This window comes from Emys orbicularis, chromosome 12 (genome assembly GCF_028017835.1).
Source record: "Emys orbicularis isolate rEmyOrb1 chromosome 12, rEmyOrb1.hap1, whole genome shotgun sequence".
Classification (NCBI taxonomy): Eukaryota; Metazoa; Chordata; order Testudines; family Emydidae; genus Emys; species Emys orbicularis.
Genome location: NC_088694.1, coordinates 38324241 through 38395007, shown reverse-complemented (window position 1 = coordinate 38395007; position 70767 = coordinate 38324241). Strand labels below are relative to the sequence as shown.

Genomic DNA, 70767 nt, shown 5'->3' with positions numbered 1-70767 from the left:
CCAGGGCTACCAGTGTGTGCCAGGCATTAGCAGACATTTTTGCCAGGGTAGGGTGGCCCTCCGACATACTTACAGATTCGGGAACTAATTTCCTGGCAGGGAACATGAAAAACCTGTGGAAAGCTCATGGGGTGAATCACGTGGTTGCCACCCCTCATCACCATCAAACCAATGGTCTGGTGGAAAGGTTTAATGGAACTTTGGGGGCCATGATACGTAAATTCGTAAATGAACACTCCAATAATTGGGACCTAGTGTTGCAGCAGTTGCTTTTTGCCTACAGGGCGGTACCACATCCCAGTTTAGGGTTTTCACCATTTGAACTTGTGTATGGCCGCGAGGTTAAGGGGCCATTACAGTTGGTGAAGCAGCAATGGGAGGGGTTTACGCCTTCTCCAGGAACTAACATTCTAGACTTTGTAAGCAACCTACAAAACACCCTCCGACACTCTTTAGCCCTTGCTAAAGAAAACCTAAAGGATGCTCAGAAAAAGCAAAAGGCCTGGTATGATAAACATTCCAGAGAACGGTCCTTCAAAGTAGGAGACCAAGTCATGGTCTTAAAGGCGCTCCAGGCCCATAAAATGGAAGCGTCGTGGGAAGGACCATTCACGGTCCAGGAGCGCCTAGAAGCTGTTAACTATCTCATAGCCTCCCCCACCTCCAACATAAAGCCTAAGGTATACCATTTTAATTCTCTTAAGCCCTTTTATTCCAGAGAATTAAACGTTTGCCAGTTTACAGCCCAGGAAACAGATGACGCGGAGTGGCCTGCAGGTGTCTACTACGAAGGAAAAAGGAATGGTGGCGTGGAAGAGGTGAACCTCTCCACGACCCTGGGACGTCTGCAGCGACAGCAGATCAAGGAGCTGTGCACAAGCTTTGCACCGATTTTCTCAGCCACTCCAGGACGGACCGAACGGGCATACCACTCCATTGACACAGGTAATGCTCACCCAATTAGAACCCCACCCTACCGGGAGTCACCTCATGCCCAAACTGCTATACAAAGGGAGATCCAGGACATGCTACAGATGGGTATAATCCGCCCCTCTACCAGTGCATGGGCATCTCCAGTGGTTCTAGTTCCCAAACCAGATGGGGAAATACGCTTTTGCGTGGACTACCGTAAGCTAAATGCTGTAACTCGTCCTGACAACTATCCAGTGCCACGCACAGATAAGCTATTGGAAAAATTGGGACATGCCCAATTCATTTCTACTTTGGACTTAACCAAAGGGTACTGGCAAGTACCACTAGATAAACCCGCTAAGAAAAGGTCCGCCTTCGTCACCCAGGCAGGGGTGTATGAATTCAATGTACTCCCTTTCGGGTTGCGAAATGCACCCGCCACCTTCCAAAGACTTGTAGATGGTCTCTTAGCGGGATTGGAAAAATCTGCAGTTGCCTATCTCGATGATGTGGCCATTTTTTCTGATTCATGGACAGAACACCTGGAGCACCTGAAAAAAGTCTTCGAGCGCATCCGGCAGGCAGGACTAACTGTTAAGGCTAAAAAGTGTCAAATAGGCCAAAACAGAGTGACATACCTGGGGCACTAGGTGGGTCAAGGAACTATAAATCCCCTACAGGCCAAAGTGGATGCTATCCAAAAGTGGCCGGTTCCAAAGTCAAAGAAACAGGTCCAATCCTTCTTAGGCTTGGCCGGATATTATAGGCGATTTGTACCACACTACAGCCAAATCGCCGCCCCGCTGACAGACCTAACCAGAAAGAAATAGCCAAATGCAGTTCAGTGGACTGATAAGTGTCAAAAGGCCTTTAACCAGCTTAAGGCAACACTCATGTCTGACCCTGTGCTAAGGGCCCCAGACTTTAACAAACCGTTCCTAGTAACCACAGATGCGTCCGAGCGAGGCGTGGGAGCAGTTTTAATGCAGGAAGGACCGGATCAAGAATTCCATCCTGTCGTGTTTCTCAGCAAGAAACTGTCTGAGAGGGAAAGCCACTGGTCAATCAGCGAAAAGAAATGCTATGCCATTGTGTACGCGCTGGAAAAGTTACGCCCATATGTTTGGGGACGGCGTTTCCAACTACAAACAGACCATGCTGCGCTACAGTGGCTTCATACCGCCAAGGGAAATAACAAAAAACTTCTTCGGTGGAGTTTAGCTCTCCAAATTTTTGATTTTGAAATACAACACATTTCGGGAGCTTCTAACAAAGTGGCTGATGCACTCTCCCGGGAAAGTTTCCCAGAGTTAACTGGTTAACAATTGTTCTTGAAATAAAACATATTGTTAGTTTTTATATAATCAATAGTATGTCTAAAGGTACATGTGTCTTATTAACTCTGTTTTCTCCTAGAGCTCCAGGAAAGAAATCACAGCCAGTGTGGAACCAAACGTCCAACACTATCTGTGATTTGGGGGGCGTGTCATAACTATAAAGGGAAGGGTAACAGCTCTCCTGTGTACAGTACTAAAATCCCTCCTAGCCAGAGACTCCAAATCCTTTTACCTGTAAAGGGTTAAGAAGCTCGGGTAACCTGGCTGACACCTGACCCCAAGGACCAATAAGGGGACAAGATACTTTCAAATCTTGGGGGGGGGGAAGGCTTTTGTGTGTGTCCTTTGTTTAAGGGGTTGTTCGCTCTTGGGACTGAGAGGGACCAGACATCAATCCAGGTTCTCCCCATCTTTCTAAACAAGTCTCTCTTATTTCAAAATTGTAAGTAAAAGCCAGGCAAGGCGTCTTAGATTTACTTTGTTTTTCTCAACTTGTAAATGTACCTTTTACTAGAGTGCTTATCTTTGTTTGCTATACTTTGAACCTAAGAGAGAGGGGGTTCCTCTAAACTCTTTAAGTTAGATTACCCTGTAAAGTTATTTTCCATACTGATTTTACAGAGATGATTTTTACCTTTTTCTTTAATTAAAAGCCTTCTTTTTAAGAACCTTATTGATTTCTCCTTGTTTTAAGATCCAAAAGGGGTTTGGATCTGTATTCACCAGGAGTTGGTGAAAGGAAGGAGGGGGGAAGGGTCAATTTCTCCTTATTTAAGATCCAAGGAGTTTGGATCTGTATTCACCAGGGAATTGGTGAAGGTCTCTCAAGGCTACCCAGGAAAGGGAATTAGCTTTGGGATGGTGGCAGCGGACCAAAACTAAGCTGGTAGTTAAGCTTAGAAGTCTTCATGCAGGCCCCTACATTTGTACCCTAAAGTTCAAAGTAGGGATACAGCCTTGACAGTCTCTCTGCTCAGTTTCCCCACCTGTAATGGGGGGAGAAGAACCCTTTCCTTCCCTGCTTCCTGCGCAATGTGAGCTCTGCCTGCATTTCACTCTGTGTCTGGGACATTCCAAGCAGAATGGGGCCCTGATCTCGGTCGGGGTCTGGGCAACGCCCAGCACAATGGGGCCCTGTTCTTGGCTGGGGTCTGTGCAGCGCCTGGCACAACGGGGCCCTGATGTCGATCGGGGTCTGTGGAGCACCTGGCACAACGGAGCCCTGATCTCGATCGGGGTCTGTGCAGCACCTGGCACAATGGGGCCCTGATCTCGATCAGGGTAATAAGGCTTCATCGGTAGAATGGGCTGGCAGTGGGAGAGGTTTGGTCCCAGGAGGTTCCATGGAGGAGGAAGATCCCCGCCCCATGCTGTCTCCATCCATCTCCCCCCATTCCCCACTCCAGGTCGATCCAGAAACAGACATGGCCATGGCTCTGAGGGGACCCTGCCCCTTGCTCTTCCTGACCCTCCTCCTGCTGGCCGCCGGCCTGGCCCAGATCATCAGACCACCTGACAGCTACCAAAAGTTTGTGAGCGAACATGTTGATTTCCCGAAGTGGCCAGAGCTACTGCGACCACATGATGTGGCACCTGAGCCAGAACATCGGTGTCTGCAAACTCACCCACACCTTCATCCACGCCCCCGCCAGCCAGCTCCTGGCCATCTGCACCAGCGGTGGAGGGAGATGTAACCAATATAACGAATGTGACAGTATCGCAGCCTACCCCCTCACCACGTGCTTGGTGTGCAGCCCCCCTCTGCCCACTGAGCTGTGTCTACAGGGGAATACCCCAGACCCGCAGGATCCGCGTGGCCTGTAACCGGGGGCTGCCCGTGCGCTTCATCAGATTCCTGTAGAGCCCAGGTGCTGGTCATGGGCTGGGAGCAGGGGGTCCCCTGCTCTCCCCGTTCGCTCCTGGGCAGCACCCAGTCGCTTGGGTTCTCCTGTCCTGCCCTGTCCCTTCCCCTCCCGAGTAGCCCGTGCCATGAGTCTCCACAGGGACATTCAGCGTCTCCCCTTATCCCAAAGGCCGTCAGCTTCGGGCCTGCTGGGTGATTTCCTATGCTGGGTGCCCAGTTCCATCCACACAAGTGAAAATCTGGGCACCCAGCCCCCCCCCCCCGGGCTGTCATAGAGACCCTCAGCCTGAGCCCAGCGCCCACCTCGCTGGGTGCCCATTACACAGTACAGCCGCCCCCTCCCACCTCTCACCTGTTGGGTATTGGGGGCATGTTGTGGGCAGAAGATTGTCCCAGGCGGGGCCCTGGAAGCTGTGTCTGAGTTTTGTTTCCTTGCTGCTTCTTGCAATAAAACACTTTCCTGCCAGTGCAGAACCAGTTGGTGTGTTTTGAGGGCTCGGGGCGCTTTACGGCTTTCAATGGGGCCTATTAGCCTCGCTACAGGCACTTTGACGGGGGGCCCAAACACTCCCCTCAGGGTCAGGTAGGCATTGGGCACTAGCTGGTCTGGGTCCACCACCTCGGACCGCGCCAGCGTCACCTCTGCCCCCTTGTCCCAGAACCCCTGGACGCATCTTCCCCCCACCTCAATGGGGATGATGTGGCGATTGTCCCCCGGGGCCTGTCCCACGCTCACCCGGCAGATTGGGTACGGGTGCTCTGCACCTGGGCCCCGCCTTCCACTGCTGGCCTGGCCTGGCGGTCCCCTCCCCCGGCACAGACCTATTGACTGCGGCCCCCTGGTCTGGCGGTGCTCCCTCTCAGTGGGCTTCCACCCAGTTAACACCCCGCGGGTTCTGCTTGGCTGCCATTTCCTTCATCTTCAGGCACTGTGCCACCTTGTGCCCCTTTTGGCCACAGTAATTACATCTCAGGTCCCTCAAGTCCCACGAGGGGGGTCGCCCCACCCCGGCATTCCCGGGCACCCCTGAGTTGGGCTTCCTGGAGTCCCACCTTTGAGAGGTCTCTGGGTGACTCCCCTTATGAGTCCCTGATGTGGGTCTCCCTCCTGCCCCCTATCTGCTGTCCACGAACTCATCTGCCAGTGCCCCTGCACTGCGTAGATCTTTGGGCTTCCGGTCCACTAGCCATATCTTAAGGTCCGGAGGGCAGATGTCATACAGCTGCTCCAACCCCACCAGATTATACACATCCTCTGCGGTAGCGGCCCCTGCGCCTTTCCCCCACTTGCGGAGATATTCCCCCAGCAGGTTGGTGACCTCCTTGTAAGAGACACCTGGGGTCTTGCGTACACCCTGGAATTGCTTCCTGTATGCCTCGGGGGTCAGTTCAAACTTCAGCAGCAAAGCCTGTTTGAACAGGTCATAGTCCCCCGTCTCAACACCATCCATTTGGCTGAACGCCTGTATGGCTTTGGGACCCAGCAGGGGGGTCAGACAGCGAAGCCTGTCTGCGGGGTCAATCTGGTTCAGTTCACAAGCCTTCTCAAAGGCTGTGAGGTAGGCATCAATATCCCCCCCCTCCTCGAACTGGGGCAGCAGTTTGGTGTCTAGATTCCCCACACCACTGGCGTCTCAGGGCCCTTCCCCACTTACCCCGTGGCAAGCCCTCTTGGCCCGCCTCTTGTCCATCTCCAACTCGTGCTTCCGCTGTTCTACACGGTCCGCTCATTCTCTCTCTTTGTCCACCAGCCTCCGATCCTCTAGCTCCAGCTCCTTTGCTTTCAGCTGCAGCTCCAATCTCCGCAGCTCCTCTAGGGAGGAACCTGACTGGGGTCTCCCTGTACTGACTGGGGAGTCAGGTCTGACCCACTCCTGGTCGCTACACAGACTGCCCTCACGGCTACTCGCCAGCTCTCCGGGCACCCCGGGAGCCCCCCTGGGGTCTGGAGCCTGCGCCTCAGACGGGTCATTCTCTACAAGCTGAGCAATCAGCCGCTCCTTAGTGAGCCTCCCCACGCTCAGCCCTCTCTCCCTGCACAGACGTGCCAGGTCGCTCTTACGGAGCTGGTTATAGGCCATTTCCAGGCTGGTTCCATTCAATATCCTCGTTCTATCGCTGGCAGCCACTCACTGCAAAGTGCCTGCGCCCGCAGCCAACGTCTACAGGGTGCATCCACGAAACATCCCACTTCTGACACCACGTTGTCACGGATTCACAGATCATGCCCACTCTTGGCCCCGTGCGGTCCGTGGGGGGTGCCCCTGTTAGTGAGACAGCCCTTCTCAGGGGTCCACTCTCTCTCGGGGTCAGGCCCCTCCACCTCCTGGAGCCACACCTCTCAGAGCCTTAGCACACCTGTTTCTCGCCGTGGGCCCCTCAGGGAGTCCACTCGCTCTGGACCCCCTGGGCCTTCACCCCCGAAGGGGTTGATGCCACCCTGTTCTCTAGACCGGAGTGACTCTCAGCCAGCATAAAACAGGAGGGTTTATTGAGGGTTGAACACAGCACAGGAAACTCTCAGGGCCTCAGGCCTGACCTCCCTCAGTCCAGCACATCCCAGTCTCTCTGCATCTAGGTGGGCTCTGCCTGCTCCCCCTCTCCAGCCCAGAGCCCCCCTGCTGGGCATCTGAGATCACCGGCCCCAGGCCCCGCCTCTGTCTATTGTCTTCTCTCCAGGTAAACAGGGTCGTAAACTGGGGCTTCCTCTCCTCGCTTCTGTCCTCTGGCTGGAACCGGCTGGTTAGGTCACTGGGTCCTCACTCTGCAGCCCATTGTCTGCCCACTGGCCAGAACTGGCTTCATCTCCTCAGCTGGGCCTCCGGGTCACCAAGTCGCCAGGTCACCGGTCGCTGGGGTATCCATCCTCCCGGCCATCGGCTGGGTCCCCAAGTCCTCTCTCCGGTCCTCTGCAAAACAAACACCCTCTCCCCTCCCCTCGTTAAACCAGTAACACCCAGGGAAACTGAGTTCCACCCCCTCCGCATGCAAACCATTGAAACTCCACAGAAAACAAGAAAACGCCCCACTTTGTCACACCCACTCCTGGAGTCCAGTAGATATATGATGATTTCAGCCTTCATTCTTGAAAAAAAAAAGAAGCTTCTAGCCCTCGTGGCTTGGAGAAAGCTTCAAAATGTGACCCCAGTGCACCCTAAAGGCTCAAAAAGCAGAAGGCAAATAAAAAGAACACCAAATCTATTATTTTTACATAATCTCATGATTTTTGAATATTTGCAGTTGGCAATACTGTGAAAGTGACTTGAAAGCAGGGCCGGCTCTAGGCACCAGCAAAGCAAGCAGGTGCTTGGGGCAGCCCATTTACAGGGGTGGCAGGGATCCAGCATGGGAGCTGAGAACCAACAGGGGGCCCTGGGAGCTGTAGTTCCTTGGTTAGCTCCCTGCCTATACAGCCAGCCCTGGAGCAGGGAAAGAACTACATTTCCCAGCATTCCCTTGGCCGCTACCAACAGGAAAGGGAGGTGGAGGGAGTGAGGTAGCTGAAACCTCATGCTGCAGCTTGCTGTGAATGGAGAGCTCACTGCTAGAGCGGGGTGGCACTGTGAATGGGGAACAAGTATGCCCAAGGAGTAGAAGGCTTTGGCCCAGATATGCCCTTCTGAAGACATCCCCAGACTGGATTAGGGATACTGCTGTGACCTCATCTTGCAGCCCCCAAAGAAATAATTGGGTGGACTAAATGGACAGTGCCCCTCTCTATCTGAAGCCTAGCAAGGGTGGTATGTGGATCCCACTAGAATTTAAAATGAAAAGTAAGGGAGGGGAGGCTCTGGACCTGGGCAGCTTTAGATACAGTACCAGGCACGTAGGAGGATTTCCACGTCTGAGCCATGGAAGCAGAAAATGATTTTTCCTTTCCAGATTTAGCTAATATTCAGAAAGGGAATCTAGCACCTGCCCTCCAGATTTGAACACCTCAACATTCAGGAGTGCTCAAGCTCAATTCGGGCAGCTGTTACTTCATTTCTCCCAAATCAAATATACTGATCCACTGTAACTTGCTGTAGAAAAAGTAGGATAAAATTGAGCAAGAAATGCTTCCCAGTGGTTATTAGGACTGGAATTGCTATTTTCAACAGCCATTGCCATTTTTTTTTTTTTAGTTTTATTTGTTTAAAAGGAAGACAGTGATATTGCATTGGCAAATTCCCCACAGAAACAAAGAGTGGAACAAAAGAATAATAAAGGCACCTTAACTTTTCCTCATTTATGGAGGACAGTCTTATAATATGCATCCAGATATCCTCCAATCACACAAGCTGAAAATTGTTCCACTTTACTGCAGTTCTGTAACCATATGGGAACCAATCCTGTCTGTGTTCTGTGCACATCTAAAATTCCTGCTCAATGACCTGCCCTGGGAGCGAGTTACCAGTGACCCAGGGCTGGGGCGGAAGGAGGGTACAGTTGGCAGGGGAGAGCCCAGGGCTGGGGCGGCAGGGGGTGTGGGTGGAAGGGGGAGAGCCCAGGGCTGGGGCGGCAGGAGGTGTGTGGGTGGGGGTGCACTGGTGCAGGGGAAGGGGAGAGCCCAGGGCTGGGGCAACAGGGGATGCGGGGTGGGGGGAGAGCCCAGGGCTGGGGCGGCAGGGGGGTGGGGGGAGGCGCAGAGCTGGGGCGGCAGGGGGATGCGGGGGGTAGCCCAGGGCTGGGGTGGGGGGCAGCCAAACATTTTTTTGCTTGGGGCGGCAAAAAACCTAGAGCCGGCCCTGCTTGAAAGTGTCAGTTTCACTCCTATTTAAAGTCAGTTTCTAGTCTGTTATTTGTAGTGGGGTGTGGAAGCAGAGAAAGAACTGACAGGAAGGGGATTACAATGCATGACAGTTTGTTAGCAAGAGTCAGGCTAACTGTAATCCTAATAACGCGAGATTTGTAGAAGCGAGGAATGTGTGAGGCGAGTGGGAAAGAACTGTGTGAGAAGTTGTTGCGACCTTGTGTAGATAATGTTAGTCTACATTCCATATTGTCTGCACATTATCTAAGAGTCTACATAAGTGAGAAAAACAAGATATCAGAATGACCAATGTATAAACAAAATGCAGCTGTTGCTTATTATTGTCTGTATCAAAAGGTATAAATGCTTGCTGTAATTGTTTACCTGTGAAGAGACCTGCCTAGGAGGAGGAGACCCTGTGTCCTAGGGCACTCTCTTCCTTTACACAGCTGTTAAAGAGAATAAAGTATCTGACTTTGCTGTACCCAAACAAAGAGAGAGAACTGTGTTATTCTCCGACAGGGGTAACACCCCTACAGCCCCAGGCTGGTGCAGTATAAACTCATGGGGCCTTGCCCTAGTAGGATGTTTCCAAAAGTTACATGATCTATCCCAAGCTTGGTGAACTGCAAAAAGAAAATAGCCTAAATGATAGAAAGTAATTGTAGATTTTTCTACAGTTGTTTCAATTGTTGTTTTCAAGAGTAAGAATATACTTTAAAATTTTAAGCCTAACCAGTGTCCCTTAAGTGATGCGACACAAGATGTCAGAACATGTTAGTGTTAGAGCTGGGTATTGGAGATTCTTTATATATATAGTTAGCTAATTTCCAAGGTATTGTCTGCAAAATAGCTAGAGTTTTCAGGTGCCTAAGTAGCCCCTGGAATCATGGTTAAAGTTGTGTTCCCCTTCCCCCGCAACCAAAATCTTAAATGGCGCCCCTGCCCGCTGCCCAGCCCTGCTGGCTCCCTGGATGTCAGTTGGTCGTTGGGATGTCGCAGGCGTCGGATACGATCCCCTCTTGCTCCTTCTGGTCTGGGGCAACCTGTCACCATGATGGTTGGAAAGATCTTCCACACAGAGGGGACGCTTTCACAACCCATGGGTTGAGGCTGAGAAAATGGGTGAAGGGACGGGCTGGGGGTGTCTGACTTTAGGAGGGAAAATTTTCCACCCAAGGAGCTTAAGAGCTGGGGGAGGGGATGGGAAATGTCACAGCAGAATGCGCCCGGGTGTAGAGCGATGTGTCCTGGCAAGAAGAGGACATCCGCCAGGGACTCCTCACATCTCCCCATTCCCCTACCCAAGCTCCGCATGTGCCCCCGCCCCCTCTACTTCCGGGTCTCCTGCAACTCCCCCCAATCTCTTCCCTTCCAGGGTCTCCATGTGCCCCCAGTGCCCTCTCTCCATACCAGGGTCCCCCATTCCCCCCTCATGCCAGGTGCTGCATACACCTCTGTTCCCACTTTCCCCCACTCCAGGGAATGACACCTCCCCGGGGTGCCCAGGGTCATGAGCCATCCCCTGCCCTTAGTGGAAGGGTCTGTGCCATCAGGCAGCAGCTTCCCAACTCTGCCGGCTACGGTGACACAACCCCTCCCCTCTTGGCCACACGGATGCGACTGTCCCTCTGCGGCTGGGCAGAAGACAGGCCTGGCTGGCAGGGGATGGATCACTCGATAATTGCCCTGGTCTGTTCATTCCCCCCGAACCATCTGGCACCGGCCGTTGTCAGAGACAGGCCACTGGCCCGTTGCTCTGACCCAGCATGGCCGTTCTTCTGGAGCAACAGGCACACGCCAATCCCTGAGCGTCACCCTGCGGTGCCCAGCCCCGGCTCCACAGCACACATGGCATTCACAGACCCACTGCTGGCAAAGGGACAGGGCCCCCAGCTCCCTCTCTGGTCACCCCCCCCTCCGGACGCACAGCACTGGCGTGGGTTACACTGAAATCCAGGGGAAGTTTATTTAACAGTGCTTGGTGGAGTCGCAAGGAAAAGTACTGGAAGCAAGTGGCTACATGGAAACTAAACCCAGAGTCCACCTGGGAGAGCCCAGAGCAAGCTACAAGGACATATTCTTGGCTAAGGGCGTTTGCCCACCTGCAGCCTTTATAGCAATGTCCAACCAGGCTGGCTGGGACCCTCCAGTCAAAGAGAGGACAATCTGAGGTTTGTCTCCTTAGGGAAGGATCAGGGTGTGTGTCAGTACCCCATGACACCCCCTGTCCCCATTGTCCATAGCAGGAGTAGGCAACCTATGGCACGCGTGCCAAAGGTGGCACGCGAGCTGATTTTCAGTGGCACTCACACTGCCCGGGTCCTGGCCACCAGTCTGGGGGGGCTCTGCATTTTAATTTAATTTTAAATGGAGCTTCTTAAACATTTTAAAAACCTTATTTACTTTACATACAACAGTAGTTTAGTTATATATGATAGACTTATAGAAAGAGACCTTCTAAAAACATTAAAATGTATTCCTGGCACATGAAACCTTAAATTAGAGTGAATAAATGAAGACTCGGCACACCACTTCTGAAAGGTTGCCGACCCCTGGTCCATAGCCTAAACAGGACACCCTCTCCCTGCGGGTTTTGTTTCTTTCCTTGTGAATTCAGACCCCTTGTCTCAGCATCAGGCTCAGCAAGGCAAATAGGCCCCATTGAGAACCCTAAAATGCCCCCAGACCCCCAAACACACCGACTTGTTTTGCATTGGCAGGAAAGTATTTTATTGCAAGAAGCAGCAAGGAAACAAAACTCAGGGACAGCTTCCAGTGCCCTGCCTGGCAGGGCTGGCTCTAGATTTTTTGCCAGCCCAAGCACAAACAAACAAAAAAAAACCCCCTCCGAGAGCGCAACTGCCGAAGCAAAAAAAAAAAAGGTGGCCGGAATGCCGCCCCTGAAATTGTGCCGCCCCAAGCACATGCTTGGTTTGCTGGTGCCTAGAGCCGGTCCTGCCGCCTGGGACAATCTTCTCCCAACAACCACAACCTGCCCCCAATACCTAATGCATGCCGGGTGTGAGGGGGTGGCCATACCGTATAATGGGCACCCGGCAAGGCGGGCGGTGGGCTGAGGTTGAGGGTCTCAGTGTCAGCTGGGGTGCCCGTATTTTCACTCTTGTGGATGGGAACCGGGCACCCAGTGTGGGAAATCCCCCCGGAGGCTCCAATCTGCCGGCCTGTGGGATAAGGGGAGACGCTGAATGTCCCTGTGGAGACTCATGGCCGGCTTTGCCCGGGAGGGGCAAGGATGGGGCTGGAGAGCCCTCAGTGACAGAGGGCTGCCCAGGAGCAAAAGCAAGGAGTTTCTGGGTGTGGTAGGGAATAAGCGGGCACAGGGCAGGATCCTGAAACAGTGAAAACCCCACAGCCTGAGTGCCTTGTGCACCTGCCCCTGTGATCCTCAACCCAATGTTCCCCCAAGAATGGAGATGGAACCCAGGAGTCCTGGTTCCCAGCCCCCTCCTGCTCTAAGCCACGAGACCCCACTGCCTTTCCAGAGCCAGTGATAGAACCCAGGAGTCCTGGCTCCCAGCCCAGCTGCTCTAACCAACAGACCCCACTCCCCCTCCAGAGCCAGGGATAGAATGCAGAAGTCCTGACTCCCCACTCCTCTAACCACATGGCCCTGGTGCCCCAGTGAATCTACCCCCATACTGGTGCCCTGGGTAACCCATAACCACAACCCCCTGCCCCAATCAGTCCCTGCCCAGGTCCCTGGGCATCGAAAGGGGCAGCGACCCAGCCAAGGGTGGGGCAGGCCTGGCTGCTGGAGACACCTGTGCCCAGCAAAGCTAGTGGGAGCCAGATCCTGCCCCCCCAGCACCACTTGAGCTCCAGGGCCTGGAGGAAGGGCAAGGGCTGGAAAGGACATGGGGTGCAGTCGTCTCTCCTGGGTGTGTGTCCTGCCCCTGCAGAGAGAGAGAGAGAGAGAGAAAGCACGAGCGAGCACGCACCAGAGCCAGAGCTTGCACGGGAATATGTCTGTATGGTGTGAATAAGTATGTGTGTGTGTGCAGTGTGTACGAGTATATGAGCTGTCAGAGCTGCTTCCCCACTCTGAACTTTAGGGTACAGATGTGGGGGCCTGCATTAAAACTTCTAAGCTTAACTACCAGCTTAGATCTGGTCCGCTGCCACCACTCTCGATGCTAATTCCCTTCCCTGGGTAGCCTTGAGAGACTCTTCACCAATTCCCTGGTGAATACAGATCCAAACCCCTTGGATCTTAAAACAAGGAGAAATTAACCATCCCCCCTCCTTCCTCCCACCAACTCCTGGTGGATCAAGATCCAACCCCCTTGGATCTAAAAACAAGGAAAATCCATCAGGTTCTTAAAAAGAAGGCTTTTAATTAAAGAAAAAGGTAAAAATCATCTCTGTAAAATCAGGATGGAAAATAACTTTACAGGGTAATCAAACTTAAAGAGCCCAGAGGACCCCCCTCTAGCCTTAGGTTCAAAGTACAGCAAACAGAGGTAAACACCCTAGTAAAAGGTACATTTACAAGTTGAGAAAACAAAGGTAAACTAACACGCCTTGCCTGGCTGTTTACTTACAAGTTTGAAATATGAGAGACTTGTTCAGAAAGATTTGGAGAACCTGGATTGATGTCTGGTCCCTCTCAGTCCCAAGAGCGAACAACCACCAAAACAAAGAGCACAAACAAAAGCCTTCCCCCCTCCCCCCCCCCCAAGATTTGAAAGTATCTTGTCCCCTTTTTGGTCCTTTGGGTCAGGTGTCAGCCAGGTTACCTGAGCTTCTTAACCCTTTACAGGTAAAAAAGGATTTTGGAGTCTCTGGCCAGGAGGGATTTTATAGTACTGTACACAGGAGAGCTGTTACCCTTCCCTTTATAGTTATGACATGAGCAGTGGATGTATGTGTGTGTGTGTGTGCGCATGTCTGAGCAGTGTGTATGAGTATGTGTGAGAGCAGAGTGCGTACACGTGTGTGAATGCATCTGGGTGCGGAGTGTGTTCGGGTGTGTATGTGTGTGTTGTCAGTGTTAGGTTTGCGAACTTTCTGACCGAACTCTCTGTGCTGGGAGGTGCATTTGTCCCTGTGTCTTTGTGATCAGGGGCTCTCTCAATCACTGACCTTGTCACCATCTGATCCCCTGATGTGTCCTGTTGCAGTAGGGCAGGCCGGGCTGGCTGGGCCCAGGGGGATCCGGGGCAGGCCGGGCTGGCTGGGCACATTGTCCAGTCTGATGCTCAGTTTCTTCTCTCTCTTTCCCCCTGACCAGCCCGGACCCTGCATATAATGACCGGGGAGGGGCAGGCCCCAGGGCTGGTTCCCAGCCACCCCTCTCCACTGGCACCAGCTATGGGGCCCTGCCAGGCCCCCTCTGCACCGGATCCTGTCCCATTCCCCCTGCAGTGTCCCCTGGTGCTCACAGGCTCGGGGCTTTGACACCCCCACAGTCCCAGGGCATGCCTAGATTTGGCCCTACTGGAGCTGCCCACGAGCCCCTCAGCGCGGCCTGGCCCCACCCCATCCCGGGCAGGGAGCGACGCCTGAGGGCCCATCCCTTCTTACTCCCTGTGGTCCGGGGCAGGCTGCTGTCACCATGATGGCTTGGAAAACACTGCACACACAGGGGAAGCTTTCACAACTCCGGGGCCCATACCCGCCAGGGGCTCCTCGCAGCTCCCCTTTCTGCCCCAAAGCTCCGTGGGTGCCCTCCCACCCTCCTCTACTTCAGGGTCCCGTGACTCCCCCCAAACTCTTCCCTGCCAGGGTCTCCATATGCTCCCCATTGTGCCCCCTCCAGACCAGGGTCTCTCATTCCCTCCTCCTGCCAGGGGCTGCATGCACCTCTGTTCCCACTTTGCCCCATGCCACGGGGTGACTCCTCCTCAGGGTACCCAGGGCTGTGAGCCACCCCCTACCCTTAGCAGGAGGGTCTATGCCAGCTGGGGGCAGCTCCCTGACTCTGCTGGCCAAGGGTGACACAAACCCTCCCTCTCGACCTACATGGGTGCCACTGTCCCTCTCCGGATGGGCAGAAGCCAGAAGATGGGCCTGGCTGGCAGGGGATGGAACACTCAATAATTGCCCTGCTCTGTTCATTCCCCCTGAGCCATCTGGCATCGGCCGCTGTCAGAGACAGGCCACTGGCCCGTTGGTCTGACCCGGGATGGCCGTTCTTCTGGAGCAACAGGCACACGCCAACCCCCAAGCATCCCCCTAGTTTCAGCACCTACGTATGGGGGCTCTGCCAGGCTCCTCTACGCCAGCTCCTGGTCCATTCACCTTGCAGTTTCCCCCGGTGCTCACGGGCTTGGGACTTTGACACCCCCACAGTCTTGGGGCAGCCCCAGATCTGGCTCTGAGGGGGCTGCCCACGACCCTGTCAGCTTGGACCTGCCCCAGCCCCATCCCAGGCAGGGAGCAAGACCCGAGGGCCCATCCCATGCTGGCCAGCCCCACTGGCTCACCAAGTGTCGGTTGGTGGTTGGGATGTCGCAGGCATCAGATACGATCCCCTCTGGCCCTTTTGGTCTGGGGCAGGCGGCTGTCACCGTGACGGTTGGGAAAACCCTGCACACACAGGGGAAGCTGCTTTCACAACCCTGTGGCCATGGGCTGAGGCTGGGGAAATCGGCAAAGGGACGGGGCTGAGGGGTGTCTGACTTTAGGAGGGAAAAAGATTCCATTGAAGGCCTGAAGAGATGGTGGATCAGAAGAAAAAATGCCCAAATTGGGGCCACACGACTGCCAGATAAAGCCATGTGGATCGCTCGGTGAGCTCTGTTCCATCAAACAGCTTGTGTTTCAGTACAGCCGGATGTGAGGTCAGACCTCTGCCGCTGCGTATTGCTGTGTCTAGAAGGGGGAATTCAATCCTTGGGGTGTGTGACAAAGTTCCTCCTCTATCTTGGTGGGTCCTGCACTTATTGGTGGATTTTCTTGCCTCAGAGATTCACCATGTGGGTTGGGGAACAGCCCAGAGACCTTCCCCTCTGGAAGAACCCACAGTCCAGGTCAATTGGGAGGTTTGGGGGGAACCCGGGCCTGCCCTCTACTCCAGGTTCCAGTCCAGGGCCCTGTGGACTGCAGCTGTCTATAGTGCCTCCTGTAACAGCTGCATGACAGCTACAACTCCCTGGGCTACTTCCCCATGGCCTCCTCCAAACACCTTCCTTATTCTCACCACAGGACCTTCCTCCTGGTGTCTGATAACGCTTGTGCTCCTCAGTCCTCCAGCAGCACAGCCTCTGCCTCTCAGCTCCTTGCGCCTCTTGCTCCCAGCTCCTCACACTCATACCACAAACTGAAGTGAGCTCCTTTTAAAACCCAGGTGCCCTGATTAGCCTGCCTTAATTGATTCTAGCAACTTCTTCTTAATTGGCTCCAGATGTCCTAATTAGCCTGCCTGCCTTAACTGGTTCTAGCAGGTTCCTGATTACTCTAGTGCAGCCCCTGCTCTGGTCACTCAGGGAACAGAAAACTACTCATCCAGTGACCAGTATATTTGCCCTCTACCAGACTCCTGTACCCCACTGGTCTGGGTCTGTCACAGGTGATAAACAGGGACATAGCGCTGCAATGCATGGACCCAAGGAGCCAAATTTGTTAACATGACCCTGAAACAGTCCAACATTCAACATTTTTAAAGAAGGTTCGGGTTGTGCTGGCCAGAGCCCTCAGCCTACTCGGTCCCATGGCAAACACACCTCTATGGGTATTAAACCTTTTGTTAAGGCTCAGGAAAGAAGGACAAACAGTTAAAGCATGTGAGATGTGAAGTATGGAGCCTGGCTTTCATTTCAACAGCATCCTTTATTCCCCTTATCTTCATCTGCAGAGAGGTTTCTCTGAGCAATGGCTCTCTCTTTTGGAGAGTAGAACCATTAGTTGAGTGTGTGTGTGAGTGAAGTGCAGGAGAGTGTCTCTGGGTGTGTAACACAACCCCTGTAGAGTTTGCGGTGACAGGAGAGTGTTACGGACCTGACCGGACACAGCCCCCCGCACAGTGTCTACCCGTGTCCTGGACAGCCCCTGGCTTTCTGTGACACCCCACCTGGGGCTGGCTCTCCTCCGGGCCCGTGTATCCTCTGCCCAACTGCTAAGCCTGCGCAGTGTCACTGAACTGAAATAAATTGTGTGTGTGTGTCTGTATGAATGCATCTGAGTGCAGAGTGTGCTCATGTGGGTGTGTGAGTGTTATCAGTGTTTGTGTGTGTCACTCTGGGCCTGGGCTGCATTTGTCCCTGTGTTTGGCTGATCTGGGGCTTTCTCACCAGCTCACCTTGTCACCATCTGATCCCCTGATGTGTCCTGTTGGAGTAGGAGAGATCCTTGGCTGGCTGGCCCCAGGGGGATCGGGGCAGGCCAGGCCTAGGGGGATCTGGGGTAGACTCTCCAGTCTGATGCTCTGTTTCCTCTCTGTTTTTCCCCCCCAGACCAGCCTGGACCCCGCAGATAATGAACAAGGATGGGCAGGCTCCAGGGCCAGTTCCCAGTTCCTCACCCAGGGCCGGCTCTAGGTTTTTTGCTGCCCCAAGTAAAAAATTTTTTGGCTGCCCCCCCCAGCCCTGGGCTCTTGCCCCCCCCCAACTGCACCCTCCTGCCTCCCCAGCCCTGGGTCACTGGTAACTCGCTCCCAGGGCGGGTCATTCAGCAGGAATTTTAGATGTGCACAGAACACAGACAGGATTGGTTCCCATATGGTTACAGAACTGCAGTAAAGTGGAACAATTTTCAGCTTGTGTGATTGAAGGATATCTGGATGCATATTATAAGACAGTCCTACATAAATGAGGAAAAGTTGAGGTGCCTTTATTATTCTTTTGTTCCATTCTTTGTTTCTATGGGGAATTTGCCAATGCAATATTACTGTCTTCCTTTTAAACAAATAAAACTAAAAAAAAAAAAAAAAATGGCAATGGCTGTTGAAAATAGCAATTCCAGTCCTAATAACCACTGGGAAGCATTTCTTGCTCAATTTTTCTACTTTTTCTACAGCAAGTTACAGTGGATCAGTATATTTGATTTGGGAGAAATGAAGTAACAGCTGCTCAAATTGAGCTTGAGCACTCCTGAATTTTGAGGGTGTTCAAATCTGGAAGGCAGGTGCTAGATTCCCTTTCTGAATATTAGCTGAATCTGGAAAAGAAAAGTCAGTTTCTGCTTCCATGGCTCAGAAGTGTAAATCCTCCTGCGTGCCTGGTACTGTATCTAAAGCTGCCCACGTCCTAGTAGAGCCTCCCCTCCCTTACTTTTCATTTTAAATTCTAGTGGGATCTCCCTTGCTAGGCTTCAGACAGAGAGGTGCACTGTCCATTTAGTCCACCCAATTCTTTCTTTGGGGGAGAGCCCAGGGCTGGGGCGGCAGGAGGTGCAGGTGGGGGCCAGAGCTGGGGCGGCAGGGGGTGTGAGGTGGGGGGAGGAGAGCCCAGGGCTGGGGCAACACGGGGGTGCAGGGGGAGCCCAGGGCTGGGGTGGGGGGTGGCAAAAAACCTAGAGCTGGCTCTGTCCCTACCATTCACAGCAAGCTGCAGCATGAGGTTTCAGTTCCACACTCCTTCCCCCGTTAATTGCAGCCAAGGGAATGCTGGGAAATGTAGTTCTTTCCCTGCTCCAGGGCTGGCTCTATAGGCAGGGAACTAACCAACGAACTACAGCTCCCAGGGCCACCTGTTGGTTCTCAGCTCCCATGCTGGATTCTTGCGCCCCTTGCACCCCTGCAAATTTGCTGCCCCAAGCAACTGCTTGCTTTGCTGGTGCCTAGAGCCGGCCCTGTCCTCACCCCTGGCGCTGGCTAGGGGGCCCTGCCAGGCCTCCTCTGCACTGGCTCCTGTTCCATTCCTCCTGCAGTGTTCCCTGGTGCTCACAGGCCTGGGGCTTTGACACCCCCAGGGCAGGCCCAGATCTGGCCCTATTGGGGCTGCCCACAACCCCCTCAGTCTTGACTGGACCCAGCCCATCCTGGGCAGAGAGCGAGGCCCAAGGGCCCGTCCTGCACTGCCTAGTCCTGCTGTCTCGCACGGTGGTTGAGATGTCACAGGCATTGGACATACACTTGGAGATATACCTATCTCATAGAGCTGGAAGGGACCTTGAAAGGTCATCAAGTTCAGTCCCCTGCCTTCACTAGCAGGACCAAGTACTGTCCCTGACAGTTTTTTTTTTTTTTTGCCCCAGATCCCTAAATGGCCCTCTCAAGGATTGAGTTCACAACCCTGGGTTTAGCAGGCCAATGCTCAAACCACTGAGCTATCCCTCGCCCCCTCTGGCCCCTTGTGGTCTGGGGCAGACGGCTGTCACCGTGATGGTTGGGAAGATCCTCCACACACACTCAGAGGAAGCTTTCACAACCCCGGGGCCCATGCGCTGAGGCTGGGAAAGTAGGAGAAGGGACAGGGCTGGGGGATGTCTGACTTTAGGAGGGAAAATTTTCCACCCAAGGCGCATAAGAGCTTGGGGAGGCAATAGGAAATGTCATGGCAGGATGCCCACTGGGTGCAGAGCCCACCTGGTAGAGCTGAGAGTGAGCTTAGAGGACACGTTCCTGGCTAAGGAAGTTTCCCACCCGCAGCCTTTGCAGCGATGTCCAGCCAGGCTGGCTGGGACCCTCCTTCCAAAGACAGGTCAAGCTGAAGATTGTCTCCTCGGGGAAGGATCAGGGTGTCTCTCAATACCACCATGACACCCCAATCCCCATTGTCCATACCCTAAACAGGACACCCCTCCCCCTGTGGGTTTTGTTTCTTCCTGGAGCTTTTCCTTGTGACTTCACACCCCACTGCTCAGCATCAGGCTCCACAATGCAAATAGGCACCATTGAGAGCCCTAAAATGCCCCCAGCCCCCCAAACACACCTGCATTGGCAGGAAAGTGTTTTATTGCAAGATGCAGCAAGGAATTAAACTCAGTGAGAGCTTCCAGGGTCCCACCTCAGACAATCTTCTCCCCACAACATGCCCTCAATACTCAATGGATGAGAGGTGGGAGGGGGCGACTGTACTGTGTAATGGGCACCTAGTGAGGCGGGCGGTGGGCTCAGGCTGAGGGGCTCAGTGCCAGCCCGGGGGGAGTTGGGCTCCCAGATTTTCACTTGTGTGGATGAGAACTGGGCACCCAGAATGGGAAATCCCTCTGCAGGCCCCAAGCTGCCGGCCTGTGGGATGAGGGGAGAGGCTGAATGTCCCTGTGGAGACTCATGGCCGGCTTTGCCCAGGAGGGGCAGGGATGGGGCAGGAGAACTCCCAGCAACAGAGGGCTGCACAGGAGTGAAAGGGGAAAGCAGGGGACCCCCTGCTCCCAGCCCATGGACAGCACCAGGGCTCTACAGGACTCTGATGAAGCGCACGGGCTGCTGCTGCCGGTTACAGCCCACACGGATCCTGCGGGTCTGGGATCTGGCCCTGTAGACACAGCACCCTGAGCGGGAGCCGGGCACCACCCAGCAGGTGGTGAGCTTGTAGAGTACTTTGTTGTCACAGTGCCGGATTGGGCTGCATCTCCCTCCCAGGATGCAGATGGCCTAGAGCTGGCTGGCGGGGGTGTGGATGAAGGTGCTGGTGATTTTGCAGAAAGTGAGGGTCAGACCCCGGCGCTGCATCATGGTGTTGCAGTAGCTCTGGTTGTTGGGGACGCTGGTCTTGGGGAAATCAACATAATGTCTGAGGAACTGCTGGTTGCGGTTTCTTGGCCTGCACTGGGCCATGCCGGTGACCAGCAGGAGGAGGGTCGGAAGAGCAAGGGGAAGGGTCCCCTCAGAGCTATGGCTGCGACTGTCACTGGATCAACCTGTGGTGGGGAGGGGGGAGATGGATGGAGTCATAAATATAAAGGGAAGGGTAACAACCTTCCTGTATACAGTACTATAAAATCCCTCCTGGCCAGAGGCACCAAATCCTCTTACCTGTAAAGGGTTAAGAAGCTCAAGTACCTGGCTGGTACCTGACCCAAAGGACCAATAAGGGGACAAGATACTTTCAAATCTGGGGGGGGGGGGGGGGGAGGCTTTTGTTCTGTCGGTTCCGTGCGGCTTTGGCCGGAGCAAGATCAAAGAAGCAAGCAATCCAACTCCTATAGAATTAGTAAGTATTTAGCAAGGAAATGCGTTAGATTTACTTTTATTTTGGCTTGTGAATTTTCTCTGTGCTGAGAGGGAGGGTATTCTTGGTTTTCTTTTTGTAACTTCAAAGTTTTGCCCAGAGGGAAACACCCTGTGCTTTGAATCTGATTGTCTGTGAGATTATCTTCCATTCTAATCTTACAGAGGTACTCCTTCCACCTTTTTTCTTTAATTAAAATTCTTCTTTTAAGAACCTGATTGATTTTTCGTTGTTTTAAGATCCAAGGGTTTGGGTCTGTGTTCACCTGTACCAATTGGTGAGGATATTATTCTCAAACTGCGACGAAGTGGGGATTTTCTTGGTTTCTTCTTGTTTTCGGTGGGGTTTCAATGGTTTGCATGCGGAGGGGGTGGGACTCAGTTTCCCTGGGTGTTACTGGTTTAATGAGGTGAGGGGAGAGGGAGTTTGTTGTTACAGAGGACCAGAGAGGGAACTTGGGACCCCAGCCAATGGCCTGGAGGATGGATACCCCAGCGACCGGTGACCTGAGACCCTGACCCGGAGATCCAGCTCAGGAGTTGCAGCCGGTTCTGGCCAGTGGGAGAACAATGGCTGCAGAGTGAGGACCCAGTGACCTAACCAGCCGGTTCCAGCCAGAGGACAGAAGCGAGGAGAGGAGGCTCCAGTTTACGACCCTGTTTACCTGGAAAGAAGACAATGGACAGAGACGGGGCTTGGGGCCGGGGATCTCAGATGCCGAGCTGGGAAGCAGGGGGGCTCTGGCTTGGAGAGGGGGAGCAGGCAGAGCCCACCTGGATGCAGAGAGACTGGGATGTGCTGGGCTGAGGGAGGCCAGGCCTGAGGCCCTGAGAGTTTCCTGTGCTGTGTTCAACTCTCAATAAACCCTCCTGTTTTATGCTGGCTGGGAGTCACTCCAGTCTAGAGAACAGGGTTGCATCAACCCCTTCGGAGGTGGAGGCCCGGGGGGTCCAGAGCGAGTGGACTCCCTGAGGGGGCCCACAGCGAGAAACAGGTGTGCTAAGGCTCAGAGAGGTGCAGCTCCAGGAGGTGGTGGGGCTTAACCCCGAGAGAGAGTGGACCCCCGAGAAGGGCGCATTGAAAGGGGCACCCCCCACGGACCGCACTGGGCCAAGAGTGGGCATGATCTGTGAGTCCGTGACACAAGCCTCCCCTGGAAAGGGGGTGTAGGGGCTTGGGGGATTATTCTCAAGCCTGCCCAGGAAAAGGGGTGTAGGGGCTTGGGGGTATATTTGGGAAAGGTAGGGCTCCAAGTGGCCCTCCCTAAATGTTTGTTTAAATTGCTTGGTGGTGGCAGCATTACCTAATCCAAGGTACAAGGAAGGATTTGTGCCTTGGGGAGTTTTTAACCTAAGCTGGTAGAAATAAGCTTAGGGGGGTCTTTCATGCGGGTCCCCTCATCTGTACCCTAGAGTTCAGAGTGGGGAGGGAACCCTGACATGGTGGCAGAGCGGTGGGATCATTTTGAACCAGAGATAATTTTGAACCAGAAGCACAAACCTCAGGACAATTTTTTTCTTCTTCTTTCAGCTGCTTGGGGAAAGCAGGAGGTTTTTTTCCTTTGCTCTCTCTTTGCCTGGAGGCAAAGGTGTTAGGTTTTTTTTAACAAAGGTGTTAGCTACAGCCAGGGAATTCACAAGCAGTTTTTTTTTTCTTTCTCTTGGGATTAGCTAGGATGACAGAAAGTGACGTCCAGAAAAAACTGGAATTAGCCAGATTTGAGGCTGAAGAGAAACAAAAAGAACATGATAGACAGATGGCCAGAGAAGAAGCTGCCCACAAGAGGGCTGTGGAGGCCCAGAGGGAGGCCCAGAAGCATGAACTGGAGTTAGAGAGGATAAGGGCTAAGCAGAATGTACCAGACAACCCTGGAAATCCTTCTCCAGGTACCGCTTCCCATCCCAGAAAGTTCCCCACCTACAAGGCAGGCGATGATACTGAGGCCTTCTTAGAAAATTTTGAAAGGGCCTGCCTTGGGTACAGCATCTCTACTGACCAGTACATGGTAGAGCTGAGACCACAGTTCAGTGGACCTTTATCAGAGGTGGCGGCTGAAATGCCTAAGGAACACATGAACAGTTATGATTTTTTTAAAAAAAAGGCCAGAATTAGAATGGAGCTAACATCCGAGCATGCCCGTCGGCGGTTCAGAGCCCTAAGGTGGAACTCAGACGTGTCATTTACCCAACACGCCTGCCACATTGAAAAAAATTGGGATGCCTGGATATCAGGAGCAAGTGTTAAATCTCTGGAAGATCAGTCTTTCCTAATGAAAATGGAGCAGTTCCTAGAGGGTATTCCTGACGAAATAGAAAGGTACTGTGACAGCGTACCCCATAAGGCTTTATGGGGGGGTGTTTATAAATGTATGTATGATATAACTGAAATATGTTTTGTGCTGCCTGTGCCATGTAACATATCTCCGTAAAGGTTATGGTCTACTATATCTATTCATCCTTTGTACATATATACCATTTTCTACTTGAGGTTAAGAATATGGGCTGTATGCTTGCTTGATTTCTAAGTAAGCTTGGTGAGGCATTTGGTCAGCTTCTTTAGGAAGGAATTTGCCAGGTTAAGTACCTGATCAGGAAACACTTGGGGAACAATGCATCTTGGAATGCTCCAATCCACATGAGAAGTCTTCCTGGAGACATGCAAGATACCATGTGGACAATGGCGTCGGCCTGTAAAGACTGAGTCATGCAGGGGCATGTGACTTGCCCAGGTGACTCCAAAACTCCATCTTGGAGCTGGACTTTGCATAGGAGGGAGGTCTCCACCCACAAGAGAGAGTCTATTTAAACCTGTGGGAGACCCCTCCATTTTGTCTTCAGCTGGCTAAAGAAGGAACCTCTCCACCCCCCGAGGATACTTGAAGGAGACTAAAACAAAGGACAATAACTACAGGGGGTGTGAGTGATTGCTGGACCCAGGCTAAAAGGAGATTATCCTGTAAAAGGGAGTGCTCTGGAACTGGTGAGGAAATCATCTGTATTTAGTTTGATTAGACATAGATTGGCGCATTGTATTTTGCTTTGCTTGGTGACTTACTTTGTTCTGTCTGTTACTACTTTGAACCACTTAAATCCTACTGTCTGTATTTAATAAAATCACTTTTTATTTAGTAATTTACTCAGAGTATGTATTAATACCTGGGGGAGCAAACAGCTGTGCATATCTCTCTATCAGTGTTATAGAGGGCGAACAATTTATGAGTTTGCCCTGCATAGGCTTTATGCAGGGTAAAACGGATTTATCTGGGTTTAGACCCCATTGGGAGTTGGGCATCTGAGTGCTAAAGACAAGCACACTCCTGTGAGCTGTTTTTAGGTAAACTTGCAGCTTTGGGACAACTGATTCAGACCCTGGGTCTGTGTTGAAGTGGACTGGAGTGTCTAATTCAGCAAGACAGGGTGCTGGAGTCCTGAGCTGTCAGGGAAAACAGAAGCAGGGGTAGTCTTGGCACATCAGGTGGCAGCTCCCAAGGGGGTTTCTGTGATCCAACCCGTCACAGTGGCGTAGTCGGCAGGATCTGTGCACAGCTGATTGCTTTGAGATACTGGTAGTGATTTTAAGTGAGTTTTAAGTGTGGTGGCTGGAGAACAGACAAAGTGGTTACTGGTTTGTTATTTTCTGTTTGCTTATTTCGGGAAAGGGAAGTAGGGACAGAAAAGGAAGCAAAATAAGTAAGACGGAAGATCAGAAGATGACCACATTGATAGCAAAATTGACTGGCAGAGCTCTGGACATATTCAATAAGATGCCTGTTGATGATGCTTCAAACTATGGTAAATTTAAGGAACTGGTTTTGAAACAGTTTCAGGTTACACCTGAAACCTACAGGGTTAAATTCAGGAGCCTTAAGAGGGGATCTGGATTAAGTAATGTGGCTTATGCCAATGAAATGAGAGATTTGGTAGATAAATGGGTGCGGGGGAGAGGCATTACCAGCTTTGAAGGGATGTGTGATCTGGTTACTCAGGAACACTTCCTGAATATGTGCAGTGATGAGGTAAAACAGTATTTGTGGGACAAAAAGGTAAATGCAGTGGGTGAATTAGCTGAGTATGCTGACTCTTATGAACAAGCACAAGCTGCGAGCAAACATAAACCACTGGCGGAGGGGTATAAGGTTGGGGGAAAGCAGAATCACCGTTTTACCCCTGGGTCTGGGAAAAAGGAGGCTGGGCAGTCACCCCCCCATTCTCCTGTTACTCGTCCCAAATTTCCTGCACAAGCAGGGGATCCCAGACGGTGCTTTCACTGCAATTCCCCAGGGCACCTGAGGAGTAGCTGTCCCAAATTGAAGGAGAATAAACCTCCCTTGTCCCATGTTAGCTCGGTTGCCTTCAGCCCTGAGGCCCCAGAGGGCACCCCCACCTCTTATCACACCAGCTTGGTGGACATGGGGCCCAGTGAAGCGGACAGGGAACACATCAAGGTTGTCAAGATCGATGGCATGGAGTGTCTGGGATGGAGGGATACGGCGGCTCAGTTCTCTCTGGTTCGACCGAGTGTGGTCCCAGATGCTAGCGTTCTGACGGGGCAGACGACCCACATTAAGGGGGTGGGGCCGCAGAGGTTCCCTGTGCCCCTGGCTAAGGTTCATGTGGAATGGGAAGGTATGGAAAGGGATTTACTGGTGGGGATGCTCGAGGACATCCCCGCGGACATGTTGCTGGGAAATGATTTTTTCAGCAGAACTAGGACTGTTAGTGTGGTAACTCGCAGCATGAAGAAAGGCTGTGAGGGGGAGGCTGTTCCGGCTGATGACTGTAGGTCTGATGCAGCTGAACAGCCAACACCTCCTGCCCCAGGGAACATGGTGGTGGGTGACTCAGAGGGAGTCCCCAGGGATGGGGCGGGGACCTTGGAACCCATAGAGGAGTTGGGGGAGGGTCTCATTGACAGAACAGTGCAGGGAGGCGGGGTACTTCCAAATATGGGAGAGGCAGAGCCAGGCCTCTGTCTGGCTGAGGACAACAGGCTCCCAGGGGTGGGGGCAGGGGAGATGCAGTCAGTGCCCTGGGACGGGGACGCTATCTCAAGGGTTGTCAGGAATTTGCAGCTAGACAAAGGGCGGACCCCTCCCTTGAAAGTATAAGAAAGTGTATCTCGGAGGGAAATCCAGGAAGGGAGGGGGGGAGAAGTTTTTTGAAGAGGACGGGAAACTGTACAGGCAGGCCCCTGTAGGGAAAAACCAGGGTCCCGGTCAACCCTATAAGCAGTTGGTTGTACCCAGCCAACACCGGGGGGAATTAGTGCTGGTAGCGCATGACAGTCCCTTTGCTGGTCACTTGGGGGTACAGAGAACATATGACAGGCTGAGGAGGAATTTCTACTGGCCAGGGATACAGAATGATGTGAGGGATTATTGTAGGACTTGTGCGGTGTGTCAGGAGAGGAAGAAGCCGGGGGGACCCCAAAAGGCTCCGCTGCATCCCTTGCCCATCATCCAGGAGGCATTCCAAAGAGTGGCAATAGACATAGTGGGTCCTATGCCACGCCCCACCCGGAGAGGGAACAAGTATATCTTGGTGGTAGTAGACTTCGCCACTCGGTACCCTGAGGCAATTGCACTGTCTAACATAGAAGCCGAGACCGTGGCAAGAGCTCTGCTCACCATATTCAGCAGAGTGGGCTTCCCTAAGGAAATTTTGTCTGATCGGGGGGCAAACTTTATGTCGCAGTTGTTCAATGAGCTATGGAAGGTGTGTGGAGTGAAACAGCTTAAGACGGCCCCCTACCACCCCCAGGCCAATGGGCTGGTGGAAAGATTCAATGGGACCCTAAAATCCATGCTGGGGATGTATGCCAAAAAAAGGGGCCAAAGTTGGGATGAACTATTACCGTTCCTGCTGTATGCCTACAGGGAGGTACCCCAAGAGTCCACAGGCTTTTCTCCATTTGACCTTCTGTATGGGAGGAAAGTGAGGGGACCCCTCGATCTCATCAGGGATACCTGGGAAGGATGCAACACGGTAAGGGAGGAACCCGTGACTGAGTATGTCCAGAGGTTCAGGAGGGAGTTGAAAGACATGATGGAGATTGTACAAAACAACCTCCAGAGCAGTCAGGCCAAGCAAAATGTGTGGTATGATAAAAATACTTGTAAACGCACTTTTGATGTAGGAGATTTGGTCATGGTACTCGGCCCTGCCAAAAAGTTCAAGATGCAAAACTCCTGGGAGGGGCCCTTTGAAGTGGTGGAAGTGGCGAATGAGGACACTTATAAAGTTAAAAAGCCCCTGGATGGTGCGGTACCCCAATTGGTACATGTAAACAGACTCAAGGCCTATCACAGCAGAGTGGCCGAGGTAAACATGATCTGTTGTGTCGAAGGGGAAACTGAGGCACACCCACTCACTGATCTGATGGCTGAATGCCAAGACCGGTCGTCCCTTGAAAGTATAGAAATCTGTAGTGAGCTGACACCACTCGAAAGGAGGGAAGCGTTGTCAACACTGCAGAAGTACAGTGAGGTATTTTCTAACAAACCAGGGAGGACGCACTTGCTGTCCCATAGGATCCTCACGAAAGGGGCTCAACCTCCTCCTTCCAGGCCTTATAGGCCCACCGGCAAGGTGAAGGAGCAAATTCAGGCTGAGATACAAAGCATGTTGGACTTGGGGGTGATTAAGGATTCCGACAGTGCATGGGCTTCCCCTGTGGTCTTGGTCCCCAAAAGAGATGGCACCGTTAGATTTTGTGTAGACTATAGAAAACTCAATGCTGTCACTGTAACAGATGCATACCCCATGCCAAGAATTGATGACATGCTGGATGTGCTGAGCCAAGCCAAGTACCTTAGTACCTTTGATCTGACCAAAGGTTACTGGCAGATCCCTCTGGAGGGACAGGCGCAACAAAAATCAGCTTTTATCACGGACATAGGGCTCTATGAATTCACAGTGTTACCTTTTGGTCTGGTAAATGCGGGTGCCACCTTCCAGAGACTGGTCAACAGAGTGTTAAATGGCTTGCAGCATTATGCTAGGGCATATATAGATGACATTGCTGTATTCAGCAACACCTGGGGTGACCACAGAGAGCACCTGGAAGTCGTGCTATCAAAGCTCAAAGAGGTTGGGCTAATGGTGAAGCCCTCCAAGTGCAAGATAGGGACAGCCAAAGTCCCTTATCTGGGGCACTGGGTGTGGGGGGGTAAAATATCCCCCGACCCTCTTAAGGTGGAAGCCATCATGAAATGGCCTGTACCCCAGACTAAAAGGCAAGTCCAATCCTTCATAGGCTTGGCAAACTATTACAGGAGGTTTGTGGTGGGGTTCAGTGACGTTGTGTCCCCAATCACGGACTTATGTAAAAAGCATCAACCTAATAAGGTCATTTGGTCAGAGGCATGCCAAAAAGGCTTCAACAAGGTAAAAGCACTCCTGTCTGCGAAGCCTGTGCTGGCCAGTCCTGACTTCGAAAAGCCTTTTGAGTTGTGCACTGACGTGTCAGACACAGGGTTGGGTGCTGTGCTGATGCAGACAGGGGAAGACAGTAAGAAGCATCCCATTGCCTTCCTGAGCAAAAAACTGTCCCCAGCCGAACAGAATTACTCTGTTATAGAGAAGGAATGCTATGCCATTGTGTGGGCCGTCAAACAATTAAGACCTTACCTTTTTAATAGGAGGTTCAGAATTCTAACTGACCATTCACCTTTAGTATGGCTTCACCGAACTAAGGGCACCAACTCCAAACTGCTACGCTGGAGCCTGGTCCTACAGGAGTTTGACATGGAGATTACTCATATTAAAGGAAAGGAGAACTGGGTAGCAGATGCCCTGTCCAGAAAAGAGGAACTTTAGGTATACTGCCTCCGCCATGGACAGTGTCCAAGTCTCTGGCAGTAAGCTCAGGGGGAGGGTGTGACAGCGTACCCCATAAGGCTTTATGGGGGGGTGTTTATAAATGTATGTATGATATAACTGAAATATGTTTTGTGCTGCCTGTGCCATGTAACATATCTCCGTAAAGGTTATGGTCTACTATATCTATTCATCCTTTGTACATGTCAAGGCTGTATCCCAACTTTGAACTTTAGGGTACAAATGTAGGGGCCTGCATGAAGACTTCTAAGCTTAACTACCAGCTTAGTTCTGGTCCGCTGCCACCATCCCAAAGCTAATTCCCTTTCCTGGGTAGCCTTGAGAGACCTTCACCAATTCCCTGGTGAATACAGATCCAAACTTCTTGGATCTTAAATAAGGAGAAATTGACCCTTCCCCCCTCCTTCCTTTCACCAACTCCTGGTGAATACAGATCCAAACCCCTTTTGGATCTTAAAACAGGGAGAAATTGACCCTTCCCCCCTCTTTCCTTTCACCAACTCCTGGTGAATACAGATCCAAACCCCCTTTGGATCTTAAAACAAGGAGAGATCAATCAGGTTCTTAAAAAGAAGGCTTTTAATTAAAGAAAAAGGTAAAAATCATCTCTGTAAAATCAGTATGGAAAATAACTTTACAGGGTAATCAAACTTAAAGAGCTTAGAGGAACCCCCTCTCTCTTAGGTTCAAAGTATAGCAAACAAAGATAAGCACTCTAGTAAAAGGTACATTTACAAGTTGAGAAAAGTAAATCTAAGACGCCTTGCCTGGCTTTTACTTACAATTTTGAAATAAGAGAGACTTGTTTAGAAAGATGGGTAGAACCTGGATTGATGTCTGGTCCCTCTCAGTCCCAAGAGCGAACAACCCCTTAAACAAAGGACACACACAAAAGCCTTTCCCCCCCCAAGATTTGAAAGTATCTTGTCCCCTTATTGGTCCTTGGGGTCAGGTGTCAGCCAGGTTACCCGAGGTTCTTAACCCTTTACAGGTAAAAGGATTTGGAGTCTCTGGCTAGGAGGGATTCCATAGCACTGTACACAGGAGAGCTGTCACCCTTCCCTTTATAGTTATGACACGCCCCCCAAATCACAGATAGTGTTGGACGTCCGGTTCCACACTGGCTGTGATTTGTTCCTGGAGCTTTAGGAGAAAACAGAGTTAATAAGACACATGTACCTTTAGATATACTACTGATTATATAAAAACTAACAATATGTTTCATTCCAAGAACAATTGTTAACCAGTTAACTCTGGGAAACTTTCCCGGGAGAGTGCATCAGCCACTTTGTTAGAAGCTCCCGAAATGTGTTGTATTTCAAAATCAAAATCTTGGAGAGCTAAACTCCACCGAAGAAGTTTTTTGTTATTTCCCTTGGCGGTATGAAGCCACTGTAGCGCAGCATGGTCTGTTTGTAGTTGGAACCGCCGTCCCCAAACATATGGGCGTAGCTTTTCCAGCGCGTTCACAATGGCGTAGCATTCCTTTTCGCTGATTGACCAGTGGCTTTCCCTCTCAGACAGTTTCTTGCTGAGAAACACGACAGGATGGAATTCTTGATCCGGTCCTTCCTGCATTAAAACTGCTCCCACGCCTCGCTCGGACGCATCTGTGGTTACTAGGAACGGTTTGTCAAAGTCTGGGGCCCTTAGCACAGGGTCAGACATGAGTGTTGCCTTAAGCTGGTTAAAGGCCTTTTGACACTTATCAGTCCACTGAACTGCATTTGGCTGTTTCTTTCTGGTTAGGTCTGTCAGCGGGGCGGCGATTTGGCTGTAGTGTGGTACAAATCACCTATAATATCCGGCCAAGCCTAAGAAGGATTGGACCTGTTTCTTTGACTTTGGAACCGGCCACTTTTGGATAGCATCCACTTTGGCCTGTAGGGGATTTACAGTTCCTTGACCCACCTGGTGTCCCAGGTACGCCACTCTGTTTTGGCCTATTTGACACTTTTTAGCCTTAACAGTTAGTCCTGCCTGCCGGATGCGCTCGAAGACTTTTTTCAGGTGCTCCAGGTGTTCTGTCCATGAATCAGAAAAAATGGCCACATCATCGAGATAGGCAACGGCAGATTCTCCCAATCCCGCTAAGAGACCATCTACAAGTCTTTGGAAGGTGGCGGGTGCATTTCGCAACCCGAAAGGGAGTACATTGAATTCATACACCCCTGCCTGGGTGACGAAGGCGGACCTTTCCTTAGCGGGTTCATCTAGTGGTACTTGCCAGTACCCCTTGGTTAAGTCTAAAGTAGAGATGAATTGGGCATGTCCCAATTTCTCCAATAGCTCATCTGTGTGTGGCATTGGATAGTTGTCAGGATGAGTTACAGCATTTAGCTTACGGTAGTCCACGCAAAAGCGTATTTCCCCATCTGGTTTGGGAACTAGAACCACTGGAGATGCCCATGCACTGGTAGAGGGGCGGATTATACCCATCTGTAGCATGTCCTGGATCTCCCTTTGTATAGCCGCTTGGGCATGAGGTGACTCCCGGTAGGGTGGGGTTCTAATTGGGTGAGCATTACCTGTGTCAATGGAGTGGTATGCCCGTTCGGTCCGTCCTGGAGTGGCTGAGAAAATCGGTGCAAAGCTTGTGCACAGCTCCTTTATCTGCTGTCGCTGCAGACGTCCCAGGGTCGTGGAGAGGTTCACCTCTTCCACGCCACCATTCCTTTTTCCTTCATAGTAGACACCTGCAGGCCACTCCGCGTCATCAGTTTCCTGGGCTGTAAACTGGCAAACGTTTAATTCTCTAGAATAAAAGGGCTTAAGAGAATTAACATGGTATACCTTAGGCTTTATGTTGGAGGTGGGGGAGGCTATGAGATAGTTAACAGCTCCTAGGCGCTCCTGGACCGTGAATGGTCCTTCCCACGACGCTTCCATTTTATGGGCCTGGAGCGCCTTTAAGACCATGACTTGGTCTCCTACTTTGAAGGACCGTTCTCTGGAATGTTTATCATACCAGGCCTTTTGCTCTTCCTGAGCATCCTTTAGGTTTTCTTTAGCAAGGGCTAAAGAGTGTCGGAGGGTGTTTTGTAGGTTGCTTACAAAGTCTAGAATGTTAGTTCCTGGAGAAGGCGTAAACCCCTCCCATTGCTGCTTCACCAACTGCAATGGCCCCTTAACCTCGCGGCCATACACAAGTTCAAATGGTGAAAACCCTAAACTGGGATGTGGTACAGCCCTGTAGGCAAAAAGCAACTGCTGCAACACTAGGTCCCAATCATTGGAGTGTTCATTTACGAATTTACGTATCATGGCCCCCAAAGTTCCATTAAACCTCTCCACCAGACCATTGGTTTGATGGTGATGAGGGGTGGCAACCAAGTGATTCACCCCATGAGCTTCCCACAGGTTTTTCATGTTCCCTGCCAGGAAATTAGTTCCCGAATCTGTAAGGATGTCGGAGGGCCAACCTACCCTGGCAAAAATGTCTGCTAATGCCTGGCACACACTTTTAGCCTTGGTGTTGCTTAAGGGTACAGCTTCCGGCCATCGGGTAGCAAAATCCATGAAAGTCAGTACGTACTGCTTTCCTCTGGGTGTCTTCTTTGGGAAAGGACCCAGAATATCCACAGCTACTCGCTGAAATGGGACCTCAATTATGGGTAGTGGCTGGAGAGGGGCTTTAACCTGGTCTTGGGGCTTTCCCACTCGTTGGCACACCTCACAAGACCGGACATAATTAGCAACGTCCTTGCCCATTCCCTCCCAGTGGAAGGACTTCCCCAACCGGTCTTTGGTTCTGTTCACCCCAGAATGGCCACTGGGATGATCATGGGCTAAGCTCAAGAGCTTTACCCGATACTTAGTGGGAACTACCAACTGTCTTTGAGGATGCCAGTCTTCCTGGTGACCACCAGAAAGAGTCTCCTTGTATAAAAGTCCTTTTTCTACAACAAACCGGGATCGGTTAGAAGAGCTGAGAGGCGCTGGGGTGCTCCGTGCCGCTGCCCAAGCTTTTTGAAGGCTGTCATCTGCTTCCTGCTCGGCCTGGAACTGTTCCCTTGATGCTGGAGACATCAGTTCCTCCTTGGACTGTGGACTGGGGCTTGGTCCCTCTGGAAGCGATGCAGGTGCTGGGGCTTTTTCCATTGACTGTGAACCGCTGTCCGCTGGTGCACTATGTGGTATTTCAGGCTCTGGCTGAGCCTCTTGGGTAGGGTTATCTGCTGCTTCCGCCAGTTTAGGCTCGCTGGTGCCCTCTGGCATTGGAGTTGTAGACGGGGTTGCAAGCGCTGGACTCAGTGCTGGCAATGGTTCTGGTGCTGGTTGCGTTGCCAGTTCCGGTTCTGGGACTGGCTTTGGCTGGGTCTCTGGGATTGGATCCACTACGGCTGTTGCAGTCGTTGGCAGGGGATCCGGTTCCACCACCTGTGTTTGGGTCTCCGGTAACACAGACGGGGCCCTGGTGGACGGCTCAGGAACAGGGATGGGGGTGAAAGCTTGCTTAGCCTGGCTGCGGGTGACTATTCCCACCCTCTTGGCTAGCTTCACATGGTTGGCCAAGTCTTCCCCCAGCAGCATGGGAATGGGATAATTGTCATAGACTGCAAAAGTCCACATTCCTGACCAGCCCTTGTACTGGACATGCAACTGGGCTGTAGGCAAGGTTACAGACTGTGACACGAAGGGTTGAATTGTCACTGTAGCCTCAGGGTTGATGAGTTTGGGGTCCACTAGGGATTGGTGGATAGTTGACACTTGTGCCCCAGTGTCCCTCCAAGCGATAACCTTCTTTCCGCCCACTCTCAAGGTTTCCCTTCGCTCCGAGGGTATGAGAGAGGCATCTGGGTCTGGGGTTCTTTGGTGTGATTGGGGTGTAATGAACTGTAATCGGTTGCAGAGTAGCAGCCGTGTTAGTCTGTATCCGCAAAAATAACAGGAGTACTTGTGGCACCTTAGAGACTAACAAATTTGCATTATGCAAGGCACTGCATTTAGCCGTATGGAGTGGAAATCCATCAACTTCATGAAAAAACTCGTACTAAATTTGTTAGTCTCTAAGGTGCCACAAGTACTCCTGTTATTTTTGTAATCGGTTGGGGTTTTTGGGGCAGTGAGCCTTTATATGTCCCAGTTCATTACATTTAAAACATCGCCCTGCTAAGGTATCACCGGGGCGATGTTGGTTGATGGAGACTGGTGTGGTGGGGTGAGAAGGCGTCTGGGGTTTCCCTTGGGATGTGGGTGGGGCCTTGGGTTGTCCCCGGTGGTAAGGTTTTGTTTTGGGTTGCCCCTTCTGATATTCACTCCAACTGCTACTAGCTTTTTTCTTTTCTGTCACCTCCACCCATTTGGCTCCAATCTCCCCCGCCTCGGTTACAGTTTTGGGCTTCCCATCTAGGATGTACCTTTCTATTTCCTCAGGAACACCCTCTAAAAACTGCTCCATTTGCAATAGGAAGGGCAACTCTTCCGTAGATTTAACATTTGCTCCTGATATCCAGGCATCCCAATTTTTCCCAATGTGGTAGGCATGTTGGGTAAATGACACATCAGGTTTCCACCTTAGGGCTCTGAACCGCCGACGGGCATGCTCAGGTGTTAGCCCCATTCTGATTCTGGCCTTGTTTTTAAAAAGTTCATAACTGTTCATGTGTTCCTTAGGCATTTCAGCCGCCACCTCTGCTAAGGGTCCACTGAGCTGCGGCCTCAGCTCTACCATGTACTGGGTTGGAGGGATGTCGTATCCAAGGCAGGCCCTTTCAAAATTTTCTAAGAAGGCCTCAGTATCATCGCCTGCCTTGTAGGTGGGGAATTTCCTGGGATGGGAAGTGGTACCTGGAGAGGAGTTGTTAGGATGGTCTGATGCACCCTGCCTAGTCCTTGCTGCTTCCAGTTCCATCTCTTTTTCTTTCAGCTCCATCTCTCTTTTATGGGCCTCCTGTTTGGCTTTTTCTTCTCTTTCATGGGCCTCCTGTTTGGCTTTCTCTTCTCTTTCATGGGCCTCCTGTTCAAGTTTTTTAATTTCAAGCAGTCTTTGATGTTTTCTTTCATTTTCTTCTGCTTCTAGTTTGGCCAGTTCTATTTTGTTAGCTGCTTCTTTGGTAGTCATTTTCCTGTTTTCTTGTGCTGGGTCACACCCTCTGCAGTTGACTGAAACTGGGATGTATTTAGCTCAGGCTCCTGCTGAGTGCTGCTGAGTTAACAGAGACTTTCTAACTAGCTACTTCCGAGGATGTAAAAAGAAAAAAAAACAATTCAGATTGTAAATTACCTTTACCAGATCAAAGTTTGCTCACTTATTTGAACACTTCTCTTAACAAAGCCCCTTGTTAAAAAAAACTTAACACCTCTGCCTTCAGGCAAGGAGAGATAAGATATGCATCTACCTTCAGCTCTGCTCTCCAAGCAGCTAGAAGGAAAAAAAAATCTCTTACTGGCTTTTGGGTTTAAAACGATCCCACCGCTGTGCCACCATGTCAAGGCTGTATCCCTACTTTGAACTTTAGGGTACAAATGTAGGGGCCTGCATGAAGACTTCTAAGCTTAACTACCAGCTTAGTTCTGGTCCGCTGCCACCATCCCAAAGCTAATTCCCTTTCCTGGGTAGCCTTGAGAGACCTTCACCAATTCCCTGGTGAATACAGATCCAAACTTCTTGGATCTTAAATAAGGAGAAATTGACCCTTCCCCCCTCCTTCCTTTCACCAACTCCTGGTGAATACAGATCCAAACCCCTTTTGGATCTTAAAACAGGGAGAAATTGACCCTTCCCCCCTCTTTCCTTTCACCAACTCCTGGTGAATACAGATCCAAACCCCCTTTGGATCTTAAAACAAGGAGAGATCAATCAGGTTCTTAAAAGGAAGGCTTTTAATTAAAGAAAAAGGTAAAAATCATCTCTGTAAAATCAGTATGGAAAATAACTTTACAGGGTAATCAAACTTAAAGAGCTTAGAGGAACCCCCTCTCTCTTAGGTTCAAAGTATAGCAAACAAAGATAAGCACTCTAGTAAAAGGTACATTTACAAGTTGAGAAAAGTAAATCTAAGACGCCTTGCCTGGCTTTTACTTACAATTTTGAAATAAGAGAGACTTGTTTAGAAAGATGGGGAGAACCTGGATTGATGTCTGGTCCCTCTCAGTCCCAAGAGCGAACAACCCCTTAAACAAAGGACACACACAAAAGCCTTTCCCCCCCCCCCAAGATTTGAAAGTATCTTGTCCCCTTATTGGTCCTTGGGGTCAGGTGTCAGCCAGGTTACCCGAGGTTCTTAACCCTTTACAGGTAAAAGGATTTGGAGTCTCTGGCTAGGAGGGATTCCATAGCACTGTACACAGGAGAGCTGTCACCCTTCCCTTTATAGTTATGACAGTACATATATACCATTTTCTACTTGAGGTTAAGAATATGGGCTGTATGCTTGCTTGATTTCTAAGTAAGCTTGGTGAGGCATTTGGTCAGCTTCTTTAGGAAGGAATTTGCCAGGTTAAGTACCTGATCAGGAAACACTTGGGGAACAATGCATCTTGGAATGCTCCAATCCACATGAGAAGTCTTCCTGGAGACATGCAAGATACCATGTGGACAATGGCGTCGGCCTGTAAAGACTGAGTCATGCAGGGGCATGTGACTTGCCCAGGTGACTCCAAAACTCCATCTTGGAGCTGGACTTTGCATAGGAGGGAGGTCTCCACCCACAAGAGAGAGTCTATTTAAACCTGTGGGAGACCCCTCCATTTTGTCTTCAGCTGGCTAAAGAAGGAACCTCTCCACCCCCCAAGGATACTTGAAGGAGACTAAAACAAAGGACAATAACTACAGGGGGTGTGAGTGATTGCTGGACCCAGGCTAAAAGGAGATTAGCCTGTAAAAGGGAGTGCTCTGGAACTGGTGAGGAAATCATCTGTATTTAGTTTGATTAGACATAGATTGGCGCATTTTATTTTGCTTTGCTTGGTGACTTACTTTGTTCTGTCTGTTACTACTTTGAACCACTTAAATCCTACTGTCTGTATTTAATAAAATCACTTTTTATTTAGTAATTTACTCAGAGTATGTATTAATACCTGGGGGAGCAAACAGCTGTGCATATCTCTCTATCAGTGTTATAGAGGGCGAACAATTTATGAGTTTGCCCTGCATAGGCTTTATGCAGGGTAAAACGGATTTATCTGGGTTTAGACCCCATTGGGAGTTGGGCATCTGAGTGCTAAAGACAAGCACACTCCTGTGAGCTGTTTTTAGGTAAACTTGCAGCTTTGGGACAACTGATTCAGACCCTGGGTCTGTGTTGAAGTGGACTGGAGTGTCTAATTCAGCAAGACAGGGTGCTGGAGTCCTGAGCTGTCAGGGAAAACAGAAGCAGGGGTAGTCTTGGCACATCAGGTGGCAGCTCCCAAGGGGGTTTCTGTGATCCAACCCGTCACAGGTACATCCTAGATGGGAAGCCCAAAACTGTAATTGAGGCGGGGGAGATTGGAGCCAAATGGGTGGAGGCAGGGCCGGTGCAAGGATATTTTGCGCCCTAGGCGAAACTTCCACCTTGCGTGCCCCCCCGCCAGCATTGCTTATTAAAAACTTTCAAAAATAATGTGGCACTGTTCATTAGAATTAATACACGTTTGGCTTGAAAAAATTTATTAATTTAATTATTTAGTCTACATATTTAATGAAAATAAATGAATAACCTGACAGTGCTGACATTGTTATTGTTTTCACTTTGCACAACATAGCATTGATCTTAAAATAAATCACATACATTATACACAATACACTGTCACAGGGTAACACATTATAATTTAGAATTTATTTTTCTGTGGGGAAGGGAAGCAGACCAGGTTGAGTCAGTGGGGTATCGGGTTTGGTGGGGAAGGGAAGCAGACCGAGTCAGTGGAGTATCTGGTTAGGTGGGGAAGGGAAGCATACCGGGTTCGGTCAGTGGGGGTTCGGGTTTGGCTGGGGAGTGCAAGGGGAGCAGACCGGGTTCGGTCACTGGGAGGATCGGGTTTGGCTGGGGAGGGGAAGGGAAGCAGACCGGAATTGGTCAGTGATGGTTCGAGTTTGGTTGGGAGGAGAAGGAAGCAGAATGGGTTCGGGTCAGTGGGGGATTGGGTTTGTCTGGGGAGCGGAAGGGAAGCAGACAAAGTCAGTGGGGTATTGGGTTAGGTGGGGAGGGGAAGCAGACTGGGTTCAGTCAGTGGGGGTTCGGGTTTGGCTGGGGAGTGCAAGGGGAGCAGTCTGCAGACCAGGTTCGGTCACTGGGAGGATCGGGTTTGGCTGGGGAGGGGAAGGGGAGCAGACCGAGTCAGTGGGGTATCAGGTTAAGTGGGGAAGGGAAGCAGACCGGGTTCGGTCAGTGGGGGTGTCATAACTATAAAGGGAAGGGTAACAGCCCTCCTGTGTACAATACTATAATCCCTCCTGGCCAGAGACACCAAAATCCTTTTACCTGTAAAGGGTTAAGAAGACCTGACCCAACGGACCAATAAGGGGACAAGATACTTTCAAATCTTGGTGGGGGGAAGGCTTTTGTTTGTGCTCTTTGTTTTGGGGGTTGTTCGCTCTTGGGACTAAGAGGGACCAGACATCAATTCATGCTCTCCAAATCTTCTGAACAAGTCTCTCATATTTCAAACTTGTAAGTAACAGCCAGGCAAGGCGTGTTAGGTTTATCTTTGTTTTCTCAACATGTAAATGTTCCTTTTTGCTAGGGGGATTACCTCTGTTTGCTGTAACGTTGAACCTAAGGCTAGAGGGGGTTCCTCTGGGCTCTTTGAATCTGATTACCCTGTAAAGTTATTTTCCATCCTGATTTCACAGAGATGATTTTTACCTTTCTTTGTTTAATTAAAAGCCTTCTTTTAAAGAACCTGATTGATTTTTCCCTGTGTTAAGATCCAAGGGGATTGGATCTGGACTCACCAGGAATTGGTGGGGGGAAAGGGGAGGGGAGAATGATTAATTCCTCCCTGTTTTAAGAGCCAAGGGGTTTGGATCAGTGTTCACCAGGGAATTGGTGGAGGAGTCTTTCAAGGCTACCCAGGGAGGGAAAGGTTTTGAGGGGGAAGACAGAGTTTCCCAAATAACTCATAAATCATTTGGGTGGTGGCAGCAAAAGCAGATCTAAGCTGGTAGTTAAGCTTAGAGGTTCTCATGCAAGTCTCCCACATCTGTACCCTAAAGTTCAGAGTGGGGAAGGAACCTTGACAGGGGGTTCAGGTTTGGCTGGGGAGTGCAAGGGGAACAGACCGGGTTCGGTCACTGGGAGGATCGGGTTTGGCTGGGGAGGGGAAGGGAAGCAGACCGGGTTGATTCAGTGGGGTATCGGGTTTGGTTGGGAGGGGAAGCAGACTGGGTTCGGTCAGTGGGGGTTCGGGTTTGGCTGGGGAGTGCAAGGGGAGCAGTCTGCAGACCGGGTTTGGTCACTGGGAGGATCGGGTTTGGCTAGGGAGGGGAAGGGAAGCAGACTGAGTCAGTGGGGTATCGGGTTAGGTGGGGAAGGGAAGCAGACCGGGTTCGGTCAGTGGGGGTTCGGGTTTGGCTGGGGAGTGCAAGGGGAGCGGACCGGGTTCGGGTGTGGAGGGGGGCGGCAGGCGGGGTAGGATTCAAAGAGCCGCAAGGTGAAATGGGTGCTCTCCTCTCCAGTCCCTGGCATGCAGCAGCAGTGGGCCAAGTGCACTTGCAACAGGGCAATGGGAGTTTGTGGCCTGCTTTGCCTTCACGAGTCCGTCCTGTGCCCGAACTGGGGAGTTGAATGCTGGGCTCTCGCTCCGGCAGGGGGGCGTGGGGCAGGCAGGACTGTGAAGGCAGAGAGTGCGCGGCCCTCACGCCAAAGCAGGGTCGGGAGGGTAGAAAGCTGGGATGCAGGGAGGGGGGTTAAAGCGGCTTAGCCGCCCCTCCACGCAAGAGAGCCCGCAGAGCTGCCAGCTGCAGCCTCCCTCCCTTCTCTCCCCAGGGAGCAGAGTCTCTGCCCTGGAAAACCTGCAGCCCGCCCTCCGAGGAGCATGCCATGTGCAAGTCGGCCCCGCTTGCACCACACTGACAGCACAGCTCAGCCCCAGCGGGGAGTCTTACACTTCCCGCCTCAAGCTGCTCCACTCTCCTTCTGGCTGCTGCTGTGCAATCTACAAGACAGAGGAGCTAGTACTGTAATAATGTACCTACCAACACAGCAATCTGTACAATTATCGATTCACAATCAAAGGACTTCGCTGGCTTTCTAAATGGCAGGAGTCGGAGAGCAATTCATTGGGAGCGTGATTCTTATCACCTCACTATAGTCTGCGATCTAATCAAAGGACTTCCCTAATCGCTGGCTGTCTAAATGGCAGGAGAGCAATTCACTGGGAGTGTGGTTCTTATCTACGTCCTCCCTACAGTCTGCGATCTGCAACCTGCGTCTTGATTGCTATCTGGTCCTATTTTTAGGCACCGCTTTTCGGCGCCCCCCAAATCTTGGCGCCCTAGGCGGCCGCCTAGTTTGCCTAGTGCTTGCACCAGTCCTGGGTGGAGGTGGCAGAAAAGAAAAAAACTAGTAGCAGTTGGAGCGAATATCAGAAGGGGCAACCCGAAACAAAACCCTACCACGGGGGGCAGCCCAAGAACCCACCTACATCCCAAGGAAAACCCCAAACCCCTTATCGTCCCACCACACCAGTCTCCAGCAACCCACCTCGCCCCAGTGACCAGTCCGCTGGGCGATGTTTTAAATGTAATGAGCTGGGGCATATAAAGGCCAACTGCCCCAAGAACCCCAACAGATTGCAGTTCATTACACCAGAATCATACCAAAGGTCCCCAGGCCCAGATGCCTCCCAGATACCCTCAGAGCGAAGGGAAACCATGAGTGTGGGTGGGAAGAAGGTTACCGCGTGGAGGGACACGAGCACAAGTGTCAGCTATCCACCAATCCTTAGTGGACCCCAAATTCATTCAACCCAGAGGCCCCGGTGATGATTCAACCCTTCATGTCAAACTCTTTAAACTTGCCTACAGCCAAGTTGCCTGTCCAGTACAAGGGCTGGTCAGTAATGTGGACTTTTGCAGTCTATGATGATTATCCCATTCCCATGCTGCTGGGGGAAGACTTGGCCAACCATGTGAAGCTAGCCAAGAGGGTGGGAATGGTCACCCGCAGCCAGGCTAAGCAAGCCTTCACACCTAGCTCTGTCCCTGAGCCTTCTACAAGGGCCCAGTCTGTGTTACCCGAGACCCAGACTGAGGTGATGGAACCGGACCCCATGCCAATGTCTGCAGCAGCAGTAGTGGATCCAGTCGCAGAGACCCAGACAGAGCAAGTCCCAGAACCGGAACTGGCGGAGCAACCAGCACCAGCACCATTGCCAGCACTGAATCCAGCGCTTGCAAACCCGTCTACAACTCCAACGCCAGAGGGCACCAGCGAGCCTGCACTGGCAGCAGCAGATAACCCTACGCAAGAGGCTCAGCAAGAGCCTGAAATACAACATACTGCACCAGCAGAGAGCAGTTCACAGTCCACGGAAACAGCCCCATCACCTACATCCCTTCCAGAGGGACCAAGCCCAAGTCCACAATCCAAGGAGGAACTGATGCCTCCAGCATCAAGGGAACAGTTCCAGGCCAAGCAGGAAGCAGATGACAGTCTCCAGAGAGCTTGGACAGCGGCATGGAGCAACCCACCGCCTCTCAGCTCTTCTAATCAATCCAACAAATTAAAGGTTTGTCAGTTTACAGCCCAGGGAGGAGATGACGCTGAGTGGCCTGAAGGTGTCTGCTATGAAGGAAAAAGTGACGGTGGCATGGAAGAGGTGAACCTGTCCATGACCCTTGGACGTATGCAGCGACAGCAGATCAAGGAGCTGTGCACTAGCTTCGCGCCGATGTTCTCAGCCACCCCAGGACGGACCGAACGGGCATACCACTCCATTGACACAGGTAATGCTCACCCAATTAGAGCCCAACCTTACCGGGTGTCTCCTGAAGCCAAAAGTGCTATAGAATGGGAGCTCCAGGACATGTTACAGATGGATATAATCCGCCCCTCTAACAGTGCATGGGCATCTCCAGTGGTTCTAGTTCCCAAACCAGATGGGGAGATACGCTTTTGCTTGGACTATCGTAAACTAAATGCTGTAACTCGCCCAGACAACTATCCAATGCCACGCATAGATGAGCTATTGGAGAAACTGGGACGTGCCCAGTTCATCTCTACCTTAGACTTAACCAAGGGTACTGGCAAGTACCGCTAGATGAACCCGCCAAGGAAAGGTCAGCCTTCATCACCCATGCAGGGATGTATGAATTTAATGTGCTCCCTTTCGGGCTGCAAAATGCACCTGCCACCTTCCAAAAACTTGTAGATGGTCTCCTAGCGGGATTGGGAGAATCTACCTTGACGATGTGGCCATCTTTTCTGATTCATGGGCAGAACACCTGGAGCATCTACAAAAAGTCTTCAAGCGCATAAGGGAGGCAGGACTAACTGTTAAGGCTAAAAAGTGTCAAATAGGCCTAAACAGAGTGACTTCCCTGGAACACCAGGTGGGTCAAGGAACTATCAACCCCCTACAGGCCAAAGTGGATGCTATCCAAAAGTGGCCTGTCCCAGTGTCAAAGAAACAGGTCCAATCCTTCCTAGGCTTGGCCGGATATTACAGGCGATTTGTACTGCACTACAGCCAAATCGCTGCCCCACTGACAGTCCTAACCAAAAAGAAACAGCCAAATGCAGTTCAGTGGACTGAAGAATGTCAGAAGGCCTTTAACCAACTTAAAGCGACACTCATGTCTGACCTTGTGCTAAGGGCCCCAGACTTTGACAAACCGTTCCTAGTCAGGGAGCTGCCCCCAGCTGGCATAGACCCTCCTGCTAAGGGTAGGGGGTGGCTCACAGCCCTGGGTACCCTGGGGAGGAGTCACACTTTGCGTGGGGCAAAGTGGGAACAGAGGTGCATGCAGCCCCTGGCAGGAGGAGGGAATGGAGGACCCTGGTCTGGAGGGGGCACAATCGGGGGCATATGGATACCCTGCCAGGGAAGAGATTTGGGGGCATTGCAGGGGACCCTGAAGTAGAGGGGGGGCACCCATGGAGCTTGGTGGCAGAAAGGGGAGATGCGAGGAGCCCCTGGCGGGTATGGGCCCCGGGGTTGTGAAAGCTTTCCCTGTGTGTGCAGGGTTCTCCAAGCCATCATGGTGACAGCCGCCTGCCCCAGTCCACAGGGAGCAAGAGGGGATCGTTTCCGATGCCTGCGACATCCCAACTGCCAACCGACACCTGGCGAGCCATCAGGGTTCGGCAGTGCGCGATGGGCCCTCGGGCGTCACCCTTCCTGGGATGGGGTGGGGCCAGGCCGCACTGCTGGGTTTGTGGGCAGCCCCGGTAGGGCCAGATCTAGGCCAGCCCTGGGACTGTGGGGGTATCAAAGCCCCAAGCCTGTGAGCACCGGGGGACACTACAGGGGGAATGGGACAGGATCCGGTGCAGAGGGGGCCTGGCAGGGCCCCATAGCTGGTGCCAGTGGAGAGGGGTGGCTGGGAACCAGCCCTGGGGCCAGCCCCTCCCTGGCCATTATCTGGGGGGGGAGGGATAGCTCAGTGGTTTGAGCGTTGGCCTGCTAAACCCTGGGTTGTGAGTTCAATCCTTGAGGGGGCCACTTAGGGATCTGGGGCAAAATCAGTACTTGGTCCTGCTAGTGAAGGCAGGGGGCTGGACTTGATGACCCTTCAAGGTCCCTTCCAGTTCTAGGAGATGGGATATCTCCATTAAAAAAAAAAAAAATCTGTGGGGTCTGGGCTGGTCAGGGGGAAAGAGAGAGAAGAAACTGATCATCAGACTGGACAGTGTATCCAGCCAGCCCAGCCTGCCCTGGATCCCGCTTAGCCCAGCCAGCCCGGCCTGCCTCAGATCCTCCTGGGCCCAGCCTGGCCTTCCCTACTCCAAGAGGACACATCAGGGGATCAGATAGTGACAAGGAGACACAGCGAGTCAGAAAGTCAGCAACCCTAACCCTAACACTAACAACACACACACCTGGACACACACATACACACACACACACACACACAAACACACTCTGCACCCAGAGCTGAAGTGAGTTTCAGTTTGGAGCTGGCTGGGAAATAAAGAGGGGCGCCCCGATGAACAGGGCTCTGGCCTCCCTGGGGCCCCCAGATGGGGTCCTGTTGTCTGTATTGGCAAGACCTGTTTTGGACTGTGTTCCTGTCGTCTAAATAAACCTTCTGTTTTACTGGCTGGCTGAGAGTCATGGTGAATCGCAGGAAGCCGGGGGTGAAGGGCCTTGTCTTCCCCACACTCCGTGACACCCATCCACAGCCTTTGCAGCGCTGTCCAGCCAGGCTGGCTGGGACCCTCCTTTCAGAGACAGGCCAAGCTGAGGTTTGTCTCCTCGGGGAAGGATCAGGGTGTGTCTCAGTCCCCCCGTGACACCCCCGATGCCCATTGTCCGTACCCTAAACAGGACACCCCTCCCCTGAGGGATTTGTTTTTCCCTGGAGATTTTCCTTGTGACTTTACACCCCATGGCTCAGCGTCAGGCTCAGCAGGGAAAATAGGCCCATTGAGAGTGCTAAAATGCCCCCATCCCTCCAAACTCACAGACTGATTCTGCATTGGCTGGAAAGTGTTTTATTGCAAGAAGCAGCAAGGAAACAAAACTCAGGGACAGCTTCCAGGTCCCCGCCTGGGACGATCTTCTCCCCACAACATGCCCCCGATACCCAACGGGTGAGGAATGGGGGGGCGGCTGTACTGCACAATGGGCATCCAGTGAGGTGGGCACTGGGCTCAGGGTCTCAGTGCCAACAGGGGGGTGGTTGCCCAGATTTTCAGTCGTGTGGCTGGGGACTGGGCACACAGTGTGGGAAATCCCCCCGCAGGCCCCGGCGCTGTATTATGCGGTTGCAGTAGAGCCGGTTGTTGCCAGCGCTGGTCTTGGGGAAGTCGACATGTCGGGTCAGGAACTTCGCTGAGCTGGGCCAGGCAGGCGGCCAGCAGGACCAGGGTCAGGAAGAGCAAGGGGTGGGGTCTTCTGGGGGCCATGGCCGTGTCTGTCACTGGATCCACCTGCAGTGGGGAGAGAGAGAAGACTGATGGAGACAGCACAGGGTGGGGATCTGCCTCCTCCATGGAACATCCTGGGCCCAAAGCCTGCCCCTGCCAGCCCATTCTACCCCTAAAGCCTCATTAACCCGACCAAGATCAGGGCCCCGTTGTGCCAGGAGCTGCACAGACAGACGCCCGACCGAGATCAGGGCCCCTTTCTGCTCAGAGTGTCCCAGACACAGAGTGAAATGCAGGCAGAGCTCACGCTGCATGGGAAACAGGGAAGGAAAGGGTTCTTCTCCCCCCCGTTACAGGTGGGGAAACTGAGCAGAGAGAAGTTCCAGTTGGGGTCTTCAGCTCCCTTTGGGGGGCCCAACTCCCATGGACACACCCCAGGGTTTGGCCTGCATCCGGGAGGTGGGGTGGGGACTTGGAAATCCGCATCCTAAGAAACAGGGAATGAAACCTCAGGGCTCCTAAACCCCCGTGGGGGCACACAACTAGTAGAGCATCCGGCCAGGAACTGAATTCAGCGTTACTGCTTTGTCTGTGATGTGTCCATTGTCCTGACTCCCAGCCCCACTTCCTCGTACCACTAGACCCCACTCCCCTCCCGGAGCTGGGGATACAACCCAGGAGTCCCAGCTTCAGGTGTCCCGCTAAATCCTTTCATTCTCTTACCAAGATTGTGATCTAAACTTCTCCGGGGTCAACCTGGAGTCGCTCCCTTTCTGCAATGGGGGCCGGGCAGGAATCTGCATCCTGTTCCCCCACACTCCACCCTACCCTACCCCACCCTATCCACAGTAACCCCCATCTGCAATGGGTCTGGCCTGGATTCTGCTTCCAGCTCCTCTGGTGTCAATCCACAGTGCCCCTCTCTCTGCATTTCCCCCCTGGCTGGGTTTGTGCTCAGCTTATCCAACTCCTGGGGCTCCGGTCAGAGATGGATCCAGCTGCCGGCAGAGCTGAGAGTCCCTGAGCCCCCTTCCCCTTCAGGTGTCCTTATATAGAGCCCGGCCAAGCAGCTGGGGTTGGGGTGGGGCAGCTCCTTCCACCAAGGGCCCCAGAGATTCTGGGTAGGGCAGTGAGTTAGGGGGGAAGCGGGCACACGGCAGGATCCTGAGACACTGGGAACCCCCCAGCCCCAGTGCACCTCTCCCTGTGATCCTCAATCCAATGTTTCCCCAAGAATGGAAATGGAACCTAGAAGTCCTGGCTCCCACGGCCCCCTGCTCTAAGCCATGAGACTCCACTCCCCCTCCAGAGCCAGGGATAGAACCCAGGAGTCCTGGCTCCCAGCCTACCCTGCTCTAACCATTAGACCCCACTAGCCTCCCAGAGTCGGGGATAGAATGCAGGAGTCCTGACTCCCCATTCCTTTAACTGCATGGCTTTGGTGCCCCAGTGAATCTACCACCTTACTGGTGTCCTGGGTACCCCATAACCACAACTCCGTGCTCCAGTCAGTCCCTGCCCAGGTTCCCTGCCTGGGTTCCTGGGCATGGGGATCCCTGGGCATGGGTCCCAACTAGGGGAGAGGCTTGCCTTGCTGGTGGAGATGCACGTGCCCAGCAGAGTCAGTGGGAGCTCAGTCCTGCCCCAGCGCCACGTGAGCCCCAGGGCCTGGGGCAAGGGTGAGGGCTGTAGAAGACATGGGGCTCGGTACTCTCTCCCAGGTGTGTGTCCTGCTCTTGCAGTGTGTGTGTGTGTGAATGTTTGAATGTGTGTGTGAGAGAGAGAGCTGGAGCAAGAATATGCATGGGAACATATCTGTACAGTGTGTATGAGTGTGTGTGCATTGTGTACAAGTGTATGAGCAGTGGACACGTGTGTATGTGTGTGTGTATGTCTGAGCAGTGTGTATGAGTATATGTGTGAGCAGAGTGTGTACGAGTATGTGAATGCATCTGGGTGTGGAGTGTGTTCGGATGTGGGTGTGTGTCTGTGTGTGTGTGTTGTCAATGTGTTTGTGTCACTCTGTGGCCGGGGGTGCATTTGTCCCTGTGTTTGGCTGATCTGGGGCTTTCTCACCAGCTGATCTTCTAACCATCTGATCCCTGATGTGTCCTGTTGCAGTAAGGGAGGCCAGGCTTGGCCCATGGGGATCCAGTTCAAGCCAGGCTGGCTGGGCCCAGGAGGATCCGGGGCAGGCTGTGCTGGTTGGGCTGAGGGGGATCCGGGGCAGACCGGGCTGGCTGGGCCCAGGGGGACCTGGGACAGGCCGAGCTGGCTGGATACACTGTCCAGTCTGTTAGAGCAAAGGTCAACTACTCGCCTATTATCCCAGCTGTTCCCACATGCACGTAGCCCCGTTTCCCGGATATATGTATAGCAAGACAATCAATCAAGGAAGTCGGACATATGCATCCTGAAGACCCCCAGAAGAATAATCAATCAAGGAGGTCCAACAGATGTATCCTATTTACCCCTAGAAAGGAATTTAAAAATTCCATAGGTTAGCAGAATGTATGCATGCTAAGTTGTTTGTTACTGTGTATAAAAAGGCCTGCTTTGCGCTTGTAAGGTGTGTCTCTCTCTCTGGCACTAGCCGAGGGGAGCACCCACTCAGCTGACTGATCAATAAAGAACTTGAAGCCGTCTTCTAGACTCCCGTGCCTCCTTGGGGTAATTGGGCAGCTCCAGGGGGAAACGAGCCCATTTGGCTAACAAGTCTGATGCCCTGTTCCTTCTGTCTTTTTCTGCGTCCTGCCTGGACCCCTCCTATAACAACTGGGGAGAGGCAGGCCTAGAGGCCAGTTCCCAGCCACCCCTCTCCACTGGCACTGGCTATGGGGCCCTGCCAGGCCCCCTTTGTGCTGGCTCCTGTCCCATTCACTCTGCAGTGTCCCCCGGTGCTCACGGGCTCGGGGCTTTAACATCCCCACAGTAGGTCCAGATCTGGCCCTGATGGGGCTGCCCATGACCCCGTCAGCCTGGATCGGCCCCAGCCACATCCCAGACAGGGAGCGATGCCCGAGGGCCCTTCCCGCCCTGCCCGCCCCACTGGCTCCCTGGGTGTCAGTTGGTGGTTGGGATTTCGCAGGCATCAGACTTGATCCCATCTGTCCTTTGTGGTCTGGGGCAGGTGGCTGTCACCATGACAGTTGGGAGAACCCTGCACACACAGGGGAAGCTGCTTTCACAGCCCGGGGGCCCATACCCACCAGGGGCTCCTCGCATCTCACCACCCCCGGCCCAAGCTCCATGTGTGGCCCCTGCTCCCCTCTACCTCAGGATCCCCTGCAACTCCCCCCAATCTCTTCCCTGTCAGGGTCTCCATGTGCTCCCCATTGCCCTCTCCCCATACCAGAGACCCCCATCCCCCCTCATGACAGGTGCTGCATGCACCTTTGTTCCCATTTTGCCCCACACCAGGTGGTGACGCCTCCCTGCGGTGAGCAGGGCTGTGAGCCACTCCCTGCCCTTAGTAGGAGGGTCTGTACCAGCTGGGGGCAGCTCCCTGACTCTGCTGGCCACGGGCAACACAAACCCTCCCCTCTCAGTGTACGTGGGCACCGCTGTCTCTCTGTGGGTGGGCAGAAGCCAGAAGATGGGCCTGGCTGGCAGGGGATGGATCACTCGATAATTGCCCTGGTCTGTTCATTCCCCCTGAATCATCTGGCACCGGCCGCTGTCAGAGACAGGCCACTGGCTCGTTGGTCTGACCCAGTCTGGCCGTTCTTCTGGAGCAACAGGCACACACCAACCCCTCTGAGCGTCGCCCTGCGGTGCCCAGCCCCGGCTCCATGGGACACACGGCATTCACAGACCCACTGCCGGCAGAGGGACAGGGCCCTCAGCTCCCCAGGTCCCTCTCCGATGACCGTCCCCCCGGACGCACAGCACCGGCGTGGGTTACACTGAAATTCAGGGAAAGTTTATTTAACAGCAATTTGCCGCAAGGACACCCCTCCCCTGCAGGATTTGTTTCTTGCTGGAGCTTTTCCTTGTTGTTTCACACCCCACAGCTCAGCATCAGGCTTAGCAGGGCAAATAGGCCCCCTTGAGAGCCCTAAAATGCCTCCAGCCCCCCAAACACACAGATTCGTTTTGCACTGGCAGGAAAGTGTTTTATTGCAAAAAGCAACAAGGAAACAAAACTCAGGGACAGCTTCCAGGTCCCCGCCTGGGACAATCTTCTCCCCACAACCTGTCCCCCACTACCCAATTTATGCCGGGTGGGAGGGGGCGGCCATACTGTATAATGGGCACCCAGTGAGGCAGGTGCTGGGCTCAGGCTGATGGTCTCAGTGCCTGCTGCAGGGACTGGGCACCCAGATTTTCACTTGTGTGGATGGGGACTGGGCACCCAGCATGGGAACCCCCCCCCCCCCGAAGCTGCCGGCCTGTGGGATAAGGGGAGATGCTGGATGTATTTGTGGCAATCATTGTCCCAGGAGGGGCAGGGACAGGGACGGGGCAGGAAAGCCCCCAGCAGCGAAAGCGGGGGAACAGGGGCCCCCCTGCTCCCAGCCCATGGCCAGAGCCCGGGGTCTACAGGATTCTTTCGAAGTGCACGGGCAGCTGCTGGTTACAGGCAACGCGGATCCTGCGGTTCTGGACTCTGGCCCTGTAAACACAGCGCCCCGGGCGGGAGCCGGGTGCCACCCGGCAGGTGGTGAGGCGGAAGGATGAGTTACTGTCGCAGAAGTTGCGTCCGTGGCATCTCCCTGCACCCCTGCAGATGGCCTGGACCTGACCGGTGGGGGCGTGGATGAAGGTGTTGGTGGGTTTGCAGACAGGGCGGGTCAGGCCTCGGCGCTGCATTATGCGGTTGCAGTAGATCCGGTTGTTGCCAGCGCTCTTGGGGAAGTCAACATGTCGGTTCAGGAACTGCCGGTAGGTGGCGCCTTCACTGAGCTGGGCCAGGCAGGCAGCCAGCAGGACCATGGTCAGGAAGAGCAAGGGGCGGGGTCCCCTTGGGGCCATGGCCGTGTCTGTCACTGGATTGACCTGCAGTGGGGAGCGGGGAGAGATGGATGAAGACAGTGTGGGGTGGGAATCTGCCTTCTCCATGGAACCTCCTGGGCCTGAACCCCTCCCCCTGCCAGCCCATTCCACCCCTTAAGCCTCATGACCCCAACCGAGATCAGGGTCCTTATTGTGCCAGATGGAACCAGATTGCTGGCACTTAAAATTAAAAAGGTCGTAGAGCAGTTTTTAAACTAAGGCCTGGGGGAAAAGCTGACAGGTGTGGAAGAGCACATGATTCAGACAGAGACATCCCTTTGGGGAGGATCTATTAATGGAATTCTCTATGTCCTAGTAAGGAAGAGAATATGGAAGATGATAAAATACAGGTAGGATCTGATGAGAAACAGTCAAATGAAAAAAAGTCTCATTCAATTACATCATGTAATGGCAGACAGCTAACTAGTGACAAGTTTTTAAAGTGCTTATATATACCAATGCTAGAAGTCTAAATAATAAAATGGGTGAACTAGAGTGCCTCGCATTAAATGAGGAGATTGATATAATAGGCATCACAGAAACTTGGTGGAATGAGGATAATGAATGGGACACAATAATACCAGGGTACAAAATATATCGGAAGGACAGAACAGGTGGTGCTGGTGGGGGAGTGGCACTATATGTGAAAGAAAACGTAGAATCAAATGAAGTAAAAATCTTAAATGAACCAAACAGTACCATCGAATCTCTATGGATAGTAATTCCATTCTTGAACAATAAGAATATAGCAGTAGGGATATATTTCCGACCACCTGATCAGGATGGTGATAGTGACTGTGAAATGCTCAAGGAGATTAGAGAGGCTACTAAAATAAAAAACTCAATAATAATGGGGGATTTTAACTATCCCCATATTGACTGGGTAGAATCATAGAATATCAGGGTTGGAAGGGACCTCAGGAGGTCATCTAGTTCAACCCCCTGCTCAAAGCAGGACCAATCCCCAGACAGATTTTTGCCCCAAAACCCTGAATGGCCTCTTCCAGGATTGAGCTCACAACCCTGGGTTTAGCAGACCAATGCTCAAACCACTGAGCTCTCCCTCCCCGGTACATGTCACCTCAGGATGGAATATAGAGATAAAGTTTCTTGACACCTTAAATGACTGCTTCTTGTATCAGCTAGTCCTGGAATCCACAAGGGGAGAGGGAATTCCTGATTTAGTCCTAAGTGGAGCACAGGATCAGGTCCAAGAGGTGAATATAGCTGGACCCCTTGGTAATAGTGACTATAATATAATTAAAATTAACATTTGTGTGGCAGGGAAAACACCACAGCGGCCCAACACTGTAGCATTTAATTTCAGAAAGGGGAACTATACAAAAAGGAGGAGGTTAGTTAAACAGAAATTAAAAGGTACAGCGCCAAAAGTGAAATCCTTGCAAGCTGCATGGAAACTTTTTAAAGATACCATAATAGAGGCTGAACTTAAATGTATTCCCCAAATTAAACAACATAGTAAGAAAACCAAAAAAGTGCCGCCGTGGCTAAATGACAAAGTAAAAGAAGCAGTGAGAGGCAAAAAGGCATCCTTTAAAAAGTGGAAGTTAAATCTTAGTGAGGAAAATAGAAAGGAGCATAAACTCTGGCAAATGAAGTGTAAAAATATAATTAGGAAGGCCAAAAAAGAATTTGAAGTACAGTTAGCCAAAGACTCAAAAAGTAATAGCAACATTTTTTAATACAGACTAACACGGCTGCTACTCTGAAACCTGTCATTATGCAAGGCACTGCATTTAGCCGTATGGAGTGGAAATCCATCAACTTCATGAAAAAACTCGTACAGATACAGACATATGCATCCGAAGAGGTGGGTTGTAGCCCACGAAAGCTTATGCTCTAATAAATTTGTTAGTCTCTAAGGTGCCACAAGTACTCCTAACATTTTTTTAAGTACATCAGAAGCAGGAAGCCTGCTAAACAACCAGTGGGGCCAATGGACGATCAAGATGATAAAGGAGCACTCAAGGGGGATAAGGCTATTGTGGAGAAACTAAATGAATTCTTTGCATCGGTCTTCACGGTTGAGGATGCGAGCCATTCTTTTTAGGTGACAGATCTGAAGAACTATCCCAGATTGAGGTGTCATTAGAGAAGGTTTTGGAACAAATTGATAAATTAAACAGTAATAAGTCACCAGGACCAGATGGTATTCACCCAAGAGTTCTGAAGGAACACGAATGTGAAATTGTAGAACTACTAACTGTAGTCTGTAACCTATCATTTAAATCAGCATCTGTACCAAATGATTGGAGTATAGCTAATGTGACGCCAATTTTTAAAAAGGGCTCCAGAGGTGACCCCCACAATTACAGGCTGGTAAACCTGACTTCCGTACCAGGCAAACTGGTTGAAACTATAGTAAAGAACAAAAGTGTCAGACACATAGATTAACATAATTTCTTGGGGAATAGTCAATGTGGTTTTTGTAAAGGGGAATCATGCCTCACCAATCTACTAGAAATCTTTGAGGGGCTCAAAAAGCATGTGGACAAGGGGGATCCAGTGGTTATAGTGTACTTAGACTTTCAGAAAGCCTTTGACAAGGTCCCTCGCCAAAGGCTCTTAAGCAAAGTAAGCTGTCATGGGATAAGAGGGAAGGTTCTTTTATGGATTAGTAATTGGTTAAAAGATAGGAAACAAAGGGTAGGAATAAATGGTCAATTCTCAGAATGGAGAGAGGTAAATAGTGGTGTCCCCCAGGGGTCTGTACCGGGACCAGTCCTATTCAACATATTCATAAATGATCTGGGAAAGGGGGTAAACAGTGAGGTGGCAAAATGTTAAGATGATACAAAATTACAAGGGTAGTTAAGTCCAAAGCAGACTGAAGAATTGCAAAGGGATCTCACAAAACTGGGTGACTGTGCAGGAAAACGGTAGATGAAATTCAATGTTGATAAATGCAAAGTAATGCACATTGGAAAACATATCCCAGCTATACATATAAAATGATGGGGTCTAAATTAGCTGTTACAACTCAAGAAAAAACCTTGGAGTCATTGTAGATAGTTCCCTAAAAACATCCATTCCATGTGCAGTGGCAGTCAAAAAAGCTAAGAGAATGTTGGGAATCATTAAGAAAAGTATAGATAATAAGACAGAAAATATCATATTGCCTCTATATAAATCCATGGTATGCCCACATCTTGAATACTGTGTGCAGATGTGGCCACCCTATCTCAAAAAAGATATATTGTATTTGGAAAAGGTTCAGAAAAGGGCAACAAAAATGATTAGGGGTATGGAATGGCTGCCATATTAGGAGAGATTAATAAGACTGAGACTTTTTAGCTTGGAAAAGAGATGACTAAGAGGGGATATGACAGAGGTCTATAAAATCATGACTGGTGTGGAGAAAGTAAATAGGGAAGTGTTATTTACTCCTTCTCATAACACAAGAACTGAGGGCCACCAAATGAAATTAATAGGCAGCAGGTTTAAAACAAACAAAAGGAAGTATTTTTTCACACAACGCACAGTCAACCTGTGGAACTCCTTGCCAGGGGATGTTGTGAAGCCCAAGACTATAACAGGGTTCAGAAAAGAACTAAAATTCATGGAGGATAAGTCCATCAGTGGCTATTAGCTAGGATGGGCAGGGTGGTGTCCCTAGCCTCTGTTTGCCAGAAGCTGGGAATGGGTGACAGGGGATGGATCACTTGATGATTACCTGCTCTGTTCATTCCCTCTGGGGCACCTGGCATTGGACACTGTCAGATGACAGGATACTGGACTAGATGGACCTTTGGTCTGACCCAGTATCGCTGTTCTTATATTCTTACGTGCCAGGCACTTCAGACACCAACTGAGATCAGGGCCACATTCTGGCAGGCGCTGCACAGACCCCGACCGAGATCAGGGCCCCATTGTGCCAGGCGCTGCCCGGATCCCGACCAAGATCAGGGCCCCTTTCTGCTTGCAGTGTCACAGACAGAGAAGGAAATGCAGGCAGAACTCACGCTGCACAGGAAGCAGGGAAGGAAAGGGTTCTTCTTCCCCAGTTACAGGTGTGGAAACTGAGCAGAGAAAAGTTAACGTTGGAGTCTTCAGCTCCCTCTGGGGTGCCCAACTCCCATGGACACACCCCAGGGTTTGGCCTGCAGACTCCAGGGGGCCCTTGGAAATCCACAACCTAAGAAACAGGGAATGAACCCAGGGCTCCTAGACCCAGTGGAGACACACGACGAGCAGAGCAGCTGACCAGGAACTGAACTCAGTGTTACTGCTTTGTCTGTAATGTGTCCATTGTCCTGACTCCCAGTCCCAGCCGCCCTTCCTCTGACCACTAGACGCCACTCGCCTCCCAGAGCTGGGGCAGGAACTCCACATGCCCCCCCCGCCCCATGTTCCTCTCACTCTCTTGCCAAGTTTCTGATCTCAGTCCCCAGGGTCAATGCAGAGTCACCCCCTGAGTGCAATGGGGTCAGGGCTGGATTCTGCTCCCAGCTCCCCTGGGGTCAATCCGCAGTGACACTCCCACTGCATTTCTTGCCTGTTTGGAGTCTGTTCTCAGCTCACCTGAGTCCTGGGGCTCCCGTCAGAGATGGATCCAGTTGCCAGCTGAGCTGAAAGTTTCTAATTCTCCTTCCCTCCTCCAGGCCCCTTATATAAAGCCCGACCAGGCAGTTGGGGAAGGGGGCAGCTCCTCCCACTGAGGGGCCCAGAAGTGCTGGGTGTGGCAGGGAGTTAGGGGGGAAGCAGGCACAGGGCAGGGTCCTGAGATACTGAGAACTCCACATCCCCCGTACCTGGTGCACTTGCCCCTGGTATCCTCAACCCAATGTTTCCCCAAGAATGGAAATGGAACCCTGGAGTTCTGGCTTCCAGCCTGCCTGAGCTCTAATCCATGAGACCCCACTCCCCTCCCAGAGCCTGGTTCGAACCCAAGTGTCCTTACCCAGGTGCCCCAGTGAATCTACCCTGTAACAGGTATAACCTGGGTGCCCTGGGTACCCATAACCACAACCCCCACCCAGTCCCTCCCCAGGTTTCCTGATCAGGTCATCAAGAGGGGCAGCAACCCATCCAGGGGAGAGGCAGGCCTGGCCTGTGCCCAGCAGATTCTTGGATAACAGTCCTCCCCCCGCCCCCTAGCTGCACCTGAACCCCAGGGCAAGGGCTGGAGGGAACATGGGCGGGATGGGACCTGGCTGGGGCTTGGTGTCCTGTCTCCTGGGTCTGTGTCCTGCCCTCTGCAGAGTGTGTGTTTGTGTGTGAGTGAACAGTGTGCAGGAGTGTGTGCGTGAGCAGTGTGTATGTGGGCGGTGTGCATGAGTGTGTGTGTCTGTGCCTGAGAGTGTCTCTGGGTGTGTAACACAACCGCTGGAGAGTTTGTGGTGCCAGGGGAGTGTTACAGAGCTGACCGGACACAACCCCCCCAGCACAGTGAGTAGCCGCATCCTGGATGGCCCCTGGCTGCCTGTGACGCCTCACCCAGGGCTGGCTCTCCTCCGGGCCAGGGTATTCTCTGCCCGACTGCCAAGCCTGTGCAGTGTCACTGAACTGAAATAAATTGTGTGTTCATGTGTGTGCAAAGTGCACGTGTGTGTGCGCGTGTGTGTATGGGTGTTTTGTCAGCATGTTTATGTCACTCTGTACCTGGGGTGCATTTGTCCCTGTGTCTGGCTGATCTAGGGCTTCTCACCAGTGGACCTTGTCACCATCTGATCCCCTGACATGTCTTGTTGGAATAGGGGGGCTGGGATGGATGGGCACAGGGAGATCTGGGGCAGGCCGGGCTTGTTGGGCCCAGGGGGATCAAGGACAGGCCAGGCTGGCTTGATACACTGCCCAGTCTGATGCTCTGTTTCTTCTGTCTTTTCCCCCGAACAGCCCAGATCCCGCAAATAATGGCTGGGGAGGGGCTGGCTCCAGATGCCCATTCCTAGCCACCCCTCTCCACTGGTACCTGCAATAATTTTTATAGTGGGGGTGCCGAGAGCCATTGAACCAAACTGTAAACCCTGTGTATAATGGAAACCACTTCATGCAAGGGGGTGCAGCAGCCAGGCCCCTCTGCGCCGGCTCCTGTCCCATTCACCCTGCAGTGTCCCCCCAGTGCTCATGGGCTCAGAGCTTTGACACCCCCACATCTGGCCCTGACGGGGGCTGCCCATCACCCCATCAGCCTGGACCGGCCTCACCTCATCCCGGGCAGCCAGATGCGAGGTCAGACTTCTGTCCATGGATTGCTACAGCTAGAAGGGCGAATGTAGTCCTTGGGGTGATAAATAGGGGCACAGCGCTGCAAGGCATGGACCCAAGGAGCCAAAGGTGTTAACATGACACTGAAACAGTCCAACAGTCAATGGTATTAATGAAGGTTCGGGGTTTGGTATCCAGAGATCTCAGCCTGCTCCATCCCATGGCAAACCCACCGCTATGGATATTTTTAAACCTGCTGTTAAGGCTCAGGAAAAGAAGGACAAACAGTTAAAGCATGTAACATGGCTTTCATTTCAATTGCATCCTTTATTCCCCTTCACAGAGGTTTTAGAAGGACCCCCACCCTCCGTCTGGCAGGCTTTGCGATGGTATAAAATATGGCCGTGGCTGTCTCCATTGGAGAGAAGAGCTGCTAGTAGAGTGTCTGTGTGTGTGTCTGTGTGTGTGAGAGATGTGCGGGAGAGTGTCTTTGGGTGTGTAACACAATCGCTGGAGAGTTTGCTGTGCCAGGGGAGTGTTACAGAACTGACCGGACACAGCGCCCCAGCACAGTGTGTAGTCTCATCCTGGACGGCCTCTGGTTGCCTGCGACACTGGCTCTCCTCCGGCCCGGGGTATCCTCTGTCCAACCTGCCAGCCCTGTGCAGTGTCACTGAACTGAAATAAATTGTGTGTTCGTGTGTGTGCAAAGTGCACGTGTATGTGAGCGTGTGTGTATGGGTGTTTTGTCGGCGTGTTTATGTCACTCTGTACCTGGGGTGCATTTGTCCCTGTGTCTGGCTGATCTCGGGCTTTCTCACCAGCGATCTTGTCACCATCTGATCCCCTGATGTGTCCTGTTATAGTAGGGGAGGCCAGGCTTGGCCCAGGGGGATCTGGGACAGGCTGGGCTGGCTGGGCGCAGGGCGATCTGGGGTAGGCCGGGCTGGCTGGGCTGAGGGGGATCTAGGACAGGCCGGGCTGGCTTGGCCCAGGGGCATCCGGGGCAGGCTGGGGTGGCTGGATACACTGTCTAGTCTGATTGTGGATTTCTTCTCTGTCTTTTCCCCCTGACCAGCCCGGATCCCGCAGATAACGACTGGGGAGGGGCTGGCTCTAGGGGCCAGTTCCCAGCCACCCCTCTCTACTGACACTGACTATGGGGCCCTGCCAGGCCCTGTCTGCACCGGCTCCTGTCCCATTCCCCCTGCAGTGTTCTCTGTGCTCATGGGCTCGGGGCTTTGACACCCCCACAGTCCCGGGGAAGGCCCAGATCTGGTTCTACAGGGGCTGCCCACGACCCCATCAGCCTGGACTGGCCCCAGCCCATCTTAGGCAGGGAGCGAGGTCTGAAGGCCCGTCCCGCGCTGCCCAGCCCCACTAGCTCCCTGGGTGTCAGTTGGTTGTTGGGCCATTGCTGGATCCCTCCCTGTGGTCTGTGGCAGGCTGCTCTCCCTGGGATGGGGGGAGGGGAAACCCTGCACACACAGGAGAAGTTTCACAACCCTGAGGCCCATGGGGAAGTCAGCGAAGGGACAGGGCTGGGGGGTGTCTGACTTTAGGAGGGAAAATTTTCCACCCAAGGCGCATAAGAGCTGAGGGAGGTGATGGGAAATGTCAGGGCAGGATGCCCACTGGTGCAGAGCCCACCTGGTAGAGCTGAGAGTGAGCAAAGAGGACACCTTTCTGGCTAAGGAAGTTTCCCATCCACAGCCTTTGCAGCGATGTCCAGCCAGGCTGGCTGGGACCCTCCTTTCAGAGACAGGCCAAGCTGAGGTTTGTCTCCTCAGGGAAGGATTAGGGTTTGTCTCAGTCCCCCCGTGTCACCTCCTGACCCCATTGTCCATACCCAGAACAGGACAGCCCTCCCTGTGTGGGTTTTGTTTCTTCCTGGAGCTTTTCCTTCACTTCACACCCCACAACTCAGCATCAGGCTCAGCAGAGCAAATAGGCCCCATTGAGAGCCTGAAAATGCCCCAGCCCCCCAAACTGACTCATTCTGCATTGGCAGGAAAGTGTTTTATTGCAAGAAGCAGCAAGGAAAGAAAACTCAGTGACAGCTTCCAAGGCCCCGCCTGGGACAATCTTCTCCCCACAACATGCCCCCAATACCCAATGGGGGAAGGGGTCTGGCTGTACTGAACGATGGGCACCCAGCAAGGCGGGTGCTGGGCTCAGGCTGAGGCTCTCAGTGCCAGCCGGGGGGCTGGGTACCTGGATTTTCACTCCTGTGGATGGGAACTGGACGCCCAGTGTGGTAAATCCCCCCACAGGCTGCCGGCCTGCGGGATAAGGGGAGACGCTGCATGTCCCTGTGGAGACTTATGGCGGGTGTAGCACAGGAGGGGCAGGGACGGGATAGGAGAGCTCCCAGTGACGGGGGCTACCCAGGAGTGAAAGGGGGAGCAGGGGCCCCCCTGCTCCCAGCCCATTTCTAGCGCCTGGGATCTACAGGATTCTGATGACATGCACGGGCTGCTCCTGCTGGTTACAGGCCACACTCCTGCGGGTCTGGGGTATTTCCCTGTAGATACAGCACGGTGGGCGGCGGGGGCTGAACACCAGCTGGCATGTGGTGAGGTGGAAGGCTGTGTTGCTGTCGCATTGGTTGTATGCGAGGTACACGCAGCTCCCTGTGCCGCTGCAAATGGCTCAGACCTGTCTGGTGGGGGCGTGGCTGAAGGTGTTGCTGGGTCTGCAGCCACGGTGGGTCAGGCTGAGGTGCCGCATCATGACGTTGGTGTAGCTCTGGCCACTGGGGGTCTGGTCTTGGGGAAATCAACATGTTCGCTCACAAACCGCTTGTAGCTGTTGGGTAGTACGATGTTCTGGGCCAGGCAGGCGGCCAGCAGGACGAGGGGCAGGAAGAGCAAGGGGCAGGATCCCGTCGGGGCCATGGCCGCGTCTGTCACTGGATCGACCTGAGGTGGGGTGGGGGGAGGGAGATAGATGGAGACAGCGCAGGGTGGGGATTTGCCTTCTCCATGGAACCCCAAACCCTCCCCTGCCAAATGATTCTACCTCTAAAGCCTGAATAACCTGACCGAGAACAGGACCCCGTTGTGCCAGGCGCTGCACAGACCCCGACCGAGATCAGGGCCCCCGTTGTGCCGGGCGCTGCACAGACCCCGACCGAGATCAGGGCCCCCGTTGTGCCGGGCGCTGCACAGACCCCGACCGAGATCAGGGCCCCCGTTGTGCCGGGCGCTGCACAGACTCCGACCGAGATCAGGGCCCCTTTCTGCTCGGAGTGTCCCAGAAACAGAAGGAAATGCAGGCAGAGCTCACGCTGCTCAGGGAGCAGGGAAGGAAAGGGTTCTTCTCCCCCAATTACAGGTGGGGAAACTGAGCAGAGCGAAGTCAACATTGGGGGTCTTCGGCTCCCTCTGGGGTGCCCAGTGTGCCCATGGACACACCCCAGGGTTTGGCCTGCATCTGGGGGGGGCCTTGGAAATCCGCATCCTAAGAAACAGGGAATGAACCCCAGGGCTCCTAGACCCAGTGGAAACACATGGCGAGCAGAGCAGCCGTCCAGGAATCGAACTGTCAGCGTTACTGCTTTGTCTGTAATGTGTCCAGTGTCCTGACTCCCAGTCCCAGCCCCCCCCCCGACCACTAGACACCACTCCCCTCCCAGAGCTGGGGTGAGAACCCAGGAGTCCTGACTCCAGATGTCCCCCCGTGTTCCTCTCACTCTCTTGCCAAGTTTCTGGTCTCAGTCCCCAGGGCCAATGCGGAGTCACCGCCTAAGTGCAATGTGGTCAGGGCCGGATTCTGCTCCCAGCCCCCCTGGGGTCAATCTGCAGTGCCCCTCCCTCTGCATTTCCCCCCTAGCTGGGTCTGTTCTCAGCTCACCCGAGTCCTGGGGCTCCCATCAGAAATGAATCCAGCTGCAGGCAGAGCTGAGTATCTCTGTCTCCTTCCCCTTTGGGTGTCATTATATAGAGCCCTATCGGGCAGTTGGGGTGCAGCAGCCCCTCCCACTGTGGGGACCAGAGATGCAGGGTGGGACAGTGAGTTTGGGGGGGAAGCGGGCACAGGGCAGGGTCCTGAGACAATGTGAACCTCACAGCCCCAGTGCTTGGTGCACCTGCCTCTGTGATCCTCAACCCAGTGTTTCCCCAAGAATGGAAATGGAACCCAGGAGTCCTGGCTTTCAGCCTCCCTGAGCTCTAATCCACGAGATCCACACACTTCCCAGAGCCAGGTTCAAATCCAGGAGTCCTTACCCAGGTGCCCCAGTGAATCCACCCCATTACAGGTTTAACCTGGGTGCCCTGGATACCCCATAACCACAACCCCAAGCTAGTCCCTGCCCAGGGTCCCTGATCAGATCCCTGGGCATCAAGAGGGGCAGTGACCCATCCAGGGGAGGGGCAGGCCTGGCCTGTGCCCAGCAGATTCTTGGATCACAGTTCTGCCCCCTCCCTCCCCAGCTGCACCTGAGCCCCAGGGCCAGGGGGAAGGGTGAGGGCTTGAGGGGACACGGGGGGAAGAGTAGGGACTGGCTGGGGCTTGGCATGATCTCTCCTGGGGCTGCGTCCTGCCCCCTGCCGTGTGTGTGTGTGTGTGTGTGTGTGTGTGTGTGTGTGTGAGAGAGAGAGAGAGAGAGCAGTGTCCAAGAGAGTTTGTGTCTGAGCAGTGTGCAGGAGTCTGTGTGTGTATCTGAACAGCGCAGATGAGTGTGCATGTGAGCAGTGTGCAGGAGTGTGTGTGTATGAGTGTATGGGGGTGTGTGTCTAACCAATGGGTATGAATGGGGGTGTGATTGTGTACGTGTGTGAGAAGTGAATACGGGTGCGCATGTTTATCTGAGCGTTTGTGTCTGTGCAGTATGTGTGTGTGTCTCTGGATGTGTAACACAGGGGAGTGTTACATAGCTGAACACACACAACCCCCCAGCACAGTGTGTAGCCGTGTCCTGGACAGCCCCTGGCTGCCTGTGACACCCCACCCAGGACTGGCTCTCCTCCGTGCTGGTGTATTCTCTGCCCAACCTGCCAGGCCTGTGCAGTGGCACTGAACTGAAATAAATAGTGTGTGTGTTCAAAGTGTGTTTGTGTGTGTGTGTGTGTGGGGAGGGGTTGTCAGTGTGTTTGTGTCACTCTAGGCCCGAGGTGCATTTGTCCCTGTGTTTGGCTGATCTGGAGCTTTCTCACCAGCTGACTTTGTCGCCATCTGATCCCGATATATCCTCTTGAAGTAAGGGAGGCCGGGCTGGCTTGGCCCAAGGGGATACGGAGCAGGCCAGGCTGGCTGTGCCCAGGGGGATCCGGGGCAGGCTGGGCTGGCTGGACCAGGTGGATCTGGGGTAGACTGGGCTTGGCCCAGGGGGAACCAGGTGGGCTGGGCTGGCTGGTTCCAAGGCCGGTTCCCAGCCACCCCTCTCCACTGGCACCAGCCATTGGGGCTCTGTCAGGCCCCTCTGCGCCAGTCCTGTCCCATTCACCCTGTAGTGTTCTCCGGTGCTCATGGGCTCGGGGTTTTGAGACCCCCACAGTCCTGGGGCAAGCCCAGAACTGGCCCTAACCTGCCCATGACCCCCTCAGCTTGGACCAGCCCCAGCCCATCCCGGGCAGCGAGCAAGGTCCAGGGCCTGTCCCGCGCTGCCCAGCCCTGCTGGCTCCATGGATGTCAGTTGGTGGTTGGGATGTTGCAGGTGTCGGATATGATCCCCTCTGGCCCTTGTGGTCTGTGGCAGGCTGCTGTCACCATGACAATTGGGAAGATCATCCAAACACAGGGGAAGTTTCACAGCTCTGGGGCAATGGGCTGAGGCTGGGGAAATCGGCAAAGGGACGGGGCTGGGGGGTGTCTAACTTTAGGAGGGAAAAAGATTCCATTGAAGGCCCTGAAGAGATGGTGGATCAGAAGAAAAAATGCCCAAATTGGGGCCACATGACCGCCAGATAAACCCATGTGGATTGCTCGGTGAGCTCTGCTCTGTCAAACAGCTTGTGTTTTAGTGCAGCCGGATGCGAGGTCATACCTCTGCCACCGCGTATTGCTGTGTCTAGAAGGGCAAATGCAATCCTTGGGGGGATAAACAGGGATGTAGCGCTGCAATGCATGGACCCAAGGAGTCAAAGGTGTTAACATGACCCTGAAACAGTCCAACATTCACCATTTGTAATGAAGGTTCGGGTACCCAGAGCTCTCGGCCTGCTCCGTCTCATGGCAAACACACCACTATGGATATTTTTAAACCTGTTAAAGCTCAGGAAAAGGAGGACAAACAGTTGAAGCATGCGACATGTAAAGTATCAAGCCTGGCTTTCATTTCAAACAGCATCCGTTATTCCTCTTCTCTCTAGCTGCAGAGAGGTTTTATAAGGAACCCCCGGCCTCCATGTGGCAGTCTTTGAGATGGCATTAAAGATGGTAATCAGTGTGTTCTTTGGAGAGAAGAGCCATTAGTTGAGATTGGTTGGAGCTGTCACGGTTGCTGTTGTTAAAGTCCCATCCAACTTCCCTTAAGACAAAACAAGACAAACACACACAAAAGGGGAGAGAGAAGAACAGCAAAGGGAGAAAATGCAGCGTCTGTCTCTGGTGAGCATTGGCCTGCTAAACCCAGGGTTGTGAGTTCAATCCTTGAGGGGGACATTTAGGGCAAAAATCTGTCTGGGGATTGGTCCTGCTTTGAGCAGCGGGTTGGACTAGATGACCTCCTGAGGTCCCTTCCAACCCTGATATTCTATGGTGTTTACTCACGTGGGCAGGTCTGGTGTGGTCAGAACATCCCTCAGGATGAGGGTGAAGATGGTCTGAGGTCAGGAGATGCTGGGGGGGCAGACATGATGGTGGAACTTGTTCCATCCCCTTCTTTCAGCCAGCCAGTGTTGTGCTAGCCAGGATCTCTTTCTGAGGACCCCAAAGGGAGTGATGCATGGCACAGCCCATCCCCTCATTATTTAATTCACCAATTAGTCCTAATTTCCAACACACAAGTTTCAGTTCACTGATTCCCAGTCCCACACTTCTCCTGTGTACCAGGATTGATCTTAACACAGGCCTCGAGTTATAGGGGGAGACCCTTTTGTTTAAACTAATTCACTCTCTGTCTCCCCTTTGTTACCTTTCCCATCAGCATTTGCTTTTATTGTGTCACTTTATGAATTTTTCACTCACTTTGCCCTGTTGAGGTCACAATTAGGGTACATTTGTAGCTCCAGTTATCACAACAGTAGTTAGTCTAAATTTGGGGTCTAGCGGGTTGTTTCTGCTAGAAGGAGAAATTGGATAGAGTTACGCATTTCTTTAATTCAATCCTGTTTATTTAGAAACTCTGTACAAAGTCCTATTTCCCTGCACACAGGAGGAAGCAAAGAGCAGGAGACAGTTTCTTTGCACACCATCCCAGGCCTCTTTCCAGTCAGCACTCTGCCCAAAATCTCTCTCTCTCTTTAGGTTTTTCTCTGGGCCACGTTCCCAGAGCTTATTCTAGCTGTGTCCTTGGCTTTCTGCTGCTTCTCTGTCAGCTTCTCTGCTGTTTCCTCTACTTCTCTTACAGATACACTTCCCCTCCACCAAACAATCCCCAGCAAAACCTCTGCTCCCACATATACCTCATATGTGCTTGCGTTTTGGGTGGAGGCTGCTATTGTTTCAGCTAGCTTCTTCAATAAAAGAGCTTAGTTGTTTCTTACATTTAATCAATGATGAAGCATGGCTGATACACTGATCACTTCCAAGATTTAACCTAATCCACAACAATGCCTGTCGGCCCCGTTTTAGCTTTGCCCATCGTCTCAGTGGAGCCTAAAATGGGGACATCCTAAACAACCCAACCCAGACAGAGACAGAAGAGACATAACATAACAAATTACAAACTTCACTATTTGCATAGTTACACGTGGTCAGACTTTTAAAGGTATTTAGGCACTTAGATGCCTAAGGGCTTTGAAAATCCTACTAGGCTGCTAAATACCTTTAAAAACCTGGCCCCTGGTATCCTTCTGTCAAGATATTTTCACCCCCCACCCCCGCAAAAAAAAAAAAAAAAAACAATTTTACTGCCTGATTTCCTTTTATCCATCCTGCAGGGGCTTCTTTCTGCAAGTCCCTGAGGAACGTCTATTGTTTCTGTGAAATCTGCTGGCTGAGGGGAATGCCGCCTATTGGGGGTCTAATGGAAAACTCATCTCTGTCACAATGTTTCCAGCCTCGATTTCCCCAGCTGTGATCCTTGGGATTCCAAGTTTCTCCCTTGATCTGTACGTAATTCACAAAGAATCCCAAAGCTGGTGAAGAATTCCTTCATTAGGATTGTGGCTCCTGTCGCAGCCCTTTGATTTCTGATTGTGTAAACCTCAGGCCAGTCTGCGAAGCAGTCCATAGCTCCCAGCAGATATTGACAGCTGGCCTGTGTCTTAGACAAGGGCCCGAGAACATCAAAGGCAGTGCTCTCCATTGGTGCCCCCACAAGACAGTGCTGCAAAGCAGTTCTCCCAGTTTCAGGGGGAACCTTCTTTGCAACGCATGCATCCCACCTTTCCACATCCTGCCTGCATTTCACCCGCTACAAATTCTCTCTCAGCTTGGCTAAGGTTTTTGCAATCCCCAAATGTCCATCAGTTTTAAGATCACGACATAGCCTCAGAACTTCCTTTTTCAATATATCTGGTGCAACCAGCTGGTCCCTGTAACCATCACCTGCTGGTTTCTCCCATTTCCTAGACAGTGGGCCATTTTTTAACTCTACATTTCCCTGGAAAGCTTTGACCGCGGGATTCCTAGGGGATACCAGCTTTCCCAGTGACTGCTTTGCCAAATGATTTTCCAGTCACACACTGTGCTGTATCGAGATCTACCCTGTGGAAGCTTTTAATTACTCAGTGACAATTCCTGCAAACTCATGTCCAGCGTTCCAGTGGATGAACAGTGACATTTGCACTTGTGCAGATTATGGGACGAGAGGAGCCAGCCGTCGCTTCCTCAGTACCCCCATCCCCTGGAGAAGCCAACACCTTGCTCTCCTGCTTAGGGCGTGTTTACAATTAGCCGTCCCCAAAACAATGTTTTAATACAGCTAAATGTAAATAGATACATCTAGGATCACAGAATGTCGGGCGTACTTATGGGATGGGGGACTCTATCCTGGGAAGCCGTGACTCTGAAAAAGATTTGGGGTCATGATGGATAATCAGCTGAACATGAGCTCCCAGTGTGACTCTGTGGCCAAAAGAGCTAATGCCATCCTGGGATGCCTAAACAGGGGAATCTTACATAGGAGCAGAGAGATTATTTTACCTCTATATTTGGCCCTGGTGCAACCACTGCTAAAATACTGTGTCCACTTCTGGTGCCCACAATTGAAGAAAGATGTTGATAAATTGCAGAGGGTTCAGAGAAGAGCCACGAAAATGAATAAAGGATTAGAAAACCTGCCTTATAGTGATAGACTCAATGAGACCAATCTAATAGAATAAACAAAGAGAAGGTGAAGGGGTGACTCAATCACAGGCTGTAAGTATCTACATGGGGAACAAATATTTAATAATGGGCTCTTCAATCCAGCAGAGAACGGTCTAACACGATCCAGTGGCTGGAAGTTGAAGTTGAACAAATTCAGACTGGAAATAAGGTGTACATTTTTTAACAGCGAGAGTAATTAACCATTGGAACAATTTGCCATGGTGGATTCTCCATCACCAATTAAATCAAGAGTGGGTATTTTTCTAAAAGATCGGCCATAGGAATAATTTTGGGGCAGGACTCTGGCCTGTGCTATACAAGAGGTCAGAGTAGATGATCACAGTGGTGCCTTCTGACTTTGGAATCTATGAATAGGGCCCTACCAAATTCATGGTGCATTTTGGTCAATTTCATGGTCATAGGATTTTAAAAATTGTGCATTTCATGATTTCCACTATTTAAATCTGAAATTGCATGGAGTTGTAATTGTAGGGGCAGTGACCCAAAAAGGGGCCGTGTCGTGGGGGGTCGCAACGTTATTGTAGCGGGGGGTTGCGGTAACTGTACTCTTACTTTTGTGCTGCTGCTGGCGGCGGCGCTGCCTTCAGAGCTGGACAACTGGAGAGCAACAGCTGCTGGCCGGGAGCCCAGCTCTGAAGGCAGAGCTGCCACCAGCAGCAGCGCAGAAATAAGGATGGCCTGGTATGATATTGCCACCCTTACTTCTGCGCTGCTGCCTGCAGAGCTGGGTCCTCTGTCAGCAGCCAATGCTCTTGGGCCGCCCAGCTCTGAAGGCAGCAGCACAGAAGTAAGGATGGCATGGTATGGTATTGCCACCCTGACTACTGCGCTGCTGCTGGCAGGGCATCCCCTTCAGAGCTGGGCGCCTGGCCAACAGCCACTGCTCTCCAGCCACCCAATTTTGAAGGCAGTGCAGAAGTCAGGGTGACAATACTGTGACCCCCCTAAAATAACCTTGCAACCCCTCTGCAACTCCCTTTTGGGTCAGGACCCCCAATTTGAGAAACGCTGTTCTCCCCCATGAAATCAGTATAGTATAGGGTAAAAGCACACAGAAGACCAAATTTCACAGGAGGAGACCAGATTTCATGGTCCGTGACATGTTTTTTCATGGCTGTGAATTTGGTAGGGCCCTATCTATGAACAAGGGCATCTGGACAAGGTGTTGGTATTCCCAGGCCTGGGTGGGATTGTGAATTTGTAGCACTGCCGTTCCTCTTCCCACCTGACAAGCTGCCTCTCAGATGTCCTGAACTGTAAAGAGCCATTGCAGGGAATCATGGTCTGTCCTGGCTGCCAATTTCCTCCCATGTAAATCATGATGAAAACATAACCGTTGCTGCTAGCTCCTTTCAGGTGATGCAATAATTTCTCTCAGAAGAACTCAGGCTTGGGCTGTAATAAGCCACCATCCTCTCTAGTCCTTTGTGCCATTGTGTCATTTCTGCCCTCAAACTGTAGGTGCTAGCCTCTGTGTGCAATGCAAAAGGGATTTTGAAACACGGATAGCCATAAGAGGACAACGGCCCTGTTCAGCTCTGCAAATGCTACCTCACGCTCTGCCCACCACTTGGTTCCCTTTTCTCTCCCAGCCTATGCAGCGGTTTGCAATGTTGGCAGCCTCACAAATGAACCTTCTGCAGTCCGAGCAGAGCTCTGCAGAGCTCAGCACAGCCGCCAGTTGGCCAGATCTGCCCGGCCTCAGTTTTTCTTTTCGTCAGTGGAAATTCCCTCCACACTGAGTGTGTGCACAAGGTGCACAATGAGCATGGAGGGAATTCAGGATGATGTTGTGAAGGTCAAGCCTATAACAGGGTTAAAAAAAGAACTAGATAAATTGATGGAGGATATTAGCCAGGATGGGCAGGGATAGTGTCCCTAGCCTCTGTTTGCCAGAAGCTGGGAATGGGCGACAGGGGATAGATCACTTGATGATTACCTGTGCTGTTCATTCCCTCTGGGGCACCTGGCATTGGCCACTGTCAGATGACAGGACCTTTGGTCTGACGCAGTATGGCCATTCTTATGGAATTGCCTCCTTTTGAAACAACTTGCGTGTTGTTGGGTTCGGTTTCAGACAGGCAGGTCATTGTGTTAATTTTAATAGAATAAACCAGCCCCGGGGGTGGGGGCGGGGGTGTGTTCAGAACTGTTCACGTGACCCCATCACTGTACAATACTAAACAATTAAACTAAACAGTTTAAAGTTTCAGGTACAAAGACCTCATCCTGCTTTGTCCTCTGCAAACACACCTTTCTAACCTTTATTAAAGGTCAGAAAAAGAAGGAAAAACAGGTAAAGGACTTGAAATGTAAAGTATTACGTTTGGCGTTAGTTTTAACAACATCCTCTTTAGCTGTGGAGAGTTTTTATCAGGACCTCCCTCCCTCCACGTGGCTTTCAGATGGTATTAAAGATGGTAATCACTGTCATTTTTGGAGAAAAGAGAAGAAGTTGGGTGAGATGGACTGGAGCTGTTGTCGCTGTTGTTGTTAAAGTCCGACCCTGCGTCCCTTAAGACAAAGCAAGACAGACACACACAAAAGGGGCTTCTTGGTCATGGGCTCCTGGCAGTGCTGCAAAATATACAGGCTTGGCCAGCTTTTCAGACAGAAGGCAAAAGGGAAGCGAGAGAGAGGAAAATGAAGGGATAAGGTGGGGAAGGAAAATGACACATCAGCAAGGAGGGACAGCAGTAACCCAAGTCTCAGATTCCACTGTTGGTCTGGATTTAGGCAGAGCCAGGGGAGGTGGAAATGTTATTTCAGTCCTCCTCTCTGGCCCAGCTGGGTCAAGCCATCTCTCTGGATCAGGAGAAGGAAGGCCCAACGGTGCCAGGGTGCATCCTGGGATTCCAGGAGATGGTGGGGGCAGTAACCATGATGGAGAAACTTGCTCCCTCCAGCCCACCCATCTCCCAGTCAGCCAGCTAACTTGCTCCTCCCCTGAAGTTTTTTTTAAGGACCCCACAAGGGAGCGATGGGTGGAAGAGGCCATCCCCTCATAATTTGGATCACCAATTAGGCCTAATTTCCAACACACCCATTCTGGTCCCTGGGTTTCCAGTCCCACACTCATCTGATCTCAACACAGTCCTGGAATTCTATCAGGAGGCCTTTCAGTTCACACTAATCCAGTCTGTCTTCCTTTTGTATCTTTCACGTTTCTTATGGGTGGTGGGGAACATTTTATGAATTTGTACCCAAGGGAATGATTGCAACAAGCCATGTTTATCATGGACCATTTCATAGGATCACAAAAGGGACCATTGTGATCATCTAGTCTGTAGAACACAGGCTGGAGAACTTCCCAGAATAATTCCTAGACCCGATCTTTTAGAAAAAAAATCCAATCTCGATTTAAAAATGGTCAGTGATGGAGAATCCACCACGGCTCTTGGTAAATGGTTCCAGTGGCTAGTTACCCTTGTAAATGGATCATTCTTGTTCAGAAGTTTGAGAGATTAATAAGACTGGGACTTTTCAGCTTGGAAAAGAGACAACGAAGGGGGGATATGATGGAGGTCTATAAAATCTTGACTGGTGTGGAGAAAGTAAAGGAAGTGTTATTTACTCCTTCTCATAACACAAGAACCCGGGGTCACCAAATGAAATTAATAGGCAGCAGGTTTCAAACAAATAAAAGGAAGTATTTCTTCACACAATGCACAATCAACCTGTGGAACTCTTTGCCAGGGGATGTTGTAAAGGCCAAGCCTATAACAGGGTTCAAAAAAGTACTAGATAAGTTCATGGAGGATAGGTCCATCAATGGCTATTAGCCAGGATGGGCAGGGATGGTGTCACTAGCCTCTGTTTGCCAGGAGTTGGGAATGGGCGACAGGGGATGGATCACTTGATGATTACCTGTTCTGTTCATTCCCTCTGGGGCACCTGGCATTGGCCACTGTCGGCAGGCAGGATACTGGGTTAGATGGACCTTTGGTCTGACCCAGTATGGCCGCTCTTATGCTCTTAACATGCACCAGGATATCTAGGTATAACAGACAGGCTTAGAGAAGCGTGTCAGGTTCAATTAAACCTTCCTGATATATTTCCTCGATGGCCTGTGTCAAGGTTCCTTCCCCACTCTGAACTTTAGGGTACAGATGTAGGGACCTGCATGAAAACCTCTAAGCTTCTCTACCAGCTTAGATCTGCTTTGCTGCCACCACTCCCAATGTGCTAACTCCCTTCCTTGGGTAGCCTTGAGAGACTCCTCCACCAATTCCCTGGTGAACACTGATCCAAAACCCCTTGGATCTTAAAACAAGGAGGAATTAATCATTTCCCCCCCCCCTTCCCTTTTCCCCCACCAATTCTTGGTGAGTCCAGATCAATCCCCTTGGATCTTAAAACAAGGAAAAATCAGTCAGGTTCTTAAAAAGAAGGCTTTTAATTAAAGAAAGAAAGGTAAAAATCATCTCTGTAAAATCAGGATGGAAAATAACTTTACAGGGTAATCAAACTTAAAGAGCCCAGAGGAACCCCCTCTAGCCTTAGGTTCAAAGTTACAGCAAACAGAGATAAACACTCTAGCAAAAGGAACATTTACAAGTTGAGAAAACAAAGATAAAACTAACACACCTTGCCTGGCTGTTACTTACAAGTTTGAAATATGAGAGAAACTTGTTCAGAAAGATTTGGAGAGCATGGATTGATGTCTGGTCCCTCTTAGTCCCAAGAGCGAACAACAACCAAAACAAAGAGCACAAACAAAAGCCTTCCCCCCACCAAGATTTGAAAGTATCTTGTCCCCTTATTGGTCCTTTGGGTCAGGTGTCAGCCAGGTTACCTGAGCTTCTTAACCCTTTACAGGTAAAAGGATTTTGGTGTCTCTGGACAGGAGGGATTATAGTATTGTACACAGGAGGGCTGTTACCCTTCCCTTTATAGTTATGACAGCCTGTAACGCCTCGTCCCTATTAGCTACTGGTGACCATTGAGGGGCTGTTCAATGGGCCAGTTTCGCCCAGTATCAGGGGCTGGACCAGTGCACTGCAACCTCTGTCCTCCTTGGACTGGGAGACCAGCTCTTGATTCTAACCAGAAATTCTGTCAGACTGTTCTGCTGTTCCCTATTTAAGTGCACAGCTCTGCGCTGGAGCTAAGATTCCCCCGAGAGCTTGGGTCTCAAAACAACCACTCCCCCATCTTTACTTTGCTGGCAAGCCACCATCCCATGTAGCTGCTATTCTGGTTTAGGACAACTTGTTCACCCCAAACTCTTTGCTTCACCCGAGCCGCAGCTTGTAAGGGAATTTCCACCGGATGAATGTGTAGGACACCTTCCCTGGCATGCGATTCTACGATCTAATGATTTATTGTACAGTTATGAGCCATCCAGTTATTAGCTCATCCTCTTGGCTACCCAGTCTTCTTGCTCAGATTCAGCCGGTTTTTAAATCCAGTTGTCCGGGTATTTGGATGGGGGCACATTCCCCAGTAAG

At 51.9% G+C, this 70767-nt stretch overlaps 1 protein-coding gene and 2 pseudogenes across 1 annotated transcript; 1 reads left to right on the top strand and 2 right to left on the bottom strand.

Moving 5' to 3' along the window:
- Positions 1–3673: 3673 nt before the first annotated feature.
- On the top strand, positions 3674–4110 carry LOC135886020 (ribonuclease-like; annotated as a pseudogene).
- Positions 4111–20147: 16037 nt separating this feature from the next.
- Positions 20148–47967, bottom strand: LOC135886136 (ribonuclease-like; annotated as a pseudogene).
- A 1288-nt stretch (positions 47968–49255) lies between these two features.
- On the bottom strand, positions 49256–49708 carry LOC135887165 (ribonuclease-like). Its single transcript, XM_065414944.1, has one exon. It carries the CDS (start codon positions 49688–49690, stop codon positions 49256–49258), a length of 435 nt encoding a protein of 144 aa, XP_065271016.1. The 5' UTR covers positions 49691–49708.
- Between the last annotated feature and the right edge of the window lie 21059 nt (positions 49709–70767).

What these genes read in the sequence shown, in the direction of transcription:
- LOC135887165 (XM_065414944.1), bottom strand. Translation starts at nt 49,690, where the DNA reads ATGGCCCCAAGGGGACCCCGCCCCTTGCTCTTCCTGACCATGGTCCTG.